The 57,686-nt window shown below is 36.7% G+C and overlaps 5 protein-coding genes and 1 pseudogene across 5 annotated transcripts; 2 read left to right on the forward strand and 4 right to left on the reverse strand.

Moving 5' to 3' along the window:
- Positions 1-3,435: 3,435 nt before the first annotated feature.
- Positions 3,436-4,576, forward strand: LOC113718603 (mogroside IIIx synthase-like). Its single transcript, XM_027243497.2, has 3 exons — positions 3,436-3,524; positions 3,924-4,150; positions 4,224-4,576. Exons 1-3 carry the CDS (start codon positions 3,436-3,438, stop codon positions 4,574-4,576), a joined length of 669 nt encoding a protein of 222 aa, XP_027099298.1.
- A 2,399-nt stretch (positions 4,577-6,975) lies between these two features.
- LOC113718799 (UDP-glucosyltransferase 29-like) lies at positions 6,976-8,761 on the reverse strand. The gene has a single exon (XM_027243714.2). The coding sequence runs from the start codon at positions 8,741-8,743 to the stop codon at positions 7,121-7,123; it is 1,623 nt and encodes a 540-aa protein (XP_027099515.1). The 5' UTR covers positions 8,744-8,761; the 3' UTR covers positions 6,976-7,120.
- Positions 8,762-21,566: 12,805 nt separating this feature from the next.
- On the reverse strand, positions 21,567-23,393 carry LOC113717752 (beta-D-glucosyl crocetin beta-1,6-glucosyltransferase-like; annotated as a pseudogene).
- An 11,979-nt stretch (positions 23,394-35,372) lies between these two features.
- LOC113717751 (UDP-glucosyltransferase 29-like) lies at positions 35,373-37,717 on the forward strand. The gene has a single exon (XM_027242551.2). The coding sequence runs from the start codon at positions 36,101-36,103 to the stop codon at positions 37,490-37,492; it is 1,392 nt and encodes a 463-aa protein (XP_027098352.1). The 5' UTR covers positions 35,373-36,100; the 3' UTR covers positions 37,493-37,717.
- An 8,491-nt stretch (positions 37,718-46,208) lies between these two features.
- On the reverse strand, positions 46,209-48,254 carry LOC113719313 (beta-D-glucosyl crocetin beta-1,6-glucosyltransferase-like). Its single transcript, XM_027244522.2, has one exon. It carries the CDS (start codon positions 47,817-47,819, stop codon positions 46,437-46,439), a length of 1,383 nt encoding a protein of 460 aa, XP_027100323.1. The 5' UTR covers positions 47,820-48,254; the 3' UTR covers positions 46,209-46,436.
- Positions 48,255-54,723: 6,469 nt separating this feature from the next.
- On the reverse strand, positions 54,724-55,546 carry LOC113717979 (uncharacterized). The gene has a single exon (XM_027242856.2). It carries the CDS (start codon positions 55,450-55,452, stop codon positions 54,868-54,870), a length of 585 nt encoding a protein of 194 aa, XP_027098657.2. The 5' UTR covers positions 55,453-55,546; the 3' UTR covers positions 54,724-54,867.
- Between the last annotated feature and the right edge of the window lie 2,140 nt (positions 55,547-57,686).

The raw sequence follows: 57,686 nt of genomic DNA on the forward strand, positions 1-57,686 counted from the left end.
AATTGTACGTAACAATATTCACTTTAAATAAAAGTAATTGATTCACTAAAAAGCTCACTGCTATTTTTCCATCTTTCCAGAAACCAATGATGCCCCCGCGGGGCAGTTCGGACGGTTCGCTCATATGGCAACTTACCTGGCTTCGGTCAGGATTCGAGTCCCGTTGTTATCGTGTTCGGTGTGAAGTGGGACCTCCTCTCCCGGACCGCACGAGGATTAGTCGGACCCCGTAAGCAATGATCCGGATATCCCTGTATTGATAAAAAAAAAAAAAAAAACCGATGATGAAATGAATGGGCCTGTTATGGACCATGCCCCGATTGGATGACCTTTGGATCCATTATATTGTAGCCACATCTATAAATGCAAAGTGCTGTGCCACAAATGTCAGTTGTTGTAGGGTAATTTGAGATATCTTTTTAGGCTGTAAGGAAGCAGGCGTTGGAAATTTTCAGAGGGTAAATGATAAATAATCTAATGCTACAGACTGAAGTTTCGACAAAGCAATTTTAGGTTGCTTATTTGCCATTTTCTGGTTTCTTTGTTCCAAAGGGGAAGGAGAAATATTTGAACGAATACCAGACATATTTGCCTTACTTATTCAGCTTTGTGACCCCAAAAAAGAAAAAAAGGAAAAAACATTAATACTATTCTTCTTTTTGGATAAAGAACTTTGTACAGTTGGAGTTTCTTGAAGCATCTGGCTTATGAACTCTGTAAGCAGCCAACCAAAGTGTTATACGTGTGTTAGTATTGCTAGATTTTGGATAATTTCGTTTGTATATTCGAAATCTTTCTTCTATTAATTGAAAGAAGGGAATGATGATTTCATTGAAAATCATAAAGTGACGGGGGAAACGTCTCGAGAGAGTCCAATATATAAGTCAGGAATTCAACTCTGATCCGAAAGGTTAAATCATTAGGTTTCGAACCCTTACTTATATATTAAGTGTACTTTCTCCATCTCTTTCGAATCAATGTGGAACAAAATTCTTTACTTGTGAACCTAACATAAAGAACGTTATTGAAGGGGCTCTAACACATTATATTTATGTGTGTGTACAACATTTTCTTCGATCCAATTAATTACTCACCGCATGAAAATTTGAGATATAGAAGTCCAAAAAATAGAAAGATAGATTATACCAGACAAATCTGCAATAGGAAGAGAAAATCACCAATTAAAAATGTACGAGAATAAGGAAAAAAAAACATAATCACGTGAACATGGAGTAAATGCGACAATCGCATATCAGATATTGCTGCTTGCTATGAATAAGCAGGCAAATTTCGATACCATGAAAAGTATTTCACTAAAGCATAGCACCGACATATTTCTGATTCACACCAGATTTTCTTGAACCACAGTTTTTGTACTTTCTGTCTCACAATACTTACTTTTGGCTCTTCCGATATCTAGCATCAACTGCAATTATTAATTTTGTCTCAAGCCTCACAAACACCCCATTGAGATGAGCATCCAGAACAAAGATCCCGACTTTTTCTTCCTCTTTTTGTGTTTTTCTGCAACTTTTTCATGCTAATCCTGAATTCCATGCCATCAAATATTCAAACGCATTTTCATGGTTTCAGGGTCAGTTCACATCATTGTCATTTTGCGGCTGTAAGTCCTTAATCTTGACCGGGATAAAACGTTGGTCCTGTTTAAATTAGGCGTGCAAAACCAAGAGAAAACGTTGGTCCTGCTTAGGCGTGCAAGAGAACCTTAGCGAAGAGGACAAAACCAAGAGAAAAACGTTGGTCCAGTTTAGACGTGAAAGAGAACCTTAGCGAAGAGCTACGCAACTTTAAATTTATTCATTCCTGATAAGAAAATTTCAAGGCAAAAAAAAAAACTTTGATGCATAATATTATTGACTACAGTTGCAATTCTTTCTTTCTTTCTTTTTTCCCGAGTTCAACCAGTCAGATTTAATATGTTCCATTTTCCAACTAAATAAGGGCCAGGCAGTCACTTCAGTGATTTTGAGAAGTGCAAGAACGATGAGCTCAACAAGGCAACTGGTGGGTGCATCAAAATGGTCCCAGAAAGAAGAGAATTTATTTCGATTGAAAAGCACCAAAGAAGTAGTAATTGAAACGGTCCTGGACTATCCATTATTGTTTGGGAAAGGAAGCAAGAAAGAATGAAAGAAAGAAATGTGGCCCTAGACAGAGTTGGTTAGTCATATGCATCTTGGCTTTCAATGAGATGTTGAAAGTCTAACCCAATTTCATCACCAGGAAACAAATGTAGCAGTTTAGATTTTCTTTTTATTATTAGTTATTTGGACTCCTCAAGCAGTAAAACAAACACAGCCATCGCTACTATTTTATTTTTCTAGTTCGCGCGTCATTAATTACGTACACTATTGAATTTTATATGTACACACACGCTTTTGATTACAACATGGATCTCAGTCGTAGACTGACATTTGTAATATAGAGCCCTAATCCAAGTTGATATATAGCCAGCGAAGGGGTTGTCAAATTTGATTATCTTTTCGTACGTGCAAGAAAAGTGCTTCCACAAAGAAAAGCTTTAAATGTCTTATTACAACGTCGGTTGAGGCGCGATTCGGAAACTGTCTGGCTAAAATGTGTGTGTGTGTGCGTGTGTGTACCAGCAATGTACAAAAATTTAAAAAAAAAAAAAAAGTTGCTAAGTTATTACTCTATCTCGAATATAGAATTTCCCCGCCCTTCATCCATCCTCTTGTTGGGAACAAATAATTTTCAATTGAAAGGGGCTGTGGAAACCATAAGATCGATTTTTCTTTTTCTTTTTAATTTTTAGTTCACGAAGATGTCAAACCTCACAACAGGAAGGAAAAAGAGAGGCTTCAAGAGTCAGAACTACTTAGCATTCATATCAGTTGAGTTGAGTCTTATGGACAAACTCGTTCGATCTTTACAAATGATAGAAATACTTTCGTTAGATGGGAGAAATATTTTCGTTACCTGAAATTTGGCAATGGTGTGGTCACAATTGGTTTCGATGATAAAAGTAGGAGGGCAGCCCGTTAGTTAAATTTGGGTCAATTGTAATCATGGTTAAAGATGCGTACAGTGTGTAGTGGACTTGGGCAGTTTTGCACCTGTGTAGGTTTAATTGGGCTGTTTAGAGTCGATGCTCCGTCTAAAATAGAAATTCATGGACTTTTTGCTACAACAAATTCTGAAATTGACGATTTTACTTAATCAAGCAAAATGTCAAATAATGATTAGATTCGTGAAGGTTGACCGCATAAATGAGTCTACATTAATTACCATATATTAGGTTTTTGAGTAAAGGATTATGTCACACATTGGTCCGAGAGATAGAGAAAGAACGGTTAATATGTAAGTAAGGGCTCGAAACCTAATGGATTAAACTTTTGGATCAGAATTGGGTTCCTGACTTACATATTGAACTCTTTGGTGGACTCTCTTAAGATGTTTTCTCCTATCAAATTGGCATCAGAGTTTCAGATTGCGAGACCGAGCTACTCATGGGCAAGTGGATTCTTCTCGGAGTTGGACCGGTAAAAATTCTCTTCTTAGTGATGGACCAAAGTGCCAAGAAGTTTGGTTCGTGTTGGACCACATGCGCCATGGGTTTGGTAAGGGGTTCGATTGGTATTAGACCAACAAGTTAAGGGTTAGCAGGGGTCTAGAATGCAGTTTGGATGTTGAAGAAGAGTGGTCCATGTTTGTGAGAAGAGGTGACCTTAGATGATAAGAAGTGTTTGCGTTGAGTATTAATGTGGGTTCGAAGAAAGGTTTGTAAATTTAGGTTTAATGTGAGAGGTTACTCATGAAGGGGGAAATTTGTTAGGTTCATGAGTAAAGAATTATATCCCACATTGGTCCGAAACATAGAAAAAGAGTGGGTTATCTCCTAAGTGCTTTGAATTATCTTCTGATATTATTTTGGTGAAAAGCTGGAGAGGAATTGAGGGGAAATATATTGATCACTTATCTTTATCTTGCGGGAAGAAGGTCTTAGCTCTAGGTCCTCTACATGAACCAGAAGATGATACCAAGGAGGAGGAGAATAACTCCAATATCATCAAGTTTCTGAACACTAAAGATCAATCATCAGTGGTTTATGTTTCTTTTGGGAGCGAATACTTCTTGTCCAGGAAGAAAGGGAAGAAATGGCATATGGGTTGGACCTGAGTATTGCTAATTTCATATGGATAATTAGGTTTCCCGTGGGAAATGCCATTACCCTTGAGAAGCCTTACCAGAAGGATTTCTCGAGAGGGTGAAAGAGAGAGGTTTGGTGGTGAATGGATGGGCACCACAGGCTAAAATTCTTAAGCATCCAAGCACGGGTGGTATTGCGAGTCATTGCGGGTGGGGCTCTGTGATCGAAAGCATACATTATGGGGTTCCGTTGTTAGCCTTGCCCATGCTTTACGATCAGTTTATTCATGCTAGACTTGTGGTAGAGGTTGGTGTTGGCATTGAGATTCTCAAGGACGAAGATGGGCAGATAAAGAGGGAAGGGGTTGCTAAAGTCATAAATAAGGTGGTTGTAGAAAAGAAAGAGGTAAAATTATTGAAACAAAAAGCCAGAGAATTCCAATAATATTTTACAGCATAATTATTGGAATTTAATCCATTTGTCACTTACATATGGAATGGCGTTTGCGCGTTTCGAAATCTAGATTACACATTCAATCGAAAGTTAATTGATTGTCTTGTCAAAAAAAAACACAGAAGTTTTTGGTTCTTTTTTTTTTTCGAGTTGAATGTATTCTTTTTTTTTTTTTCCTTTTCCGCACAAACAATCTTATAACGCAGGCTCCGTACTGAAATTGCACCTGCGAAGAGAGCATTCAAACCTCGGAGGGAAGGGTTGGATTGTATGGTATAATGAGAGGAATTTTAAATTCACTTGTGTGGAAAAAAAAAATTCGATTTAGAGATCTCACAACTTGACTTGTGTATTTGATGAAACTTATGGTAAATAGAATCAAGTTTAACTTTTTTCCTTTTTTTTTTGGTTTCACAAACAATTTCCTATGCACGAATGATTGCGACTTTGGGCTGCCCTATTCACGAGTGTGCAGAACTAGTTATTGATTTTGATAGTAAACTTAGAATTTATCAATTAAGATTGCTATTTTTATTTTTAGGAGTTTTTATAGAAAAATATATTATAACGATTTAATGTATGTGGAATTGATTGAAAAAATGTGTTCCTGAAAAACGTAAAAAATTTTCTATGGATTGATGCATGAAAGTTTGATTAAGTGGGATGAACCAATTCAGGATATAGATCGATTTGTGAGAGTTTATAATCCTAATTATTAGTCAATCATATATAGCTTGTTTTATTTTTACGTTCACTAAAAAAGTATTACTATTAGGAGGAGGAAATTTGGACAAAGTTCAGGCTGAAAATTTTGCGATGCTTCATTTGTACGGTGGGGAATTCGGCAGCGAAGCTGAAAATTGGTTGGCCCACTCCACCCACTTTCCAGCCCATTGGACCACAAAAGCAATTAATAGTCTCAAAAGTTCGAAGGCGGCCCTTTAAACTGTCGTATTTGTTAGGTGACAAATATTGGAAATACAACAGCCTGTACAAGTCGTGAAATTTTCTATTGGGCCATATCGGACAGCTCAGTTTAATGCAGACTGTGGCCATTTTGTCGCCAAGGCATTTTGATTTTTCTGCAGATATTTGGTTTCTATCAACACATGGGGATGGCAATGGATTGAATTTCAACCTACAAAATCCATACTACAATCAAGCAAAAAACTAAAATGTAAAAAACTAAAATTCAAGAACAAGCAAAAAACTAAAATGTAAAAAATAAAAAATAAAAAAAAATTAATCAGTCAGAAATATAGAAAAGAAAAAAAAATTTGTTCGAGGTTGATTGTAGGTGTCAAATGGGAATTATTTCAATTGAACTGCTACATTATTGGTTGGATGTTTGTTTTGGCATACTGAAGAAGATCATTATATGCAGGCAATTTTTTTTTTTTCCAATTAATTGTACATGATTATATTTTAACGTAATAAGAATGGTTGAAAATAGGTTCTTTATCCCAATTACTATAAAACCAGATTGAGATATATACAGCATCATTTTGGTCCTCTGAGTGTAAAATTTTAGGTATTGGGGCGCACTTTTAAGACCCAACGTTGAGTACGAAAAAAAGGAAAAGAAAACTTCTTTTAATGAACATCCATTTGGTATTTAACAGGAATACTAGAAAATAGCATGAATTTTGATCATTCTCCTCAACATAAGAAGTTACATGAAGTCATGAACATTCTAACAACTATAAAATTTGACAAAGTAGACTAACTCTGTGATTTTCTGAGAATGCTAATGAATATATTATCACTAATTTCTTACGTAATTCACGGGAGAAAATATACTTCTCATTGCAAATTAAGCACGTTAGAAATCTAAATGATCATTCCTTTCAGCCATTATTTTGTTTTCCTTTTGCTGTGATCCGTTGAACTGCCGGATAGTAGCGTTGATGATGCATCGTCAAAAATTATAGGCTATGTATAGTTTTCCTCGGTAACAGGATCACCACAATTCAGGATTCAATCATGGTTCGAAGTCTCGGCCGAGTCGTCACCGTCTCGGTCCCTACCAATACGATATCGTGACGAAACGATACCGAAATACTTGACTCGCCGAGAAATCGGCCGAGTCGTCACCGCGACGGATTGACTCGGGCGAGTCACACCGAGTCACACCGAGTTATCCCGAGTCAAGACGAGAAATCAGCCGAGTCACACCGCGACGGATTGATTTGGCCGTTTCTTTTGCTATTTTTTAATTATTTTTATTTAGCATACTTTTTTATATTATTAACAATTTTTAGAATATTAAATACTTTAAAATTTGCGTCTCACCGAGACCGTGACCGATATGTCGAGACCGATGTGGAACGTTCCGAGCCGCGACCGCGACCGCGACTGTGACTTTGAACCATGGATTCAATACGAACGCATTCGAAACAATACGGACGCCCATTTGATAACAATTTTACGTGCTTGAATACAAATAAATTTGATAGCAAAAAGACTAAATTCTAGAAGGGAGTAGTTGTTCTTATCAAACCAGGCTAAGTCATCATAGCTGACTACCAGATATTGTTACTTGTTCTTGCTGCATAATAACCTGAGCTTCTCTACTGCTTCTAGCAATTCTCCTTCACCTTCTTCTCTCAACTTTTTAGTCAATTCTCTAGCTTTTTCTCTCTGTAGTTCTCCCTCTTTCTTCTCAACGACCACCTTATTTATGACTTTAGTAACCTCGTCCCTCTTTATCTGTCCATCTTCGTCCTTGAGAATCTCAATACCAACACCAATCTCTACTGCAAGTCTAGCATTAATAAACTGATCATAAAGCATGGGCAAGGCTAACAATGGAACCCCATAATATATGCTTTCGATCACTGAGTTCCACCCGCAATGACTCACAAAACCACCCGTGCTTGGATGCCCAAGAATTTTAACCTGTGGTGCCCATCCATTCACCACCAACCCCCTCTCTTTCACCCTCTCGAGAAATCCTTCTGGTAAGGCTTCTTCAAGGGTAATGGCATTTCCCACGGGAAACCTAATTACCCATATGAAATAAGCATTACTCAGCTCCAGCCCATATGCCATTTCTTCCCTTTCTTCCTGGGACAAGAAGTATTCGCTCCCAAAAGAAACATAAACCACTGATGATTGATCTTTAGTGTTCAGAAACTTGATGATATGGGAGTTATTCTCCTCCTCCTTGGTATCATCTTCTGGTTCATGTAGAGGACCTAGAGCTAAGACCTTCTTCCCGCAAGATAAAGATAAGTGATCAATATATTTCCCCTCAATTCCTCTCCAGCTTTTCACCAAAATAATATCAGAAGATAATTCAAAGCACTTAGGAGATAACTGAGCTTCTTGGGGTTCGATTGTGCTGGATCCTTGGGCAATGGCTGCCATCCTGTTTATTTCATAATCCCTCATAAAAATTGAAGGAAAAGGGTAAGTCTCGTTAAACCCGGAGAATCCATACTTCAAGCAATGATAAAAGAAAGACATGTTTACTGCTCCACAGGTTACGAAATGAACAGAAGGGATATGATTCAGTGCAGCCAGCTCTGAAGCCCAAGGTTGGAAAACATCATAGATTAGCAAATCAGGTTTCAAAGTGTTGAGGATGTTTTGGAAATTGGTTTTTCCCATATAGAACACAATCTTGAGGGTTGATTTGAGATGGAGAGGGAGGTTTTTTGTTGTGTGATTGTGTCGAGGGAGTTCGGGCATATCTGGCAAATCCAGTAGTACTAATTCCATTGAATGATCGGAGAAGTACTCATCTAAGGTTTTGTTTTTGTTGATGAAATTCAAGTTGACCTCAGTGGAACAAAAATAAATCTGAAAGTTGTTTTTGGCGAGTCTCTTGGATAGTTCTAAGAAGGGAGAAATGTGGCCATGAGCTAGCCATGGGAACATCAGAACCCTGAATCTAGGAGGCGTATGAATTTTTTTTGATGTCTCCTCCATGGATGATAGAATGGTAGGAATCGTATGGGCGTATGGGTTGTCTTGGTTCTTGAAAGGGGTATTGTATGAAGCAGGAGAACTAGTGAATAAATAGCGAACGTTTGCTATAGGCAACACGTTCACGTTCACGTTCACGTTCATCCTGGACATTGAATGAGAAGAGACCAGTGTCGGTTGTATTCCAGGTGTCAAAGATTGGCGAGGGAACACAAAGGAGGAATACATATGCACTTCGCCATAGATCTTGAGGTCGTAGGTCGCAACTACGCATAAAGCATTGTAGCTATACAGTGCTTGCCTAACCCAACCATGTATTCAAATCTGGTCTCTCATCAATTGTCACAGATATGATTTTCTAAATTCAGATGGGTGTGTAATGCACCCGTTTGATTCGAGGGTGGTTAGTTTTTGTCGACTCTCTCATAGATCCAGTTAAATTCCTTTAGAATAGGTTAGAGTAAAAGTAGTACTAAATGTAGAATAGATTATTATCGAGTGTTGCACAACAAAAAAAAACCCACTCATGCATGTACATGCAATGTTAAATATCAATCCACAACCAAAGGTAAATGGATCTTTTTCAAGATATTCTCTCAGAATGTGCTTTTCTTTCTTGCCCTGCTAACTTGATCGTTGGAGGCACAATGGGGAGAAATTAAAGCCCTGTCCTCCTCTTTTTCAGGTCATTCACCACTAGAGTAGAGCCAACTCTAAATCTGTTGACAAATTATTATCATCCGATGGTTTATTGTAGTTGTGGTTCCCAAACTTCTGCAAAAGCATATACACCATCTGAAAATTTTTTGCTCCAAAATTATATATTTTCGGTCATGCTGGCCCACCTTAAACAAATTTTCTCCCCATTCACTGCTCCCAAGTAAATAATTAAGTAGTTTGACAATTACTGATCAAACCTGCAGATCAAACATCGAACGAGATCTTTCACTAAATTAATGCAATAATTCCAAATTATTAAGTTGTATTATTAATTTTGTTAAAAGCTTTCTACCTTCCGCGGCACACATCGACCTCAATAGTTGAATACTCGATGCTACTCTTCACTTTAACTGAGGGTTAAAGGAAGCTTTTATGAACTTGTAAAGTTGAGATTTTTTTTGTTCTCTTGAACAGAGGGCGTTTGATTGTTTAAGCTGAAATTTTGAAGCCAGTTAAACTACTGTCTACTGCACCTTAAATGAGCCAAGAAACTGGGGTGATTTATTTTTAGAAGGTTGCTCCCCGTGATTACATAAAAGAAGACATGCATGCAAAAAAGAAAAAGGATAATCCTCCAGCTTGTGATCTGCACTTGTCAAATTTACACTTCACACCCAATTCATTTTGTCAATAGATGAAAAGTAATAATGACTCTCGACACAGACGCGAATGCAATAGCCAGGACGAGAAAGGGTGTTTGGCAGATGATTTAGATAGCTTTACCCGTGAAAGATAACGTCCGCTGTTTTATTTCCAACTAGCTACATGACAGGCTTTTCTTCCTGCAGTTTGAATATAGGATAGGTTTGAAACATGACCAAATTTTAGCATTTGAATCAAATTTCATGTCCTTGTTTCTAAATTACAAGTTTGAAGGTTATTTTTATGCAAAATTTTTATTGTTTGCAAATTTCCTCCTCCTTTTCTTGAACTTGATTTAAGTTGATGTTTGCAACTAGCAAATATACCCCGCCTGCTCCCCACCCCATAATTACGACATAGAAGTTAAGAGAAAGGAAGACTGAACATCAATATACGTTCGGTCACTGTCAGAAATCAAAAGATTCTGAAAGAAAGCCAGTTTCACTACCATAACAAACTCCTTGAGAAAATATCTATTCTAAAGATTCAACGGGAAGAACGGTTGACCACGACTGGCCTCACAAGTTGAATTTTATCCCGTTCAAACCAGTTTTGGGTAAAATAAATACATTTTTTGGTATAATTGTGAATGTCATATCTATTTAGTTATGTGAATCGACAAATTCAAGTCATATCCGATTGTAACCGAACTTCCAACAAAAATGCGTAATTATTAAGCCAAACCGGCTCGAACTCGACAACCATGCATCAAGTTGTGAGGCCATGATCCCAGGATGAACCTGGATCGTTAAATCTTTGTTTGCGACCAAGTTTCGGTGGCGTCGAATCATTAGTTTTTTTTTTTTTTTTTATCGACGCAGGGGTGTTCGGGTCAATTTTTACGGAGTCCGACTAATTCCCTGCGACCCGGACCCGATGCCTCAATCTGATCCGAACACGATAAGTGTGCGGAGAAATCCAGCAAAGCGGAGACTCGAATCATTAGTCAAAGGACAGGGCTTTACTTGAAACCGGCCTAAAGTGAGTCGTTGCTCATAGGTCATGCCCACCTGCCCATCAAGGACAAGAGAACATGAAACCAGGGAAAATTTTTCGCTACTTTGTAATGGGACTGCATAATAGGAAGTACAATAAATTTTGACCATTACAGACTCGTTGAAACTATAAGTTCACATGCTATTATTGACTTTTTAAAAGAAAAAAATAGATGAAAATTTGCACAAGTGGACTCTGGCAAAAGAAAAGAAAAGAAAAGAAAGAAATGCATAAATATAAAACATTATGAAAAATGGCGTAACTGCTGTTTAATCAGTTTGTATGTTAACTATCAGTTGAATTTATTGCCTTTTTTTTCATATATTCTTTTCATTTTGCAAAAGATTTAATAAATATGGAATGACATAATACAAGATTCTTAACAGTAGTAATTAACAGTACAATCCTAAAATCCAACAGAAATTATCACCAGATGTGTAGGATTACTTACAATTGTGGCTCTTTAGACTGGGGTGCCACATCAACTGCGTCAGTAATACAACAATGATACCAATCTTGTCTAGGATAGATCCTTAAATCACTGCCATTGTACACCAATGGAACACACTGATGGTAAGTACAATAATAGATGCCGAGCAACATTATTGGTTATTCCCAAACCTGCACCACAAAAGTTGATTTGCCATTATTCATTTTTTTTTAAATTTGGTTTTGCTTTTTTAAAAAAAAAAAATTTTAAAAAATAAAGTATTAACTTTGATTAAATTTTTTACCTTTTGAATTTTTTATTTTCTAAAGATGATACTATTAATTTTTAAGTTTGAACAATATATCTTTTTCTATCTCTCAAAAATAAGTGTATTGTGTGTTTATATAGAGAATTAAAATCTGATCGTTGGAAAAATTAACGTTGCAAATTTACCGTTGCAAAAAATAAACCTGATCGAAGTTGCTAGCCAAAATTTTGTCCGGCTCTTAAATTTTGTAATGGGGGCCATCCATTACACGCATCAGTCCAAGAGAGTTTTGGTGGGGGCTCACGTCCCAATCTAAAAGAGTTTTGGGGAGGCCTACGCCCCAGTCTAAGAGAGGCTTTGGTTCGGTATTAAACCAAAAGAGCAAGTCATGAACCTTTGGGCCATTAAGCATTTAGTACTATTTAGACTATTTTGTGTTTTCAGTTTTATGTGCATTTTAGATTTGGGAATTATTTCCTAAAATTTTGTACTCTTTTACTGTTATAGTAAATTTGCTACTCCTTCGCCCATGGACGTAGGTCAATTGGACCGAACCACATAAATTTCGTATTTCACTATTTGATTTATTTGTTCTGTTATTGTAATTATTGAATTGTCAAAAACCCTATTATTCTCGTAGGTCAATTTCCTACGACCAAACCTAACAAATTGGTATCTGGTGGTGGTTCAATTCCCTCTGGATTACTCCAAAATCTCTTCAGGCCCTCCCGCTTCCCATAGAGTAGGAAACTATCGTATCAATAATAATAATAAAAAAAGTATAGAATGGGTGACAAGGCATGCAATGGGGCGAGAGTATATTCCCCTATCCCCAACCAGTTTTTTAACAAGGTAGAAAATTATTTCTACATAACCACTAGTCTTTGCCCTGGTGGCCACCATCAAGCCTTAAAGGCTTGATGGGGTGGGAGGTACTCTTGCCTCCCACCAATTGTCACATTAAATGTAGATTTGTTTCAAAAAATTCAAACGGATGCGTAGTACACCTATTTTGTTCGATAGTGATTCAGTTTCCTCTGAATTACCCCTGGACCTCCTTAGGTCCACCTCCTCCCCTTTGTGTAGGATAGATTAGGATATACTATAACTATCATCTCCAAAAAAAAAAATTTATTCCTACACCGCCCCACCTCCCATCCTATCAACCTCTAGGTATCCGTCCCAACTATCATCCCCACCAAATCCCAAACTCAAAATAATTTAAAGTCAACAAATAATCATTTCAGAATTGTCACCCACGCGTCACATGCTATGACTTCTACGAGTATAAATTTAAAGTCGGTAGTAGACGTTGTAGGCGCCTTGTACAAGTTCGATGACTATAATTTTGACGCATGCCGAACGTGGATTATACAGTAAAGTAATGTAGACATCTGCCAACCAGACATTTGTAATTACTTCCGACGGTCAAACCATCATATTAATAAATAAACAAACCCATCATTTCTCAACAACCAAAACTTAAGCTATGTTTTTTGTGTTTTTTTATTATTTCCAAAAGCGGCAGATATAAAAAATTGGAGAAAGAAAAAGTTTGGCAATTTGAAAACTTAAGTTATGTTTGATAACGCAATTCAACAATTAAATTTAATGGATTCAGATTTTAACATATTCAAACGTGTTTGATAATAAAAAATATAATATATGAATTAATTGAGTAGCATTAAATTTTTTAGATAAAACTTATTTCAAAAAATAAAAAATAAAAAATTTATTTTTATTATTTAATATGATATATATTTAAATATATCATATTTAATACCTTAATAATTCAGTAACTTAATAAATTTAATTTTAAATTTTAGATTTCAATTTTATCAAATACACTCATTAAAAGCTTGACGAAGAAACGGTAGAATGTGCTCTATCCCAAATTAAGAAAACCGCACATGGAAAAAGAATAGGTTTATAAGCACACTTGAACTAGTCTAAAATATTAGCTAGACCGTGCTACTAAAGCGGTGCTACAAATTTGATAAACAACTCCAATCACGAGGAGAAAAGTCACGGGCTGCTGGTACTTCCCAGAACACGCGTTTTAATTAAAGCGCGGAAAGGATGACACTTACGTAGTAACGTAGATATGAAGGTTTCTGGGTTGTTGGCTCTTCGACTCCAGTCCAGGAGCTGTGAACTGCAATGTGTTTTCCTGTTTCGAAAGGTCGGTATGTGCAGTGTGCACCCATCAAAGCGGTATATGAGGTGGGTTCGGAACCTATGGTCAAAATTCCAATCAAGAAAGAAGTGCAAAACTAACGTCCATTCATATTGCTATATTTTTAGATAAGATTTTTGGAATATTCTCTTAACATGTTTTTAATGATTTTTTTTAATCTTACATGTATCATATTGTCACAGTATATATTTTGTACAAAAACTCTGAAGTACTCCCATCTAAATAGATTGTAATAAATTCTTGAGAATTTTGTAAAATAAAATAACAAATGAGTTATTCTTTTTCCTTTTTAAATTTTTTCAGTGAATCAATCCCATAAACAATTCAATCATTGGACTCAAAGGCAATATATTTCTAACCCCAAATGTTTTACAATCATCAACAACCAATTTCGCTATACATTTTATATACTTAAACAACAATATATAAAAATATAATAAATGTTTTTGCTCGGCTCGTGAAATTTGTATCTAATTATCAATTCCTCAATCTGACTTCAAATAAATCCTATTGAGACCATCAATTGTGTGTTACCATGGTCATTCCAGGAAAAAAAATATATATGTAACGTAAAAATTAAATCAGTTTGGCTAATGGACATCCAATAAACACTTGATAAGAAGGGTGTTAAATATTAGTTTTTTTAAATAAAAAGTATAATTAATTTGAAAAAAACTATTTAAATGTAAGGGATGTAACAATTATTACTGTGTGTCTTGACATGATAAGCTAAATATATAATTTAGCTCTTGACATCGTTGAAAAAAAAAATCCAAATTAAAAATTTCAAAAGAAACATTTGTCAAAAGCAGAGTACAGAATCAACTTTCCGATGATGATGACAGGACAAGTAGGGACAGAGCTGTCATCATACATCCTCCCACCACAACCACAACCACAACCACAAGGTTCACAACCACAGAATCAAAATTCTAGTTCCAACCAAAAGACAAAACTCTTTCAACCACCCACCCCCCAGTTTTCTTCTCAACTTGGGCCCTGTCCATTTCTGTTTCACGTTTCGGTGGTCACGTATATCGACCGCAATCTCCTTACGTCACCTTCTTGGCGTCATCCTCTGATCACACCGGAAGATATTTTATTTTTCTCTTTCCTGACTCCTAAATCCACCTCTCGTTTTTTAAACTATTTACTTGCGACATTTGACAAACCATGTCAAAAATAACATCGCACTAGCGTGCGCAGCATCATTTTCTTTCTTCTTTCCTTCTCTTTCTCGCCGGAGAATCAAGAAAAGTGCACCCTTATCAGCGACCTAGCCTCGTATTCCGCAGTTGTTGTACATGGAGGTGGAGAAGAGAAAGCGGTTTGATGAAGAAGCAGTTGATGGGAAAAAGGTGAAGGGTTCGAGGAAGGAAGCTGACGGAGGAGAGAAGGCGGCAGCGGCTGCAGTGGGGTTGAAGATGGAAGAGACTGACGGTGGCGACGATGATGGAGAGGTGGAGGAGTTCTATGCTATATTAAGGAGAATCCAGGTGGCAGTTAAGTATTTCCAGAAAAGTAACGGCGGGAGCAAGAAGAACTCGACGGCGGCTGTCCCCTGGAGTCCTAACTTTGAACGGGAAGATTTTGAGGTGGTTAACGGGGTTAAAAGTCAAGAAAGAGTGGAAGACAATGTGGGCTTGGATCTTAATGCCGACCCTGACCCTGTTCCTGAATAGTGAATAGTAGTGCTGTTCAAGAAAACTTTAATCATCCCTAGTTTCCATGTTTGCCTTTTTTGTTCTTTTGTTGCTCCATGGTGTGTTGATGGATGATTCCCTGATGTTATGGCATTAACACTAAACTCGTCTTAACTGCGATCTTATTTTGTTCTTTTCTTCCTTTTCTGTTTTGTATTTTTTAAATACAGTAGTAGTATGTGTAAATAATAAACGTCTTGATGTTTAATAGTGGAGTCATAGAGAAGAACGGTTCTGAAGAATTTTAAAGTTAGATTTTTTTTTTTTTTATCGTTTTCAACAACGTTAGCACGAAGTTTGTCTGGTGAACTTTCTGCCAGCTCCTTGGGACTTGCGAGGAAGTTTACTAAATTGGAGCCTAGGGTGCAGAGTGCAATCCTGTTGGCTCTTGGTTGCATGGTCAGTTAGAAAAAATGTGGAAAAGAAACAAGGGATAGCTTCATAAGCTTCCTCCCTTAAGGTTACTGTCAATTGTAGCCATCTTCCTTGAAGTTTCTGATAATTAAGGCCTTAGAGTGTGTTTGGACAGCCAATTATTTGGCCAAATATATTTGCTGACATCACCATTACAATTTTCAATACACCTTTTTATCTTCCCAATTACTTTTTTATCTCACATACATCACATCACAAAAAGTGTTACAGTCAAAATATTTCAAATAACTTACAATCCAAACACACTGTTTGGATTGTCATTTTCCGTGATCACATTTTCGTATCACCTTTTTTTCTCATATATATCTAATCGCTACAGTAATTTTTCCATGAAAAATGACGGAAAATGCAATCCAAACACAACCTAAGGTTTTTGAAATTATCCCAAGAAACCACAATCGTACAGGGATTGAAGGTTAATGTTGAAGCACTATCAAGGATAAGAGAAATGATCAAGGTAAATTTGATGGACTCTTTAAAGGTGCCTTTGTGTTTGGATTGCATTTTTTCTGAATTTTTTGTAACGATTTGATGTATGTGAAAAAAAAAAGGTGATAGGAAAATGTGTTCACAGAAAACGTAGCAATTTTTTGACGGAAAATGACTGTCCAAACACAGCTGTTTTTCCTTGCTAGCACCGGTACGGTCACGCCAGCAACAGAATTTCACTCTGTGAAATTCTTGATAAAGTTCTGAGCGCACAAAGTAATTAGAAAATCTCATGGGACAAAACAATTTGCCATCAAAGGTGAAATAATATTTCTAAAACGTTTATGATTCGCAAAAAAAAGAAAAAAGAACTTGTCAAACTTCTCCAAAAAAAAAAAAAGAAATGAAAATTCACTTAGAACTTGTCAAAATTGTGGATTTTGGAATATTATGCATGATGGCAAAAGGGTTCTTCTCAAGTTAGCAGGCGTAATAAGATTTTTATTTTTGCCATTTTTTTAAAAAATTTTTGAGCACCACAGGGCTTATAGGAGACTACCACAAAAGTGAACCGCTGTACAGAGACAAGAAACTAATTGATTTTGCAAGGTTTAATACTCAAGAATCTAACATAATAATTGTTTGTGTACTGATATTCTTATCCCTACATTCCATTTATCTTCCCAATAGATAGATATCACAGTATAAACAAAGTTTGTAACTCTTTGGAATGGGTGGTGGTCTTCTCATTTTTGCGAATGTATTGGGAATCCAAAGCGAAAATGTTGACAGGTATAAAAATTAATTGCACAAGCAAATTAGGTTACATTACATAGAGTCAAAGCCCAGAGAGGCTAGAGGATTAAATTTAATATGAAACTCCTGAATTGTATATATGGCTGTGAAAGAGTTCGATAAAAAAAACCACCACTAAACTGATGTATGTATGATATTGACCTAACGTCCAAACTGGGAGGGCACTAAGATATTAGTACGTTTTTGTCTTTTCATCCTCAGATCCATTAAATATATACTGTAGAATATATCTTCAGGTGTAAATAGTTGCACCCACATGCATGCCGGTAACCCACAGAAATGATTTGGATTTTTTTAACGGGTGATAATAAGCATTTGATAATACAATTAAATCACATTCAATTTATTATCTGGAACATTTATCCGAATTATTATTATGGAACATTTATTAGACAAATTCAAAAAAAAAAAAAAAGAAAAGGAAAAGAGTACGGTGCGTTTTAAATGAGCCATGACCCGTTCAACTCCCTCTATAACAAGTTTGATCCGAATGATAAGTAAATTGATGCCTTCGAAGATAGCGTGCAGAAACATCCGATGGAACGTGACAAATATAACAAATTTACTATTGTATTATGCACCCACTTCTTCCACTATATTATATTATATGTATTTCTTGACGACTCAAAAGTCTGCTATTTAACTCGTCAAAAAGATCAAGAAAACAAATTGGAGCGGAGAATACCTGGCGCTTCCGTTATCCCCCTGACGTCACAGTCCATGCGTAAGCATTTCTGCGTCACTACATCTTTTTTTTCTTTTTTCAAATAATAAAAATCAAAAGCAAATCCGGTGGATTTTTAGTATCGAAGACTCCAAGTCAGTCTCTTAACAGGTGTTTGCTTCGTATTCCAATCTCGGACTCGAAATCGACATTTTAAAGCCTGCTGTGGTTTTGATTCTGCCTTTTACACGTGTATAGGGCTTGTTTGGCAAATAAAATTTTAACCAAATTTATTTTCTACCAGTTTTTTAATAATTTTAATTACAATATTTTCAAAATTTTCTTAAAATTTTTAAATAATACACTTCAAAATACCAAAAAAAAAAAAAATAAAAAATTCTCTTCTCCTTTCTTCTTCTTCTTCTCCCACGTCAACCCACCACTATCTCCGGAGCTAGTCACCTTTTTCGACGTTGGTGCCAGTGGTGGTAGAGGTAAGTTTTTTTGTCCCTCTCTTCTCCCTCTCTCTCCCTTACTCTCCTCCTCCTCCCATACCCTCTTCTCCTCTCTTCCCCACCACCTCTCCTTTCCCCGCCACCTCCCCTCCCTCCCTATGCAATTTGGCTTGCCGACCAAATCTACCCTTTTCCTCGCCACCCTGTCCCTCCCCTCCTGCGTAATCTGGCTCACGCGATCTACGTAGAGGAGGGAGGGGCAGGGTGGCGGGGGAGGGAGATGGGAGGAGAGAGATGGTGGGAAAGAGGGGAGGAAAGGGGGAAAGGGAAGAGGAGGAGGAAGGGAATAGGAGGAGGAGAGGAAGGGAGGGAGAGGGAAGGGGAGAAGGGAGAGGAAAAGGTTTAAAAAAAAAAAATTCTGCTATTGCTGGCGGCCGGAGGGGGAAACAGAGGATAGTGGGAGAGGGAGAGAGGGAGAGAGAAAAATGCAAATGCAAAAAAGAAAATTTGTTGTTGCTGCTGCAACTTCTGGCTAGGGGAAGGAGAAGGGGAGGAGGAGGGAAGGGAAGGGGGGAGACAAGGAGAGAGAAAATTGAAAAAAAAAAATTTCTTGTTGCTACTGCAACTTCTGGCTCGGGGATGGAGAGGGGCAGAGGGAAGGGAGAAAAAGAAGAGAGAAAAGAAAAGAAAAAAAAAAGAAAGAAAGAAAATTTCATTTTCAAAATTTTTTCTACAATTTTTACAGTAAATTACAATAAAATTTTAGATAAATATTTAAAAAACTCCTTTGTCAAACGAGGTCATAGTTTGGAAGTGAAATGAGTTTCATTTTATTAAAAATTTAATCAATTTGAAACTTTGCACTACAAGTGAGGAATAATAAGAGGTAACATCTAACGATTTCATTTATATTGAATTATTCCTATCATAACATATAAACAAAGTACGAATACGTTTAATTTTGATATTCATTCTGTCCCATTACGATACCCATATAAACAAATACCTCCTTTAGATCTATAGTCAAAAATAGGTTATGGGACTAAATTGGCGTACTTGTTATATGTGAGACTATTTTAAAATTTTAATATGTGAAAGACCCCAAAAAGGATTTTCTTTTTTTTTTTTAAAGAATGTGAAGTACTATTTTGGTCATTTTCCCTATAAAAGACGTACAAATTCTTCTTAAATTGTTTAGTATGAAAATGTTAAATCCTGAATTGTGGAGATTTGAAACACCTCATCTATCATTGATATGTATGGTGGCCCAAAAAAAAAAAATTTTTTTTTGAAGCTTGCCATGCAACATAGAGGAAAATTATGCACACTCGTGTTTAATCGATCGATACATCACTTTCTTTTTATGAAGAAATTTGATCGTGACAAATTTGGCAAAGCATAAGGTCCATGAATTTTTCTTCTTTGACGGAAAATGAACCCAAACAACCCAAACCAAACAATTCACAACCTACGGACATGTATGAAAAGGAAATATTTGTGGAAGAAAACAACATATCAGGCGATAGCTCGCTTTTAAACGAGCATTTTTCACCCAGAAGCGAAACCTACGGCCTGTAATGCGACATAAGAAATGACCCAATAAACTATTTGCACTAGAAATAGGAGGTTCTTCAATCTCAATTTTTAACAAGACAAATAATGGGCCAACTTCCTACTTTTGTCGTTGGAACTTTGTTTGCAATCCAGATTTCCAAATTTCATCTTCTCGGTCAAATTCCAGTGGCTCAAACCCACGGATGTAAACATACAGCGCTATTTTGCGACGATGGGAGGTGGAACTTTTTCCAATATTTCTCCCCCCCAACACATAGTTTTAGTAAACGTAGAAGTGTGAACAAGAGGAAGGACTACGAATTCTCTAGTAATAACTTGAGATTCAGCCCAAAAGAAGTTTGACTAACTTGAGAGTAATATATAGCTTGCGAATTCTCTATTGTTTTTGATACTTGTAACTTGATGGATTAAAGCTTTTAGTTTACATAGACGGTCTTTAAATCGTGCCACAGAAGTCAAAATACAGCATTTTAAACTTTATTGGAAGATGGCGATGAAGGTTGTTATATCGTTCTGTGGGCACGAATAGATGGACCGAGCTTCTCGAGCCTAGCCACAGACTTGCAAAAACAGCACAACAAAAGAGGCAAATAGTCGGGCTAAATCTTTCGAGACGACTCCGATGTCCAAGTCTAACTAGAAGTTCAGGAGTTGAAGGCGAGCATTTAAACCGCTGAGGGGATTTATGTCCTCTAGCTTTGAATATGAGGGGGACGTACCTCCTTTTTTTGTCATAATTCATAGGTGTTCGGTGTTTCTATCCGTTTTACGGTTTGCGACTAATTCTGTTTGAATCGGATCGAATCCCTTATAAAGGAAAGCTCTCCCAACATTATTTTTTCTATTTTCATGAATTTCGAACCGAAAATCTCATGATTAAGTAATCCAAACTCCTACCACTTGCACCAAAGATTACCCGAGACCTCATGGGACATACCTCCTTGGAACCTTATTCAAAGATCACCGTTTCTATTCTCACTTATTACTGCGTGGTGCATCTTTGGACCGGGTTGACGCAAGTCAGGATGGATACCCCTATGACGGGAAAAAAAAAAAAAAGAAAGAGCATGAGGTGGAGGGGACATTTATGCCCTCTTGATGCAGTATGAATTTCGAAAATCGAGGATAATGTGTCGGTCACAAAGAATCATAGACTTGTGGCATGTAGTATCTGTCACATGTCAGATCCAGTGTCAGAGGTGGGCGCGAGTCACGTGCCCACGAGAACGATTGGGTTGGGTTGAGCACATCTGAGGCTTTCGGTAATTGCATGAGGAGCCGAGGCAGTAACCAGGTGGTTCCACAACTGTCAAAATAGCAACATTAGTCCGACAATTGGCAAAACAATTATCTCACAAGAATAAGTTTTGATCGATCGAGGATTTTTATGAAAAAACGCAATTACTAAATGCGTTTAAAAAGAAAAAAAAATCTTAGATTAACATATGTTTGGCCCAATATATATTTTAATGCCTTGTGCATTATGGCTGAGCTTTTCATAGGGGAGTTTCAGAGTGCAGGGTTTATATTACCACCCATATTACAAAGGGATTGTGGGATCGTTGACCTGAAACTCCCCTACCAAAAGTTCAGCAATTAAGCACAAGTCATTAAAATATAATGGGCCAAATATCTACAGGATTTAAGAAATTTTTTCTTAATTATTTAGGGATGGTTTGATCATTGATCTGCCACAATGTTTGTCGGATCAATTCTGCCAATTTCACATTGTAACAACCTGTATCAGTAACGCCGATGGCATCAATCGAAATGAATACATATTACAACTGCAGTTTAGCTCCATAGCAATCGGTACGGGGTTTTTAGGGGAAAAAAAAAATGCTGTAATGATAATCCTTGGCTTGTACTATCAGCATATGAAAGGTTAATCATTGAATATCTGTCTCAAACATTTTCTATCATATCTATCCATCCCAGATTCAGCAGTTCTGCTACTTGTTCTTGCTGCATAAATTCTTTAGCTTCTTTATTGCTTCATGCAACACTCCTTCTCCTCCTCTCATCTTGTTAGTTGTTACTCAACTCTCTAGCTTTTTCTCTCAATAATTCTCCCACTTCATTCTCCAAAGCAACCATTTTTATGGCTTTAGCCACCTCTTCCCTATTTGTCTGCCCGTTTTCACCTCTCAGAATCTCAATACCGACACCAATATCTTCTGCAAGTCTAGCTTGAAGAAACTGGTCATAGAACATGGGCAAAGCTAACAATGGAACCCCAAAATACATGCTTTCTGTCACAGAACCCCATCCACAATGACTCAAGAAACCACCAGTACTTGGATGCTCAAGAATTTTAGCCTGTGGTGCCCATCCATCCACCACTATCCCTCTCTCTTTCACCCTCTCCAGAAACCCTTCGGGTAAAGCTTCTTCTAGGGCAATAGAATCTCCCACAGGAAACCTAAGTACCCATATGAAGTTAGCATTGCTCAGCTCCAACCCATGTGCTATCTCTTCCCTTTCTTCCTTCGACAAGTAGTATTCGCTCCCAAAAGAAAGATAAATCACTGATGATTCATCTTTACCATTCAGAAACTTCATGATATGGGAATTATTCTCCTCCTCCTTGGTATCATCATCTTGAACATTAAGAAGATTTAAAGCTAACACCTTCTTGCCACAGGAGAAAGAAAAGTGATCTATATATTTCCCCTCAATTTCCCTCCAGCTTTTCACCAAAACAAAAGAAGATAGTTCAAAACACTTGGGAGAAAAAGCAGCATCTTCGGGTAAACTTTCTTTGGATTCCTGGGACATAGCTATCATTTTCTTCGTTTCATAATCCCTGTAATAAATTGCTGGAAAAGGGTAAGCCTCATTAGTACCATCGATTCTACAGTTAACGGCATAATAAAAAAAAAGACAAGTTTACTGCAGCAACTATTATGAAAAGAACAGAAGGGATATGATTCAGTGCTGCCAGCTCCGATATCCATGACTGGGGAGCATCATAGATTAGCAAATCGGGTTTCAAAGTGCTCAGGATGTTTTGGAAGTTTGCTTTTCCCATATAAAATGCACGCTCGAGGGTTGATTTGAGATGGAGTGGGAGGTTTCTTGTGGTGTGATGCTGGGGAGGGAGTTCAGGCAGATCTGGCAAATCAAGTTGTACCAGTTCTATTGATGAAATCTCATCAAAGGTTTTACTTTTCTTGATGAAATTCAGGTTGATCTCAGTAGAACAAAAGCATATGTGGAAGTTGTTTTCGGAGAGTCTCTTGGATAGCTCTAAGTAGGGAGAGATGTGGCCATGAGCTAGCCATGGGAACATCAAAACTCTAAATCTAGGAGCACTAGATTCACTCATTGTTCCCTCCATGGATGATTGAATGGTTGGGAATCCTAAGGCTTTGTTGGTTCTTTAGATTGGGATGTATATACAGCTGGGGTAGTATGATGATTTTCTTTGTCCTTTAGAACGGGATGTATAATCGAGGAGTGCTCTGTTAGTTTTCTTTTATATTCAGAATGGGATATGTGAACAGGATTCTTGCTTTTGGTGTAAAAAAAAAGCTTGAAAGACAGACTTGGCGTACAAATTCACGGTTGAATGCATAAATCATCTGCTATATGTCCTAATTATATGAAATTTCTTACCTCATTATACACGACCAGCCATAAATATGTTTTTCATCATCATATATCATTTTAGTAAGGACTAATATTGTACACACGGTGCATATATAGTATGTGTGAATGCATGCCATGAAATTCAAAATTGAATTTAAACTTCAATTTTTGCTTATATGACATGGATCTTCTATATATCCATGTATGTATACACGGATTATATAATATTAACCATTTTAATTACATTTGGCAAGCTTTACTATGACCATTGAACAACTTATACATTATCCTATTTAATAGTCAATTAAAACTTGCCAACTAAATAGTCAAGAGTCTAGTTGGCAAAATAATGCTTATTTGATAAGATAAAAAGGTGCTCAAAATAAACTACACATTCACAAGTTTTGGTGTTTTCTTTGCTACAACGATAACATTCTAGGGAGGACATTTGATAAACCACACAAGCTTTGGTGCTTTTTTTTGGGTGCTTTTTTTTTTTTTTTTGGCTACAACGATAACATTCTAGGGGAGGACATTTGATAAACCACACATTCACAAGTTGTGGGCTTTTTTTTGCTATAACATAACATTTATATAACCTAATTTATCCTATTTTAGGGAAGGGGGAGGAGGAGTCTAAAAAAACTGTATAATAAACTAACACAAAAGGGTGGTTTGGCTTCTCTTTTAGATTTTTTTTCACTATAGGTAGAGTTTAAACACTTGATCTAATCCTACAAGTCCAAAGAGGAACTCAATCCCTTTTTGGCGGCCACTAAATTAAAGCTCGGTGGTTTTGGATAAGTTCGGATGTTTAATAAATAAAAAGGGTTATTATCACTTTATCTCTTTAAACTATATCACTACTATCAGTTCACCTCCTAACGTTATCTTTTAGTCACTTTACCCCCATAAGTAATTCAACTCAACATGTTAAGAAATTTTGGACAAAAATACCCTTTTATTTTATAGCATTATTACATTATCACTTTATTCATTTAAATTATAGTGATACAATCACTTTCATTCCTAAAATTATTTTCTAAACATTTTACCTCATCGTTAATCTAACTAGTATGATAAAAATATTTTAAATATATTTACCCATTTTTATATATAATTAAAAATAAAAAAGTTGGAATGGTTATTCTTTTTCTTTTTTTTTTTTACTTTAAGAGATCGAAAAACATAAAAATAAAAGGGTTATTTCAAATTTCTTTTTTTCACATTTATTAATACTAGGAAAAGAAAAAGAGATAGGAAAGACGGAGACAAAAAATTAGATTTTGCAAAAAAAGAAAATAAAGAAAAATCTAATATTATCGTATTACTTTAAGCTATGAATAAGAGTTGACTGTACTCCGCTAGTCGTTACTATCGAGTAACCGGAGATCTTCACTAGAAGTGTCGATTCTCGCGTCAAAAAGTAGTAATTGCTATGAGTACGTGGTCGCGTGGCGATAGGAGCTAAGTAACCGGGCTCCTTCATCTAAAAATGTTGGAGCTCGCGTCAAAAGGTTCCAATGGCTAGCGACTAAGTCTTTTGTTACTATTGAGAAAAGTAAAAAAAAAAAAAAAGAGAAGAAAAAAATCAAAAAAAGATAAAAGTAGAAAAATGTGATAAAAAAAAAGTGAAAGTTGTGTTAGTGTATAATAAAAGTCAGCTTGCCGATTTATGGATTTAATGTTGAGATTTTGGTTAATAGTTGGACCATTTGCTGATAAATGTTGTGTGTCATCCTTTTTCTTAAATTAGTTAACCTGAAATTAGAGGAGTTTGTGGTTTAGAAGCTAACCGGAGTGCTGTTTCTTGGACTTGACCATTGATGCTTGAATATTATGTTTCTTGGTATCTTGGTAATTTTGTGGATAGAACAATAGCCACTATCAAATATTGGTGTTTGTTTGTTATTCTCATGCTTGAAGGCAAGCATGATTTAGGTGTGGGGGGAATTGATAGGTTGCAATTTATTCATTTATTTTATTATTAATTTTTCCTATTACCTGACCTGATGTGAATTAATTATTAGATTCTACTCGCTTTTCGTAATTTACATTTATTTCAGGGAGTAGAACAAAAATATCACAATCAAGGCCAATTTGACAGTCATCGGGAAAGAGTTCAAATAGCAGGCAATCAAGGGTATTTTTGGAACAAGGAGATACAAGACCTTTTTGGTAATTCGCAGAAGACGGCATTAAAAAGAGGAACGAAGGGCTGAAGTCAAGGGTCTTCTTCTTCCTCTCCGGAAGGAGAGCCGCCGCACATGAAAGGAAGAATTGAGGGCAGGAAACTAGTACTAGCTTTTCTTCTTGGTTTTTCGTCTTTTAGTGCAGCTTTGGATTTTTCCTTTTTGGCTTCTCGTTAGTAGTTTTCTTCTCCTCGTATGTTAGGAGAAACAATAAAAAAGACTCAAGCACTTCCTGTAGCTTTTCTTTTGGTCAGTATTCCATCGAATTGAGTTCATCCATTTACCAATTGATGGCTGCGATTTTCTCTCTAACTTCTTGTGGGCTTTGTTCATCGGACATGAACTAATCTCTCCACTCTGGTCAAGGGACAACGGATGTTTTGGTTTGCCTAAAATTGTGAGATCGATTTAATTTTATCTTTTCCTTTTATTTATTGGTATTCGCATATTCCTTGATTGCTATGCTTATGGTTATTTAATTAATTGATTGTCTTGGATCCGGATAATTAATTGATTTGGTAATCTATTGTCAATTAGGGTATTAAATCCGTAATTGTTTAATTGCTCTAAAATAGTGACAACTGGCATGATTAGATTTGTGTCAGGGGAATACGCGGGCTAATCAAAAATAACCCTGGTATTGCATTATTTGGTTAGAATAGGGCTCCTCTAATACGTAAGGCAATTGGGGAATTAAATTCTATGGGCGTACCTAGGATTATTTCTCAATTAGAGCAGTGGTTAACGGGCGTACCTTGATCACCGACACAGTAAGGAGGGGTTGACTGTCATCGCTTGTTTGGTAGTTATAACCTATTTATTGATAAATAATTGGGATTGCTTTTGCGTCGATGATCAATTAGGTGAACCATTGCTGAAGTTATTCCTTGGCTAAATCCTTAATTATCACTCGTTTGATTTTAGTAATTTGTTATTTAATTTTTAGTAGTTTCTTAAATTTTATTTGAATTTCTTTGATTGTCACCTTCTGCATAAAAACACCCCCTTGTCACTGTGAACTTGAAAAGAAATAATTACTCCCAGTCCTTGTGGATTCGACCCAACTCACCGCTATCTAAAGAAATCACTTTTAGTTTGAGCAGGTTTTATTATTGCACAGGTTTCGACAACCTGTCAATTTTTGGCGCCGTTGCATAATTAAAATTGGAATTATCCCACCATCCTTGATCATACCTATTTGGATAAGGGTCATATCACGTTTGAAATCGAGATGAAAAATCTCCAAAAGTATCAATTGAGCACAAGCGATGGTGACAATTGGCACGATTAGATTCGTGTCAGAGGGATACACGGGCTAATCTAAAACAACTCTGGTAGTGTGTTATTTGGTTAGAATAGGGCTCATCTAATACGTAAGGCAATTGGGGAATTAAATCTTACGGGCGCACCTAAGATTATTTTTCAATTAGAGTAGTGATTAACGGGCGTACCTTAATCACCGACACAGTAAGGAGGGGTTGACTGCCATCGCTTGTTTGGTAGTTATAACCTATTTATTAATAAATAATTGGAATTGCCTTTGCATCGATGATCAATTAGGTGAACCTTTGTTGAAGTTATTTCTTGGCTAGATCGTTAATTAATATTACCTTGATTTTGGTGAATTGCCATTTGACTTTTAGTTGCCTACTTTATTTTATTTTTAATTATTTTCTTGTTTTAATTGATTTATGCCTTTAATTATTGTTACTCTAAGTTCAGTAAATTGTTGTTTAATTTCTAGTTAGTTATTTATTTTTATTTTTTTATTTGAATTTATTTGATTGTCGTCGTTCCTACAAAATCACCCCCCTGTGTTACTTTGTATTTCTCAAGAAACAAATATATCCAATCCCTATGGATACGACCCTACTTGCCCTGTCTACAAATTCATAATTATTTGTGAAAAAATAACCATCCCATTCGGGTATATCGGATCAAGCAAACTCTTCGGGAACAGGGTGAATCAAGTAACCCATTGTACACCTAGAGTCCCTGCTCCAGTACTTGGAATTGGGTTTTGGTCATTTTAACTGGCAATTAGGTTTAATTTTATTATTGTGCAGGCTTCGACAATCTGTCAATTTTGGAGATTGATAATCTAAGTGCTCAAGATAATCTAAGTGCTCCGATTGATACTTTTGGAGATTTTCCATCTCGATTTCAAACGTGGTATGACCCTTATCCAAACAGGCATGATCAAGGATGGTGGGATAATTCCAATTTTAATTATGCGACGGGGCCAATGGATTTTCAACAGCAAGAGTCTCAGCAATCATCCTCCGTGTCAGGTATGTCTCTTGAAAAAATGATGGAATTACTAATTGCTAATGCAAATCGATTTCATCATGAGACACAGCGAACCTTCGCGACCTAGCGGATCAAATGCGTCAATTGACATCCAGGATACAGCGATTAGCTTCTCACCTTGAAGAATTGCCCTCACAAACCAATATCAATCTTGAAGGAGATGAGAGTGCAATTATCCGGCCAAATGACATGAAACTGCAAGAGTTTCAAGGAAACGGATTTAAAGATGCAGTTGAAAAGGAAGCTGAAGTGCAAAAAATGAGACTTCAGGATCAAATCATTCAAGTGAATGAATCCAGTAAACAATCTCCAAATGCGGTGATATCCCCTCCACTCCTTCATCACTATTCTCCTGACTCTTACTCTTCAATTCCTGTTAATGAAATTGACTTTATTATACCAGACAATTTTGAATTTCATGACAGGAATAAATTAAGAGTGGCGATGGCAAGATATCTTGTACCAATAAATGCAAGTGAGGGAGGAGTGAATGGAGAATGTAAATTATCATCGACTTGTTTGGTGTCATTTACTAGTCCAGGGAAGACCGTAACTCGTGAGTTCAAGAATTACTCTATTTACGAGGGCTATCAGGACTATATAGAGGATGAAACATTAAGACGAGCCACAAGATTTTATTCATCACTATTCTCCTGACTCTTACTCTTCAATTCCTGTTAATGAAATTGACTTTATTATACCAGACAATTTTGAATTTCATGACAGGAATAAATTAAGAGTGGCGATGGCAAGATATCTTATACCAATAAATGCAAGTGAGGGAGGAGTGAATGGAGAATGCAAATTATCATCGACTTGTTTGGTGTCATTTACTAGTCCAGGGGAAGACCGTAACTCGTGAGTTCAAGAATTACTCTATTTACGAGGGCTATTAGGACTATATAGAGGATGAAACATTAAGACGAGCCACAAGATTTTATCCTCCATGAACAAAACGTGATAATGTCTAGCCAAATACATTAAACAAAGGCGCTCATTGGGAGGCAACCCAATTGTTTCTTTTAATTGTTTGTTTTGATTTCGTGTGATAGTTTAAATATGTTTTCCTTGAATTTGACTGATTTCGGGTTTCAATTTTCGTTTTTGATGATTTATAGGTGTCCTTCTGTCATGACGCGCCCGCGTCATGACTTATGGAGAGCTCACGGTCAGAATCGTTAGAAGGGTTTCTTGTCGTCATGACGTGCCCGCGTCAAGTCACCTGGAGAGCTCCAGATTCCGTGCCTTCATGACGTGTCCACGTCACGTTAGCGGGAAAGGTAAGTATTCCAAAAATTCAAGAATGGTTATTGATTTTCAGTTAATCTCTAATTTTGAATTTCGAAAATAAAATTTTAAAACAAAAACAAAACCAAAAAAAAAGAAGAAAAAATTTTCAACCGTAGGTAGGTTTCTTAATTTAAAAAAAAAAAAAATTTCCTTGTTTCACCGTAGCTTAGATTTTCTAGATACGAATTTTTTTTTTTAAAAAAAATACATTTTTTTTCTTTTCTTTCTTTTTCTTTCTTTCTTTCTTCTTCCTTCTTTCTTTCCTCTCCCCTGTTCTCCTTTGGGTCGACCGAGGCTCCCTCGCGCGCCTCCCTCTCTCCACCATAGCTCTATCGCCACCGCCTCGCGCGACCAGCGTTACGCCGCAAGGCACTCCACCTCGACGCGCGACGCCGCCAACCCTCGCTTCAACGCTGCCCACTCCTGCTCAACCGAAGCTCCCTCGCTCGCCACACGCCACGACTGCCGCCACCTGCCGACGCTGCCTCCTTTGCGCCTCGCTCTCTCCACCACAGCTCGACCTCACTCCAGCGCCGCCACCACCTGTCCGCCACCCTTCCTCACGCGACGCAGGCCGCCAGATGTCGCCGCTCGCTGCTGGAAACGCCGACGCGAGCGCCCCCCGCTGCCCCACACCACTACTCTGGACGCACCTCCCTCGCTCAACCGCACACCCCTCCCATCTCTCTCTCTCTCCTCGCGGCCCTCACTCTGCCCACAGCTCCACCGTGAGCTACCGCCGCCACCTCTGCCCCAGCTCACCTCCACCGCACGCCAACCTCGAGCTGTACCCAATCTCGCCGCCAGCCACTCCTTCTCGCGCCTCCACCACCTTAGCTTTTACCAGCAACGGAGCTGTTGCCCCTTTCGTTAACCACCACCAGCTCCACCTGCTTCGCCTATCGACCGGTGGAGGTATTTGGAATTTGTCCCCCAATTTTTTAATATTCATTGGTGCTGTCTGGTCTCTCTATAGTTGGTATTGTTGGCCATTGGGGGTTATTCCTTCAATTGTGTGGTAAACCAGTGGTACTGGTTGTGATATTTGACCCAGATCTTGTTCATTACTAGTTTGCCATACTCTTGAGAATGTTTGTTGAACTTTTGGTTACATTTGTTGAGTTTTTGGGTGGGCTGGATTTGTGAAATTGTCTATTGATAATTGGGAGGCAGCTTTGCTTGTGTTTTGATTGTTACGATTCTTTAATGTTGGCAGTGTTAGTTGTTATTTTGGTTTACCGGTGATTTGGTATTGGTCGTGTGCGATTCCTCTTCCATTATTTGCTACACCAGTGGTATTGGTGGAGTAACTGAAATTGAAATTTGGTACCTCCTCTCCTTAACACTCGCTTGCTTATTTGGAACGTATGTTGCTGGGATTGATGATTGGAATCAATTGAACTCTCTGTTGGGACTTTGAGTTGATTAATCCTGTTTTTTTTTGTTTGTTGAATTGGGAGCCTGTGCTGCTTGATTTGCTTGTTGAGGGTGGTAGAGTTTCGTTTAATTGTTGGGGACATCCTGGTGATTGGTTAATATTGCTATTTTTGGGACCATTGTCTGTGACCTCAGTGGCCGGGGTTCCCACCTGGTGGATTAGTACATACTTGGGGCTATTGCTTTACTATTGCTGTGATCTGCCATAGCATTTGTTGGAATTTCTGGGGACATTTGTTGAAATTTTAGTTGGACCGAGTTTACTTTTGACTATGAGTTGGAGTTTTCATTACTTTGGGTCAGCCGTTAGAATTGTTTCATCAACTCTATGGGTGTTTTGACTCCACTAGATTAATTCTACTCTATTGGCTAACTGATTGGAAACTGGAAGTTTGAGATTCAGTTGTTAATGTCAGAGTTTTCCAATACTATTGCTTGATTTGTTCACTTCTTGGGGCTCCTGCTACGGGTCAGTGCTGGGGGCCTTTGTTCAACTTTTGGGTGGAATGTTAGCAATATGCCCTAGAGCATTTATAATTATTGTCTTGATTAAAATAAAATGGCACTTCTTGATTCAATTATTTTTAGTTTAGATTTGATTGAATGTTGTCCATTATTATTTGTTAAGGTTCCATTCTCATGTGAAGAGAATATGAGTGACGGAAAAACTTGGTACAAATAATATTAAATTGTTCCTAATCATAGGATTATTAATTGGGCAAGTTTAATCCGGAAGATTAGTCTCATATTTATTTTCTATGATTAATATGAGATATTAATGATAATAGAATGGTGAGTCTCATACCATTAAGTATGTGATACTAGAACAAATATGAGAGGCACTTGTGTGACAAGTTGGTTTGAACACTAACTAATTTAAATAATGAATCGTTAGCTTATTAATGTCAATGATTCATTATTGATTGCAATGGTGCATGTGATCCTCAGACCTGAGATGACACGGTTGGCTCATTCATGGGTGGTTAAAGTCTATCAATGCAGAAAATACTTGTTCTAATCACGGATGAGTATTGGCATGTGGTACCTCTAATTAGTTATGCATGGAGCCGAGTGTTTATGCAAAATGGGATCTATTATTCCATTGTGAATGGTTTGATATCTTATGAAATCTATCAATCTTGACTAAAGGAGTTCTTGGCCAAGACAAATTGATTCATGTAGATGATCAATTTTATAGTCAAGTAATTTGATAGATTAAGTCATACGATTGAGTTTTAGAGTTTGACATTATTACTAAACTGAACTCAATAGGGATATAGTAATAGAAGGATTTTTATGCAAAACAATTGCAGTCATGGTTCACATAAAAGGATTCCAATCTTTCATCACCGGTTGGGTGTCATGATATGCTGCTAGGCATCACTCATGAACTATGTTAACTTGAGGTATATTTGGAGAACTTCTCAAGTGTTAGAAATGTTCTAACTAACGTTAATAGGCTAACGTTTATTACATTGCCAACTGGGTAATGGACCTAGATAGTCACACACAAAAGGATTTGAACTGATAGGGAAGTTTATTAGAATGGGTTTAGACTTTGATAAGGATGCTAGCACATCTTGAAACCCAAGCTAGACGGAATTTGGAGTTGGTATTTGAGTATGACTCAAATATTATAAAGATGAAAATAATAGTTAATATAATTATATTAATTGTGTTTATATTTTGATGTGATCAAAACTAAAACATGAATTAAATAATTGTATTAATTGTATTCTATTTTTGATTTGATCAAGATAAGAATAAAAATTATAAATCGGTTGTTATGATTTGATAAAGATGATATAAGATATTGATCTAATCAAAACAACTGTATAAATAAGCCTTATTGACAAAGAGTTGTTAAGGGGTCTACTGGGGTGCAAAACAATCACGATTGTTTTGGAAAAGGAAGAAAGCAACATCGTTGTTTCTTCACCACCGAAACAAAACTCCAAAATTCTGTTACCTATTAGTTTGAGTCTGTGTGGACGAATTAGAGGCCTGACGTGTGGAAGGCTTATTGCTGGAATTCAAACATCTACATCAGGCATCGCATATTCGTCTGAACAAGTAAGTACTTATTTGATTTTGAAATATCAAGGCCTGAATCAAATTGCAACTTCAAGCAAGAAGAACAAAACAAAACTGTTTGCTCATTCCGCTGCGCAAATAATTTTTCTTTCATGGAATTGTTGAGTTTTTGGGTGAGCTGAAATACTGTGTTTGCTTGTTGAATTAGGGAGTTTCTATGACACTTGCTTGGCTTATTCATGTTGAGTGTATTTAATTGAAGTTTCTATTGTGATTTCGGTTGAGTTATCTCTAAATTGCCTGTTGACTTGGGAAACCTGTGCCATTTGCTTTGCTTTTCAAGGTTGGGTACATCCAGTTGAATTGTTGGGCTGCATTAATTCTGCATTTGAGTAAATTAAGACCACTACTGATTATTGATTGCAATCGCTGCTTTGTTGGGACATTTGTATAGACCTTGGGTGCCTCACATGTACATTTTGTTGATTGGGTTTACCATTTAAGTTGCTTCATTATCTGTGGGGTGCACCAATGGTACTGGTTGGGGTATTTTGACTAGATTTGGTAATTCTATCTGATTGGCTGTCTAATTGACAGCCAAGAACTTGTGACTGAATTGTTATTGTCAAATACCTAAACTCTCAATATTGAAATTGCTGATTCTGAGTTAAGGCATTAACTGGCCAACTGGAGCTATTTGTTGAGGTTTTGGGTGGACAGAGTTTTGCATTTGTTGGTTGAATTGAGTATGATGTCTCAGAACTTGGGTGCGTACTTCCACCACATTGGTTTCCTCCACCGTCCCCGCCTACCTCGTGGCCACTCAAAGAGGGAAGTTTCGTTGTCCTCTTCACTTTAATTGCTTTAATTCCTCCATTGAGGACAATGCAGGATCTAGGTGTGGGGGGGACAACTGTGCTAGTTTTTATACTTTTTAGTTTTTAGATTTTTTTTCCTTTATTTTTAGTTTGTTATTTGCCCATCTTTCGTTCATTTTCTTTCTTTCTTTTTAGTGATTGGTTCACATGTGCATGCCAAGATTTGATGTTAGATTGTTGCCCCTATTTCTACTTTTGTCAAGTTTTAATAATTAAAATGTATCGAGCTAATGTGGTTGAATCCAAGAGCATTCATTTGGTGAATATCAGTGATTATGTAACTCTTCTAATTTTTGGTTAACTTCTCTAGGCATAGGGAATGATTGTTGACATTTTCATGTGAATTGGTCCAATGATTAATTTTAGTTCTCCATATTTGAAAAATGAGGCTAGCTGATGCAAATTTTCTTTTGATTTTTGTGTTATTTTGAGTTTCTGATGTTATTTAGCTGTGAATAAGAGTTGACTGTACTCCGCTAGTCGTTACTATCGAGTAATCGGGGATCTTCACTAGAAGTGTCGATTCTCGCGTCAAAAAATAGTAATTGCTATGAGTACGTGGTCGCGTGGCGATAGGAGCTAAGTAACCGGGCTCCTTCATCTAAAAATGTTGGAGCTCGCGTCAAAAGGTTCCAATGGCTAGCGACTAAGTCTTTTGTTACTATTGAGAAAAGTAAAAAAAAAAAAAGAAGAAAAAAATAAAAAAAAGATAAAACTAGAAAAATGTGATAAAAAAAAGTGAAAGTTGTGTTAGTGTATAATAAAAGTCAACTTGCCGATTTATGGATTTAATGTTGAGATTTTGGTTAATAGTTGGACCATTTGCTGATAAATGTTGTGTGTCATTCCTTTTTCTTAAATTAGTTAATCTGAAATTAGAGGAGTTTGTGGTTTAGAAGCTAACCGGAGTGCTGTTTCTTGGACTTGACCATTGATGCTTGAATATTATTTTTCTTGGTATCTTGGCAATTTGGTGGATAGAGCAATAGCCACTATCAAATATTGGTGTTTGTTTGTTATTCTCATACTTGAGGGCAATCATGATTTAGGTGTGGGGGGAATTGATAGGTTGCAATTTATTCATTTATTTTATTATTAATTTTCCCTATTACCTGACCTGATGTAAATTAATTATTAGATTCTACACGCTTTTCGTAATTTACATTTATTTCAGGGAGTAGAACAAAAATATCACAATCAAGGCCAATTTGACAGTCATCGAGAAAGAGTTCAAATAGCAGGCAATCAAGGGTATTTTTGGAACAAGGAGATACAAGACCTTTTTGGTAATTCGCAGAAGACGGCATTAAAAAGAGGAACGAAGGGCTGAAGTCAAGGGTCTTCTTCTTCCTCTCCGGAAGGAGAGCCGCCGCACATGAAAGGAAGAATTGAGGGCAAGGAAGAATTGAGGGCAGGAAACTAGTACTAGCTTTTCTTCTTGGTTTTTCGTCTTTTAGTGCAGCTTTGGATTTTTCCTTTTTGGCTTCTCGTTAGTAGTTTTCTTCTCCTCGTATGTTAGGAGAAACAATAAAAAAGACTCAAGCACTTCCTGTAGCTTTTCTTTTGGTCAGTATTCCATCGAATTGAGTTCATCCATTTACCAATTGATGGCTGCGATTTTCTCTCTAACTTCTTGTGGGCTTTGTTCATCGGACATGATCTAATCTCTCCACTCTGGTCAAGGGACAACGGATGTTTTGGTTTGCCTAAAATTGTGAGATCGATTTAATTTTATCTTTTCCTTTTATTTATTGGTATTCGCATATTCCTTGATTGCTATGCTTATGGTTATTTAATTAATTGATTGTCTTGGATCCGGATAATTAATTGATTTGGTAATCTATTGTCAATTAGGGCATTAAATCCGTAATTGTTTAATTGCTCTAAAATAGTGACAACTGCATGATTAGATTTGTGTCAGGGGAATACGCGGGCTAATCTAAAATAACCCTGGTAGTGCGTTATTTGGTTAGAATAGGGCTCCTCTAATACGTAAGACAATTGGGGAATTAAATTCTATGGGCGTACCTAGGATTATTTCTCAATTAGAGCAGTGGTTAACGGGCGTACCTTGATCACCGACACAGTAAGGAGGGGTTGACTGCCATCGCTTGTTTGGTAGTTATAACCTATTTATTGATAAATAATTGGGATTGCCTTTGCGTCGATGATCAATTAGGTGAACCATTGCTGAAGTTATTTCTTGGCTAGATCCTTAATTATCACTCGTTTGATTTTAGTAATTTGTTATTTAATTTTTAGTAGTTTCTTAAATTTTATTTGAATTTCTTTGATTGTCACCTTCTGCATAAAAACACCCCTTTGTCACTGTGAACTTGAAAAGAAATAATTACTCCAAGTCCCTGTGGATTCGACCCTGCTCACCGCTATCTACAGAAATCACTTTTAGTTTGAGCAGGTTTTATTATTGCACAGGCTTCGACAACCTGTCATTTATCCCATTCTCACTACCCAAGCAAGCTAAATAAACAAAACTGTAGCATATCCAAAATTCACCCATCCATGGAGGGCACGGAAAGAGAATCTAATGCTCATACATTCAGAGTTTTAATGTTCCCATGGCTAGCTCATGGTCACATCTCTCCCTTCATAGAACTATCCAAGAGACTCAGCAAAAGCAACTTCCAAGTATACTTATGTTCTACTGAGATCAACCTGAATTTCATCAAGCAAAGTAGAAAGTTTGATGAGAACTCATCTCATCATTCAATAGAATTAGTACAACTTGATTTGCCGGATTTGCCTGAACTCCCTCCACACTATCATACCACCAAAAACCTCCCACCCCATCTCCAATCAACCCTCAGGCGTGCACTTTATATGGCAAAAACCAACTTTCAAAACATCCTCAACACTTTGAAACCTGATTTGCTAGTCTACGATGGTTTCCAACCATGGGCCTCAGAGCTAGCTGCACTGAATCATATCCCTTCTGTTCTTTTCCTAGTTGTGGGAGCGGTGAACTTGTCTTCCGTTTATCATAGCCTTAGATGCAGAGTCTCTGGTGCAAATGAGACTTACCCTTTCCCTGCAATTTTTTACAGGGACTATGAGATAAAGAAGATATTAGCCAAGCTACAAGAATCCAAAGCAAAAGAAGGTGACGAATTTGATGTTTTTAAGAGCATTGAACTATCTTCTGATATTGTTTTGGTGAAAAGCTGGAGAGAAATTGAGGGGAAATATATTGATCACTTATCTTCCTCTTGCGGGAAGAAACTGATTGCTGTAGGACCTCTTAGTAATCCAGAAGGCGACAGCAAGGAGGCGGACAGCTACTCCCATATCATTGAATTTCTGAATAGTAAAGATGAAGCATCACTGGTTTATGTTTCTTTTGGGAGCGAATATTTCCTGTCGAAGGAAGAAAGGGAAGAGATAGCAATAGGGCTGGAGCTGAGCAATGCCAACTTCATATGGGTGGTTAGATTTCCAGTTGGACATGCCATTGGCCTTGAAGAAGCTTTACCAGAAGGGTTTCTTGAGAGGGTGAAAGGAAGAGGGACAGTGGTGAATGGATGGGCACCACAGGCTAAAATTCTTGGGCATCGAAGCACGGGTGGCTTTGTGAGTCACTGTGGATGGGGATCTGTGATCGAAAGCATATATTATGGGGTTCCATTGTTGGCCTTGCCCATGCATCTTGATCAGCCCCTTCATGCAAGACTTGCAGTAGAGATTGGTGTTGGTATTGAGATTCTCAAGGATGCAGATGGACAGATAAAGAGGGAAGATTTTGCTAGAGTCATAAACGAGGTGGTTGTCAAGAAGAAAGAGGGACAACTACAGAGACAAAAAGCTATGGAATTGAGTAAAAAGTTGCGAGAAGAAGGTGAAGAAGAGTTGCATGAAGCAATAGAGAAGCTCAGGTCATTGTGCAGCAAAAACAAGTAACAAGACTTGTATTCAGCTCTGAGCTGAGGTGGCCTAGTTTGATATGCAGCAAGAACAAGTAACAATATCTGGTATTCAGCTATGATGACTTGGCCTGGTTTGATAAGAACAACTGCTCCCTTCCAGAATTTAGTCTTTTTGCTATCAAATTTCTTTGTATTCAAGCACGTAAAATTGTTATCAAATGGGCGTCCGTATTGTTTCGAATGCGTGCGTTTTGAATCCTGAATTGTGGTGATCCTGTTACTGAGGAAAACTATACATACCCTATAATTTTTGACGATGCATCATCAACGCCACTATCCGGCAGTTCAACGGATCACAGCAAAAGGAAAACAAAATAATGGCTGAAAGGAATGATCATTTAGATTTCTAACGTGCTTAATTTGCAATGAGAAGTATATTTTCTCCCGTGAATTACGTAAGAAATTAGTGATAATATATTCATTAGCATTCTCAGAAAATCACAGAGTTAGTCTACTTTGTCAATATGTTAAAAATTCATGACATCACGTAACTTCTTATGTTGAGGAGAATGATCAAAATTCATGCTTTTTTCTAGTATTCCTGTTAAATACCAAATGGATGTTCATTAAAAGAAGTTTTCTTTTCCTTTTTTTCGTACTCAACGTTGGGTCTTAAAAGTGCGCCACAATACCTAAAATTTTACACACAGAGGACCAAAATGATGCTGTATATATCTCAATCTGGTTTTATAGTAATTGGGATAAAGAACCTATTTTCAACCATTCTTATTACGTTAAAATATAATCATGTACAATTAATTGGAAAAAAAAAAAAATTGCCTGCATATAATGATCTTGTTCAGTATGCCAAAACAAACATCCAACCAATAATGTAGCAGTTCAATTGAAATAATTCCCATTTGACACCTACAATCAACCTCGAACAAATTTTTTTTTTCTTTTCTATATTTCTGACTGATTAAATTTTTTTTTATTTTTTACATTTTAGTTTTTTGTTTGTTCTTGAATTGCTTGATTATGGTATGGATTTTGTAGGTTGAAATTCACTCCATTGCCATCCCCATGTGTTGATAGAAACCAAATATCTGCAGAAAAATCAAAATGCCTCGGCGACAAAATGGCCACATTCTGCATTAAACTGAGCTGTCCGATATGGCCCAATGGAAAATTTCACGACTTGTACAGGCTGTTGTATTTCCAATATTTGTCACCTAACAAATACGACAGTTTAAAGGGCCGCCTTCTAACTTTTGAGACTATTAATTGCTTTTGTGGTCCAATGGGCTGGGGAGTGGGTGGAGTGGGCCAACCAATTTTCAGCTTCGCTGCCGAACCCCTTGGTTTGCTCCATATGATTTTTATTTTTATTTTTTTTTTTTTTTTGGTTGGTGTGTGTGTCTAGGAGATGACCCTTAAATCTTATTAGCATAAAGTCAGTGTATGGCTTTGATCCATTTGAAATAATAAAAAGAATACAAAATCAGATAGGGACACAATGGCGCATGAACTAATAATTAGGATTATAAACTTTCACAAATCGATCTGTATCCTGAATTGGTTCATCCCATTTAATCAAACTTTCATGCATCAATTCATAAAAAAAATTTTATGTTTTTCAGGAACACATTTTTTCAATCGATCTCACATACATTAAATCGTTACAATATATTTTTCAATAAAAACTCCTAAAAGTAAAAATAGCAATCTAAACAGATAAATTCTAAGTTTACTATCAAAATCAATAACTAGTTCTGTACACTCGTGAATAGGGCAGCCCAAAGCCCTAAAACCTCCACTAGGAGGATGATGCTTCTACTAGCAAAACTTAGTCCAAGTAACAGCTGGTTTTTTTTTAACCCTAAAGGTACCACCTTACCTACTAAAGACAATGCTAAGCCGTCCTAAACTCGTCTGTTTATTTGATGCATAGGGGATGTCATTAATATCTCTTTTACCTGTTCGTCTAATAATCAGCTAACACTACTCGTATTTCAAATCTTTCGTGATAGTGGGAACCAATTCGACATAATTGATAGGCTCTAGGCCATCCGCCTAAGCTGCCCTTTTTTGGTTTAATCTTGGAAAATAGGACAAACTAACTAGTTGGTCCGTCCAGCTACTCTCTTTTCTTAGCTTCTGCTTAGATGATCCAGCTCACTTCGTACTTCTTGTATTTGAAGTGTACTCTATCTAAGATAGGTGTAATTGAAGTTCAAGGGTTTGATCGGTTGATTTATGCGGTGCATTACTTGCTTGCCTTCCATTCATATACTACCTTTCTATTTCTCAATTACTGAAGGATCCTCAGCAAACTTGCTTACGTGACATGAAATTACCTAAATTAAGGAGTGATCTGCGTATGGTTGAAGAGCACCCAGCGATTGTTGCGGAAGAACAGAACAGAAAGGTGCATGAGTGGGAAGGGGACCTTTGCACCACCGAGGTTAGAACACATATTATCACTTAGTAATTGGAGTGATTGCAATAATGTGGTCAAAGATCAGGTTTGATCAGGTGCTATAATGGACTTCGCGTGCTGAGACAAATATTGCTTGGGAAAGCGTTGGATGGCAGGTTAACAATGATCTTAGAGGACATATTTTGTTTAAAGCCATTGTTTCGAATGTGCTCTTTTTGTTTAGATAAGAATGATGATAGTTCTGCTAGTGCTAATGCTAGCTTATATGCCTTAGGCATTTTATTGGATGAGGAAGCATCACTTCCTCTGTGTTTTTGAACACAAGTTGTACAGCTTAACGAGCCGTTGCTCGACATGTAAACTCTTTTACTAGATCTATGAAAGTCTACTAACGTTTCAGAAAAAAAAAAAATAATGGACTTCGCAGACTGTATAATTGATTCAGAGAAATGAACTGGGGAACAGTTTGTAGAACTCTGCGTAAGAAAAAAAAAAAAGGATTTTTAAACGGACGTATCTGTTTCAATCGGGTAAAAGTATAAAAATGGTTGTCAATATAATTGTTTTTGAACGATATAATGCTATTTGAATAAATTGTAAGATACTATTGACTACCTGTTTAACTTTACAATAACTAAGTGATATTTCATCACTGTTCATATGAATTTCATACATAACAATTGCGTAATAACTATTACGATATCTTACAAATAATTAATCGTGTTTTATTACAATTTATTGTTAAGATGTTACACTGCTTAATAACAGCTTTTATCTCATTAAAATTTCAAATCACACTCACTAGAGAATCAAATGAACCAATTCAAAAATTTGATAGAGGGAGTTAGCTAGGGAGAAAATGAAGATTATTTGGTAAAGTGGTGTGTGTATGTATGTATGAACATGACTTTTGACAAAAGAAATAAATAAATAGAGAAGAAGAAGAAGAAGAAAGAAGAAAGTTAAAGACAAGCAGGTGTTTGCTACATGCAACGTGCACGTTTCGAATTCGTGGAAAGAGGTTGGGCCTATGCCAGCTTACCGATTCATATCTTCTCCTGGTTGGTTCCACAGCGCATCATTCAATCTGGTCCCTGTACTATGTTGTTTGTAAGACTGTGAATGGCCCTACTCCTGCTGGATGGCCAGTCAAGTTGATTCAACCCAAAGAGTGGTATGCTACCTCATGTTTGAGGTGCACCGCTCTAGATATTGAGCAAAGATCATGGATGTGTCTCTGTCTTTTTCTTTCTTTTACTTCAAGCTCCTAAATCTTGCCCCAGCTTTAACGGTTTCTTGAAAGCCTCAACATTGAGATGATCATTCATAAATTGAAGGTCAGAAGTGAGGATGGCCATCTTTGCTGTGCCCTTGCCAAGGGACAACACACATGGCATATCAAGGCTTCATTCTATTCATCGTAAGTTTCATCAAATACGTAAATCAAGTTGCCAGATCTTCAAATCGATTTTTTTTTTCACTCAAGTAAATTTAAAACTTCTCTCGTCGTACCATTCAATCCAACTTTTTCCTTCTTTAAGTCGAGGTTTGAATACTCTCTTCGCCAGTGCAATTTAAGTACAGAGCTAGCGTTATAAGATTGTTTGTGCGGAAAAGGAAAAAAAAAAAAGAATACATTCAACTCGAAAAAAAAAAAAGGAACCAAAAACTTTTGTGTTTTTTTTTTTTGACAAGACAATCATTTAACTTTCGATTGAATGTGTAATCTAGATTTCGAAACCCGCAAACGTCACTCCATATGTAAGTGACAAATGGATTAAATTCCAATAATTATGCTGTAAAATAGTCCTAAAAAAACTCCCATTCAACTGTTATCCATTTTGCTTTGTCGGGGGATCCTTTTCTTTGCTTCTCCCACCAGTCTTCATCTTCTTTTACAAAGGATTTGTTTGGTTTGAAATAATTAAAGTGGTTATACTTGCCGCCTCCGTTGGCGGAATCTAGCGGCCCGTGAGACGCGTGGTGTAAGTGTAATAGTTGTACCTCGTGCCAGAACACCGGAAAGGGGAACCAGGAATCATTCATCAACAGCAATAGCAGGGAATTCATGTTGAGGATTATCAAACATATAAACAAAGTACGAATACGTTTAATTTTGATATTCATTCTGTCCCATTACGATACCCGTATAAACAAACACCTCCTTTAGATCTATAGTCAAAAATAGGTTATGGGACTAAATTGGCGTACTTGTTACATGTAAGACTATTTTAAATTTTTTAATATATGAAAGACCCAAAAAAGGATTTTTTTTTTTTTTTTTTTTTTTTAAGAATGTGAAGTACTATTTTGGTCATTTTCCCCATAAAAGACGTACAGGTTCTTCTTAAATTGTTTAGTATGAAAATGTTAAATCCTGAATTGTGGAGATTTGAAACACCTCATCTATGTACAATCACATTTACTAATCATTGATATGTATGGTGGCCCAAAAAAAAAAAAATTGAAACGTGCCATGCAACATAAAGGAAAATTATGCACACTCGTGTTTAATCGATCGATACATCACTTTCTTTTTATGAAAAAATTTGATCGTGACAAATTTGCCAAAGCATAAGGTCCATGAATTTTTCTTCTTTGACGGAAAATGAACCCAAACAATTCACAACCTACGGATGTGTATGAAAAGGAAATATTTGTGGAAGAAAACAAGATATCATGCGACAGCTCGCTTTTAAACGAGCATTTTTCACCCAGAAGCGAAACCTACGACCTGTGATGCGACATAAGAAATGACCCAATAAACTATTTGCACTAGAAATAGGAGGTTCTTCAATCTCAATTTTTAACAATGCAAATAATGGGCCAACTTCCTACTTTTGTCGTTGGAACTTTCTTTGCAATCCAGATTTCCAAATTTGATTTTCTGAGTCAAATTCCAGTGGCTCAAACCCACGAATGTAAACATACTGCGTTATTTTGGGACGATGGGAGGTGGAACTTTTTCCAATATTTCTCCCCCCCAACACATAGTTTTAGTAAACGTAGAAGGGTGAACAACAGGAAGGACTACGAATTCTCTAGTAATAACTCGAGATTCAGCCCAAAAGAAGTTTGACTGACTTGAGAGTAATATATAGCTTGCGAATTCTCTATTGTTTTTGATACTTGTAACTTGATGGATTAAAGCTTTTAGTTTACATAGACGGTCTTTAAATCTTGCCACAGTAGTCAAAATAAAGCATTTTAAATTTTATTGGAAGATGGCGATGAAGGTTGTTATATGGTTATGTGTAGGGCTGCAAACGAATCGAGCCGCTCGCGAGCTGCTCGAGTCAAGCTCGAGTCGAGCTCGATATTAATCGAGTTCGAGCCGGCTCGAGTCAAACTCGAGCTCAGAATATTAAGCTCGTTAGCTCGCGAACCGGCTCGCGAGCTTGAGTATATATATATATATATATTTTTTAGTTTTATTTAATAATAAAATTACGTATATTATATATATATTTTTTATTTTTTATTTTCATAGTAAAATTACGTATATATATTTTTTATTTTTTATTTTCATAGTAAAATTACGTATATATATTTTTTATTTTTTATTTTCATAGTAAAATTACGTATATATCCTTAATATTTTATTATTTATTAAGAAAAAAATATTATTTTATTTATTTTTTAAAAAATAAAATAATTATTTTTTATTTTTTTCAAGCTCGACTCGAGCTCGGCTCGACTTGATTCGAGTCGAGCTCGAGCTTGAAAATTGCCGGCTCGTCGAGCTCGAGCTTGGTAAAATTTAGTCGAGGCTCGGCTCGATTAGCTCAAAGCTCGACTCGACTCGACTCGGCTCGTTTGCAGCCCTAGTTCTGTGGGCACGAATAGATGGACCGAGCTTGTCGAGCCTAGCCAGAGACTTGCAAAAACAGCACAACGAAAGAAGGCACATAGTCGGGCTAAATCGTTCGAGACGACTCCGATGTCCAAGTCAAACTAGAAGTTCAGGTGTTGAAGGAAAGCACATAAACCGATGAGTAGAAGTCACCTTTGACTGTTGTTTTGGGACCCGGGGCTGGCAACTATTCCGGAAGCTTGTGTGCATTTTGCACACGGTGTAACATCATTTGTACACAATGTAACACTAGAACAACAACGAGTAACACTAGTACAATATTTTGTGGGTCCCATACATATTAAAATCTGGACCTTACAAATTTTGTTGGCCAAATCTTGGCCATTAACTGACAGGGACGGTAACCGTCCCTGCCCCTCTCCCTTTGTTTTTTTTTGGGGGGGGGGCGCATTTATGTGCTCTAGCTTTGAATATGAGGGGGATGTACCTCCTTTTTTTAGTTATAGGTGTCCGCATTCGTTTTATGGTTTGCGATTAATCTTGTTCGAGTTGGATCGGGTCCTTTGTAAGAAAAAGCTCCCCCAACATTATTTTTATCATTCACATGAGTTTCGAACCAGAGATTTCATGGTTAAAGGATGCAAGTACCTTTCACTTGCACCAAATATCATCCGAGACCTCATGGGATGTGCCTCATTGGATCCTTATTCAAAGATCACCGTTTCGACTCTCATTAGTTATGGAGTGATGCATCTTTGGAGCGGGTTGACGCAAGTCAGGATGGATCTCCATGTGTCGGAAAAAAAAAAGAAAAAAAAAGAAAGAAAGAGCATGAGGTGGAGGGACATTTATGCCGCAACGGATCTTCTGTCCCACATCCTGTGCCACTCTGTGTCCCACTTTTTATTATATTGTTATTTCTCATATATAAATATCATGTTTTAATTCTTTTTTGTTTCCTTAAGATTCAATAAATATTAATTAATTAAAGCATAAATACAACAACTTCAAAAAAGTAATATATAATAAAAAATTTAAAAATACAGCAGAAAATTCATAAAAGATTTCATTTTTTATGCATTTTGATTTTTTGAGTTTGTTAAATTTTGTGTATTACTCAATTAATAGTTATTGAATTTTAAGAAAATAAAAAAGAATTAAAACATGATGTTTATATAGGAGAAATAGCAATATAATAAAAAGTGAGACAGAAAGTGGCACAGGATGTGGGACAGAAGATCCGTTGCGCATTTATGCCCTAAATGTAGTATGAATTTCGAAAATCGAGGATAATGTGTCGGTCACAAAGAATCATAGACTTGTGGCATGTAGTATCTGGCACATGTCAGATCCAGTGTCAGAGGTGGGCGTGAGTCACGTGCCCACGAGAACGATTGGGTTGGGTTGACCACATCTGAGGCTTTTGGTAATTGCCTATGTTTTCAGAACCGGACCGGATAGCGATTCGGCCGAGATCAGGGGTCAGGGGTCAATGGGTTCGACCGGGGGTCGATAGGGATCGAATCGGATGATGTCATAAATAAAAATTATTTAAAAATTAAAATATTATATATATAATATCTAATAATATATTGATATTAATAAAGGTATATTCATATATATTTGATGTTTTAAATATATTTAACAAGAAAATACAAGGAAATTAAAACAATCAAGTAGCAATTTATATTATTTAATAAATATTAACAAGTTTAGAATTAAAATTATGAATTTAATTGAAAAATACCATCAAATTTTAGGACAATATTTATAAAGTATCAAATATTTGAGGTATATCAATAAGTTTTAACAATTTAGGGGGTCAAAACATAATATTAAAAAGTTTGAATTTTAAAAAAAAAATTACTGTTGAACCGGAAAAACCGATTTTTTCCCGGTCAAACCCGGTTTTTGACCGGCTTTGACAGGGTTTTAAATTTTCAGTTTTTTAATATGACTCGAACCGGCTACTTGGCCGGTTCCCGGTTCGATCGGCCGGTCTGGTCCGAGTTTTAAAACAGAGGTAATTGCATGAGGAGCCGAGGCAGTAACCAGGCGGCTCCACAACTGTCAAAATAGCAACATTAGTCCGACAATTGGCAAAACAATTATCTCCCAAGAATAAGTTTTGTTCGATCCTAGCCCCATCCAGGGTTTTAATGAAAAAACGCAATTACTAAATGTGTTTAAAAAGAAAAAAAAAATCTTAGATTAACATATGTTTGGCCCAATATATATTTTAATGCCTTGTGCATTATGGCTGAGCTTTTTCATAGGGGAGTTTGAGAGTGCAGGGTTTATATTACCACCCATATTACAAAGGGATTGTGAGATCGTTGATCTGAAACTGCCCTACCCAAAAGTTCAGCAATTAAGCACAAGTCATTAAAATATAATGGGGCAAATATCTACAGGATTTAAGAAATTTTTTCTTAATTATTTAGGGATGGTTTGATTATTGATCTGCCATAATGTTTGTAGGATCAATTCTGCGAATTTCACACTGTAACAACCTGTATCAGTAACGCCGATGGCATCAATCGAAATGAATACATATTACAACTGCAGTTTAGCTCCACAGCAATCGGTACGGAGTTTTTAGGGAAAAAAAATGCTGTAATGATAATCCTTGGCTTATACTATCAGCATATGGAAGGTTAATCATTGAATATCTGTCTCAAACATTTTCTATCATATCTATCCATCTCAGATTCAGCAGTTCTGCTACTTGTTCTTGCTGCATAAATCCTTTAGCTTCTTTATTGCTTCATGCAACACTCCTTCTCCTCCTCCTCTCATCTGGTTACTCAACTCTCTAGCTTTTTCTCTCAATAATTCTCCCACTTCATTCTCCAAAGCAACCATTTTTATGGCTTTAGCAACCTCTTCCCTATTTGTCTGCCCGTTTTCACCTCTCAAAATCTCAATACCGACACCAATATCTTCTGCAAGTCTAGCTTGAAGAAACTGGTCATAGAACATGGGCAAAGCTAACAATGGAACCCCAAAATACATGCTTTCTGTCACAGAACCCCATCCACAATGACTCAAGAAACCACCAGTACTTGGATGCTCAAGAATTTTAGCCTGTGGTGCCCATCCATCCACCACTATCCCTCTCTCTTTCACCCTCTCCAGAAACCCTTCGGGTAAAGCTTCTTCTAGGGCAATAGAATCTCCCACAGGAAACCTAAGTACCCATATGAAGTTAGCATTGCTCAGCTCCAACCCATGTGCTATCTCTTCCCTTTCTTCCTTCGACAAGTAGTATTCGCTCCCAAAAGAAAGATAAATCACTGATGATTCATCTTTACCATTCAGAAACTTCATGATATGGGAATTATTCTCCTCCTCCTTGGTATCATCATCTTGAACATTAAGAAGATTTAAAGCTAACACCTTCTTGCCACAGGAGAAAGAAAAGTGATCTATATATTTCCCCTCAATTTCCCTCCAGCTTTTCACCAAAACAAAAGAAGATAGTTCAAAACACTTGGGAGAAAAAGCAGCATCTTCGGGTAAACTTTCTTTGGATTCCTGGGACATAGCTATCATTTTCTTCGTTTCATAATCCCTGTAATAAATTGCTGGAAAAGGGTAAGCCTCATTAGTACCATCGATTCCACAGTTAACGGCATGATAAAAAAAAGACAAGTTTACTGCAGCAACTATTATGAAAAGAACAGAAGGGATATGATTCAGTGCTGCCAGCTCCGATATCCATGACTGGGGAGCATCATAGATTAGCAAATCGGGTTTCAAAGTGCTCAGGATGTTTTGGAAGTTTGCTTTTCCCATATAAAATGCACGCTCGAGGGTTGATTTGAGATGGAGTGGGAGGTTTCTTGTGGTGTGATGCTGGGGAGGGAGTTCAGGCAGATCTGGCAAATCAAGTTGTACTAGTTCTATTGATGAAATCTCATCAAAGGTTTTACTTTTCTTGATGAAATTCAGGTTGATCTCTGTAGAACAAAAGCATATGTGGAAGTTGTTTTCGGAGAGTCTCTTGGATAGCTCTAAGTAGGGAGAGATGTGGCCATGAGCTAGCCATGGGAACATCAAAACTCTAAATCTAGGAGCACTAGATTCACTCATTGTTCCCTCCATGGATGATTGAATGGTTGGGAATCCTAAGGCTTTGTTGGTTCTTTAGATTGGGATGTATGCCTGTAACATAATATTTATATAACCTAATCTATCCTATTTTAGGGGAGAGGGAGGAGGAGTCTAAAAAGACTGTATAAGGAGCTAACACAAAATGGTGGTTTGGCTTCTCTTTTAGATTTTTTTTCACTATAGGTAGGGCTTAAACACTTGATCTATAGAGGGACGAGGTTACTAAAGTCATAAATAAGGTGGTCGTTGAGAAGAAAGAGGGAGAACTACAGAGAGAAAAAGGTAGAGAATTGATTAAAAAGTTGAGAGAAGAAGGTGAAGGAGAATTGCTAGAAGCAGTAGAGAAGCTCAGGTTATTATGCAGCAAGAACAAGTAACAATATCTGGTAGTCAGCTATGATGACTTGGCCTGGTTTGATAAGAACAACTACTCCCTTCTAGAATTTAGTCTTTTTGCTATCAAATTTATTTGTATTCAAGCACGTAAAATTGTTATCAAATGGGCGTCCGTATTGTTTCGAATGCGTGCGTTTTGAATCCTGAATTGTGGTGATCCTGTTACTGAGGAAAACTATACATACCCTATAATTTTTGACGATGCATCATCAACGCTACTATCCGGCAGTTCAACGGATCACAGCAAAAGGAAAACAAAATAATGGCTGAAAGGAATGATCATTTAGATTTCTAACGTGCTTAATTTGCAATGAGAAGTATATTTTCTCCCGTGAATTACGTAAGAAATTAGTGATAATATATTCATTAGCATTCTCAGAAAATCACAGAGTTAGTCTACTTTGTCAATATGTTAAAAATTCATGACATCACGTAACTTCTTATGTTGAGGAGAATGATCAAAATTCATGCTTTTTTCTAGTATTCCTGTTAAATACCAAATGGATGTTCATTAAAAGAAGTTTTCTTTTCCTTTTTTTCGTACTCAACGTTGGGTCTTAAAAGTGCGCCACAATACCTAAAATTTTACACACAGAGGACCAAAATGATGCTGTATATATCTCAATCTGGTTTTATAGTAATTGGGATAAAGAACCTATTTTCAACCATTCTTATTACGTTAAAATATAATCATGTACAATTAATTGGAAAAAAAAAAAAATTGCCTGCATATAATGATCTTGTTCAGTATGCCAAAACAAACATCCAACCAATAATGTAGCAGTTCAATTGAAATAATTCCCATTTGACACCTACAATCAACCTCGAACAAATTTTTTTTTTCTTTTCTATATTTCTGACTGATTAAATTTTTTTTTATTTTTTACATTTTAGTTTTTTGTTTGTTCTTGAATTGCTTGATTATGGTATGGATTTTGTAGGTTGAAATTCACTCCATTGCCATCCCCATGTGTTGATAGAAACCAAATATCTGCAGAAAAATCAAAATGCCTCGGCGACAAAATGGCCACATTCTGCATTAAACTGAGCTGTCCGATATGGCCCAATGGAAAATTTCACGACTTGTACAGGCTGTTGTATTTCCAATATTTGTCACCTAACAAATACGACAGTTTAAAGGGCCGCCTTCTAACTTTTGAGACTATTAATTGCTTTTGTGGTCCAATGGGCTGGGGAGTGGGTGGAGTGGGCCAACCAATTTTCAGCTTCGCTGCCGAACCCCTTGGTTTGCTCCATATGATTTTTATTTTTATTTTTTTTTTTTTTTTGGTTGGTGTGTGTGTCTAGGAGATGACCCTTAAATCTTATTAGCATAAAGTCAGTGTATGGCTTTGATCCATTTGAAATAATAAAAAGAATACAAAATCAGATAGGGACACAATGGCGCATGAACTAATAATTAGGATTATAAACTTTCACAAATCGATCTGTATCCTGAATTGGTTCATCCCATTTAATCAAACTTTCATGCATCAATTCATAAAAAAAATTTTATGTTTTTCAGGAACACATTTTTTCAATCGATCTCACATACATTAAATCGTTACAATATATTTTTCAATAAAAACTCCTAAAAGTAAAAATAGCAATCTAAACAGATAAATTCTAAGTTTACTATCAAAATCAATAACTAGTTCTGTACACTCGTGAATAGGGCAGCCCAAAGCCCTAAAACCTCCACTAGGAGGATGATGCTTCTACTAGCAAAACTTAGTCCAAGTAACAGCTGGTTTTTTTTTAACCCTAAAGGTACCACCTTACCTACTAAAGACAATGCTAAGCCGTCCTAAACTCGTCTGTTTATTTGATGCATAGGGGATGTCATTAATATCTCTTTTACCTGTTCGTCTAATAATCAGCTAACACTACTCGTATTTCAAATCTTTCGTGATAGTGGGAACCAATTCGACATAATTGATAGGCTCTAGGCCATCCGCCTAAGCTGCCCTTTTTTGGTTTAATCTTGGAAAATAGGACAAACTAACTAGTTGGTCCGTCCAGCTACTCTCTTTTCTTAGCTTCTGCTTAGATGATCCAGCTCACTTCGTACTTCTTGTATTTGAAGTGTACTCTATCTAAGATAGGTGTAATTGAAGTTCAAGGGTTTGATCGGTTGATTTATGCGGTGCATTACTTGCTTGCCTTCCATTCATATACTACCTTTCTATTTCTCAATTACTGAAGGATCCTCAGCAAACTTGCTTACGTGACATGAAATTACCTAAATTAAGGAGTGATCTGCGTATGGTTGAAGAGCACCCAGCGATTGTTGCGGAAGAACAGAACAGAAAGGTGCATGAGTGGGAAGGGGACCTTTGCACCACCGAGGTTAGAACACATATTATCACTTAGTAATTGGAGTGATTGCAATAATGTGGTCAAAGATCAGGTTTGATCAGGTGCTATAATGGACTTCGCGTGCTGAGACAAATATTGCTTGGGAAAGCGTTGGATGGCAGGTTAACAATGATCTTAGAGGACATATTTTGTTTAAAGCCATTGTTTCGAATGTGCTCTTTTTGTTTAGATAAGAATGATGATAGTTCTGCTAGTGCTAATGCTAGCTTATATGCCTTAGGCATTTTATTGGATGAGGAAGCATCACTTCCTCTGTGTTTTTGAACACAAGTTGTACAGCTTAACGAGCCGTTGCTCGACATGTAAACTCTTTTACTAGATCTATGAAAGTCTACTAACGTTTCAGAAAAAAAAAAAATAATGGACTTCGCAGACTGTATAATTGATTCAGAGAAATGAACTGGGGAACAGTTTGTAGAACTCTGCGTAAGAAAAAAAAAAAAGGATTTTTAAACGGACGTATCTGTTTCAATCGGGTAAAAGTATAAAAATGGTTGTCAATATAATTGTTTTTGAACGATATAATGCTATTTGAATAAATTGTAAGATACTATTGACTACCTGTTTAACTTTACAATAACTAAGTGATATTTCATCACTGTTCATATGAATTTCATACATAACAATTGCGTAATAACTATTACGATATCTTACAAATAATTAATCGTGTTTTATTACAATTTATTGTTAAGATGTTACACTGCTTAATAACAGCTTTTATCTCATTAAAATTTCAAATCACACTCACTAGAGAATCAAATGAACCAATTCAAAAATTTGATAGAGGGAGTTAGCTAGGGAGAAAATGAAGATTATTTGGTAAAGTGGTGTGTGTATGTATGTATGAACATGACTTTTGACAAAAGAAATAAATAAATAGAGAAGAAGAAGAAGAAGAAAGAAGAAAGTTAAAGACAAGCAGGTGTTTGCTACATGCAACGTGCACGTTTCGAATTCGTGGAAAGAGGTTGGGCCTATGCCAGCTTACCGATTCATATCTTCTCCTGGTTGGTTCCACAGCGCATCATTCAATCTGGTCCCTGTACTATGTTGTTTGTAAGACTGTGAATGGCCCTACTCCTGCTGGATGGCCAGTCAAGTTGATTCAACCCAAAGAGTGGTATGCTACCTCATGTTTGAGGTGCACCGCTCTAGATATTGAGCAAAGATCATGGATGTGTCTCTGTCTTTTTCTTTCTTTTACTTCAAGCTCCTAAATCTTGCCCCAGCTTTAACGGTTTCTTGAAAGCCTCAACATTGAGATGATCATTCATAAATTGAAGGTCAGAAGTGAGGATGGCCATCTTTGCTGTGCCCTTGCCAAGGGACAACACACATGGCATATCAAGGCTTCATTCTATTCATCGTAAGTTTCATCAAATACGTAAATCAAGTTGCCAGATCTTCAAATCGATTTTTTTTTTCACTCAAGTAAATTTAAAACTTCTCTCGTCGTACCATTCAATCCAACTTTTTCCTTCTTTAAGTCGAGGTTTGAATACTCTCTTCGCCAGTGCAATTTAAGTACAGAGCTAGCGTTATAAGATTGTTTGTGCGGAAAAGGGAAAAAAAAAAAAGAATACATTCAACTCGAAAAAAAAAAAAAGGAACCAAAAACTTTTGTGTTTTTTTTTTTTGACAAGACAATCATTTAACTTTCGATTGAATGTGTAATCTAGATTTCGAAACCCGCAAACGTCACTCCATATGTAAGTGACAAATGGATTAAATTCCAATAATTATGCTGTAAAATAGTCCTAAAAAAACTCCCATTCAACTGTTATCCATTTTGCTTTGTCGGGGGATCCTTTTCTTTGCTTCTCCCACCAGTCTTCATCTTCTTTTACAAAGGATTTGTTTGGTTTGAAATAATTAAAGTGGTTATACTTGCCGCCTCCGTTGGCGGAATCTAGCGGCCCGTGAGACGCGTGGTGTAAGTGTAATAGTTGTACCTCGTGCCAGAACACCTTACCACAGGAGCAGAAAAGGGATCCGGGAACCACCTTACCATTGTCAATCAAATAGCAGTTACATTTTCTTAGCCTTCACTATAGATTCTTAATTCTGTAAAAAAATTACTTTTTGTTGGACCAATTTATAAAACAAAGAGATTAGTAGTTTAGTACCACACGGTACTTTTTTATTCGTTTAGTGTTTTTTTTTTTTTTTGAATTTTCAGGAAAGTTGAGTGGATTAATGACTATGACCTTTCAAATATTGAATTTTGCCATTCAAGCCTCAAAATATATGAATGTTTCCATTTCACCCCAAAGATGAGCTTAATTTTGTTTTACTTACCCCTCTCTATAACTCCACAATCTTATCGTATCTACGAAAGATAACCCATAATGCCAAAGCCACAAATATCGGAAGTAAATGATCATTTATTGTTATTTTTTAAAAAAAAAATCCCATTAAACTGGTGTTTTTGATGTTAAAGATCGAAACTGAAAATTTTTATACACGCACCTATTGGAATGAAATCTTGATATTCTAGAACCTAGAAGCATTAGTGCTGTTCTGAATTTATCTTTCTAGCAGAAACTGTTAACTATTTCAAGTGTCAGGTAACTACCGCTCTCCTATCCCAAATTGCCATTTCAATTGGAGACGTATCAAGTCGTCCAAACTGCTCTTGAAATTGAAGCCAAATTAGATAAAAGTAATGAAGTTAAAGCATCGCGTCAACGTGGAGTGCTTTACACATATCAGTTTAATGGTAACAATTGTTTCTTTGGAAAAACAATCCGTAACAACTTTGGTACATAGGCGAGGTTGGTGTAACGCGTATGGGGAATTTTCCCCTAGCATTTTGAGTTAATTACTATGGTTCCGTGTGATTTAGGTGTTTTTTTGATGTACTTTTTAAAAATTTTATTGTAACAATTGCAATTGAAAAACTTTTATTATAGACATTTTTTAAGATGGTTTTGGAAGTATTTTTGGGATATTTTTAAATTTTTAAACTTTTTTGGAGTATTTTCAAAATTTAAAAATAATACCAGCCACCACTACCACCAGCCATCACCACCTACCACACCCTCTCCCTCTTTTTCCCCTCCTCCTTTCTTTCTCTTCCTCTTGGCCCCTCTCTCACCCCACCCCTTCAGCCTCCTCCTTCCAGTCACGGCCAGAAGTCGCAATTTGTTTGGTCGCCAATCTTCTGGCTGCAATCAAATAGCGGATTTCTGATTGCATGGAAAGGGAAGATAGGGGAAGAAAGGAGGAGAAAGATGGAGAAGAAGGAGGAAGGAGGGAGAGGAAAGAAAAGAAAAAAAAAGGGAGGGGCAGCGATGGAAGTAGAGGAGGGGATGGGCGGTGTTGATGTATGGTGGGTGGAAGAAGATACTTTTTTTAAAAAAAAATTTGTATAGATTAGATGTTTTTGAAAATGTGTTATCGTAGTATTTGTATTTGAAAAACTTGTTCGTGAAAAAATCACCAATCCAACCAAAAAGCCTACAATTTACACATCTTAACTACCTTGTGCAATCAAAAAATTTTTTTTTGGTACATTGCTTAAATCGCTTGAAAACTAATAAGCAATGACCTTACTAGTGTAGACGAATAAAAATATTGCCCAAAAATGATGCAACTTAGAGTTACCGAAAACTTCTTCAGCCACAATTAGTTAGACACGTAAGCGAGTCACAATTAGTTGTTAGACACGTAAATGTTTTTAGTCATAAATAGTTAGGACCTTTCATCCATATGCAATAAAATGAGAGCAACGAAGTGCAAATTAAGTGTCATTAGGCCTAAAAGTTCTGAGAAAGACGCAGCCCGAACGGCAAAAAGGGGAAAGCTTGTGGGAAACGCAATGCCAAATTATAATCTTGCAATCATGGTGTATTTGATTTTGTCCTTCACGTCATGGGCAAAATTGATTTTTTCTTCCCCCAAGGAAGAAGTGGTGTCATAGAGAGCAATATAGATGTCTTTGACTTTGACTCTTGGTAAAACTAACACTACAGTCACTGGTTTTGGTAAATTATATGATTTCTCAAATTTCATAGAGCCATTTGTTTAGTTGATAAGCCCATCTCCTACCTAATAATTTCTAAAGTAAAATTTTTCGAAATTACATTCTCATTTTCAAAGAAATAAAAAACTGGTAATATCCATAATTAATCCATTTTCCTCTGCTTGTGTATAAGTATTTTCGTCATGTTTTAAAGTATCAAAAAAACAAAAGATTTACAATAGTGTCTGCCTAACGTATCAGTTACATCACTGAAGCTAAAGAAACCAAAATTTGTCCCTCCTACTTGGCCGGCAGAGTCTCGGGTCTCCACGTGAAATCAGTTGAACCGAAACTCAGATCCGAGTAATCAAATAATCCATCTAGCGCCACGTATTCGCCTCCGCCGCCAATATAATCCCCAAATTCACCGATTCCAACATCGAACGAGTCATAACTCGGTAGCTCCTGGCCGTACCCCCACAACTCACCACTGAGTCCAGACGAGTCAGACTCAACTCGGACCAACTCAGTCTTCTCCTCCTCATTCCCATTTTGCCCCTCACTCGTCGTCGGCGGAAGCCCCAACTCATCGTCGGAAGCTTCCAACAGGTAACCCAAATCCGGCAGAGACTCGCCGGACTCCGACGACGTCAAGTCAACTACAGCCACAGCCGTCGTAGTTGTCGTTGGCGTCCCAGATAAAATCTCCTCCTCAAAGCTCTTCATAAACGAATCAAGCTCCAAACTCGCAGTATAAAACTCGCCATCGTCAAAATTACCCAAGAGATCTTCCCTCAAACGCTTTACCTCGGGGGCGTCAAATCCAGCCTCGACTGTTTCGTCCGAGTCAACTCGGACTCGCTTCTTGCTGCTGAACTCTGCCATTATAATTTATCAATTAAAGAAGAAAAAGAAAATTGTGGACGAAGCAAGACCAAAGAATTCTGATGGGTTCTGGTTTGAATTTGATGAGTTGGGAAGAGCGAACCGGAGATTTATATAGGGGGACAGGATAGAGAGAGAAAGAAAGGGTTAGAAAGAGAGAGAGATGACGGTGACGTGGGAGCGTGAGATGGGAATACTCGGGGCCCATGCCGCCATTGCCATATCACGGACGTCTCGTCCTTTTTTTTTTTTTTTTTTTTTTTTAAACTTCAGCCTTTTCTTCCCTAAACGTGTTCTTTGAATTCTAAACTTTTCTGAATATATCCCTTTTTGCCGGCAAATATAGCAAGGCAGATGTTTCCATTCAACAATAACCTCTTTCTTTGGGAATGTATTTTTTATATAACCTAAGGCCTTGTTTGGATTGTGATTTTTCATCGGAAAATTACGTCGTTTTCCATAATCACATTTCCCTATTACCTTTTTTCCTCACATACATCAAATCGCTACAATAATTTTTCCATGAAAAATGCAATCCAAACACAACCTTAGCTTTTCCTGAACTGTGTAATATTTTTTGAACGTTATGTAACTGTATATAAATTTCTTGTACATCCTTACAATAGAAGTATGATATTTTATTATTGTTCATATGGATCCTATATGTAATAATTGTGTTTTCGTAGTTTATTTTGAGTTACACCTTATTCAAAAAATATTACATCGTTCAAAATGATTATTATTAACAACTTTTGGTGCCCTTAGTTCATTCAGATAGGAGATTATTTAAAATGATTTTTGTGAAAAAATACTATAAAACTTTTTTAATACGATATATATAAGATAACAAATGATTAAAAATTATTTTTATGATGCAAGTAAATAAATTTGTCCAAATAATAAACTATCCAAACAAATCACTTGTTATCTTCTAGTTTATGATTTTTCATATCCTGTTGATTTGGGCCATCAATTATTATTTTCAATTAAAAAAACTAGTCTAGTCCATAAATTAAAATATGTGAAAGGTATGCTTGAATTGGTCAATTTTTGCAAAAATAAATTTTATTGCATTATAAATACGTTTTCTGATCCCATTGTTATCATTCCAACAATCTTTGTAAGCAAATAATATTTGCACTGCAAAATAATTCTCTTGATAATCCTTCCTCCTTCGCATAATAAAATGCTAGAGTGGAGACAAATTCTTGAAAATATCATTTGGCTCCCTTCATCATATATATATATATATTAAATTACAAAAATTGCTACAGTACTGTCTTAAAAAAATTTTAGTAATGTTATAACTTGATTATTTTTTTATTATAGAGACAAACTTTGTTCATCACATATTTGTTTATAAAAAACAATTGCATTACTAGTAGTATACTTAGTAGTGGTAAAATTCATTTTTTTTCCTTTTACTTTATTTTTGGTGGGGTATTTTTGCATTGCGTGATGAAATGGGTTGAGACGGAGACTTTAGGTCCGGTCAGTTTGGGGTGATGGCTGGGGGACCCACAGGGCTAGTCAATCACGGCCTGTTTTAGTTTTTGGTTGGATTTGGTTATCCGGGTACGGCCGAGTGGAATTGGAGGGCAAACGGCGACCATTGGATTATTATATTAGTAATTTAATTAAAATAATTGTGGATTAGAGGCAAAGATTATGGGATATTTTTGACAACAAGATTGAGGGAATTTTCCTCCTAGGATTGGATTCGATTGACGGGCAGATTTGATTGGGTTGCTGAGCTGGAATCTGCGCTTGATTTGTATACAAAGCTAGTGGGAATTCATATGCGACATCTTCTAGTACTTGCCTTCAATTATTGACCTTTGAGATTTATTAATCCATACGTAGTTTAAAGAATAGTAGAATACTAGGGGCCGTTCATAAGCAACTACGTGTATTCTTGGCTTTATTATTATTGTTGGATTTGGCAAGCATGAACTTAGAATTGTACAAGGATAGATCAAAAGCATGCTACAAGAAAAATCATGCATCCTAAGGCATTTACAAATTAATACAGGATCCAAGAATGGTCAAGTTGGACAAATATTAGGGTAAAGTTCAATATTTGCACAGTAATTGCCTTACTTGGACGTTATATGACATTAACTTGGCATTCTCTAGCTTCAAATCACTGCATTTTTATTTTTTTTTTGTTTACACAGGGGTGACCGGTCAATCCTTACGGGGCCCGACTAATCCCCTGCGGCCCGGCCAGGCGC

The sequence above is a fragment of the Coffea arabica genome, chromosome 11e (genome assembly GCF_036785885.1).
Source record: "Coffea arabica cultivar ET-39 chromosome 11e, Coffea Arabica ET-39 HiFi, whole genome shotgun sequence".
Classification (NCBI taxonomy): Eukaryota; Viridiplantae; Streptophyta; class Magnoliopsida; order Gentianales; family Rubiaceae; genus Coffea; species Coffea arabica.

Coding starts and splice junctions, on each gene's coding strand:
- LOC113719313 (XM_027244522.2), bottom strand. CDS start 47,819: ATGGAGGGAACAATGAGTGAATCTAGTGCTCCTAGATTTAGAGTTTTG.
- LOC113717751 (XM_027242551.2), top strand. CDS start 36,101: ATGGAGGGCACGGAAAGAGAATCTAATGCTCATACATTCAGAGTTTTA.
- LOC113718799 (XM_027243714.2), bottom strand. CDS start 8,743: ATGTATTCCTCCTTTGTGTTCCCTCGCCAATCTTTGACACCTGGAATA.
- LOC113717979 (XM_027242856.2), bottom strand. CDS start 55,452: ATGGCAGAGTTCAGCAGCAAGAAGCGAGTCCGAGTTGACTCGGACGAA.
- LOC113718603 (XM_027243497.2), top strand. CDS start 3,436: ATGTTTTCTCCTATCAAATTGGCATCAGAGTTTCAGATTGCGAGACCG. Junction 3,525..3,923: donor TTCTTCTCGGAGTTGGACCG/GTAAAAATTCTC, acceptor TTTGGTGAAAAG/CTGGAGAGGAATTGAGGGGA. Junction 4,151..4,223: donor AGGGAAGAAATGGCATATGG/GTTGGACCTGAG, acceptor ACCCTTGAGAAG/CCTTACCAGAAGGATTTCTC.